Source organism: Capra hircus, chromosome 11, assembly GCF_001704415.2.
Source record: "Capra hircus breed San Clemente chromosome 11, ASM170441v1, whole genome shotgun sequence".
NCBI lineage: Eukaryota > Metazoa > Chordata > Mammalia > Artiodactyla > Bovidae > Capra > Capra hircus.
Genome location: NC_030818.1, coordinates 104,621,996 through 104,688,161, shown reverse-complemented (window position 1 = coordinate 104,688,161; position 66,166 = coordinate 104,621,996). Strand labels below are relative to the sequence as shown.

Genomic DNA, 66,166 nt, shown 5'->3' with positions numbered 1-66,166 from the left:
GGCCAGGTTCTCCGTGCGCTGGGGTGCTGCCGGCCGCCTCCTCCCTGCGCTCGGTCAGCTCGCCCCCATCCAATGAGTGGACCCCTGCAAGGTGGAAGCCTCCATCCCCTCAGCCAGCCTTGGGCACAGAAGGTCTGGACATCCCCTCTTAGGGACCAGTGGCTGCCATTCCCGTTAACTCCCTGGGAGCTGCAAAATGGTGATATGTTAATTCTTCGTCCCCCTTTCCTTTGTTACTCGGAATGCTTTGATTAAAAAAAGACTCCCTCGTATACTGTTGGCTCCCCAGGGGCAGAGCTCACTCGGAAAGGCAGGAAAACGCTGGATTTCTCCTCTTCACACCCTCAACGCACGGAGCTGATTCCTCTTCTCCAAGGGTGACGATTTGGGCTATTTAGAAATCTTAGAGTGAACTCGTGGGCTTTGACTTATTTCCAGGTTCTACTGAGTTGTTTCTTTTTTGAGTGACCAGCAGGAGGGCACCCACAGCTGTCCCGCCAGGGAAGGAAGACAGCAGGTCCGCGTCCCTCAGGGCAGAGGACCAAGCGGGCAGCTCCCGGGTCTGGGATGGGAGGCAGGCGGGCAAGCCCCCCGGCGCCAGCTCCTGTGAGGGTACACGGAGCCCAGAACCAGAGCGGGTTCTCCCTTTAAAACTGACCCCTCCTCCCAGGTCAAGGTCTCAGGTTCAAAGGTCAATGTCATTCTGTCCACTTGAGGCCTCCAATTAAGTCTTGGCACCAGTGGTGGGAAAAACGAGATGGTACTGTCAAGGTTGAGGCTGCAATACATTTACTAAAATTTTAGCGTATTTACCGAGATGGATGAGTCTGGGTGTTAGACGAAGCTCTCTCTGCCTCTGGCCTGTCCTTGAAGCCTGGGGTCTCCAGCCCCCCGGGATGGGCAGCCCCGTCTGGTTTCCAGGACCTCCAGCCGAGAGTCGGGGTCTGCCCCGGACCCTTCTCTGGAAGTGACCTCCGGCACCGAGCCGCTCAGTCAGCTGCGGATTCTTCAGGAAAATGCCCCCAAAGCAGCTCTCTCCTTTTCCAGTCACAAATGTTCCGGCCTCAGTTCCCTGGTCTTCGAGGCCCAAAGCAGGGGTCCCTAAACCACACGGCGGGACACTGTCCCCAGCCACTGCCACCACCCTCCAAGCCGATGGCAAGGGCAGCGTTCGGCATGTCGGGAAGATCTAGCCTGCTCACAGCAGAGACCTCTCTCCTCCAGGTCTGGTGCAAAACCAAGCTCCGCCCTTTTCCCCTGAAGTTCAGCCAAAGGCACAAGTGAGGACTCAGAGCAGAAACCAGTTGTCAAACATGCGTTCTCTCCTGGGCATCAGCTTTAAATGCCTGGGCTCCTTCTTTGAGGTTTTAGGTTGAGTCCCTTCTCCAGTTGGCCTGGTGTCCAGGGTGGCTGACAGAGCAGGGCTGTCACCGTGGAGCCCACGGCAGCCCCTCGGCCCCGAAGACCTCAGGCTGTGCCTGCGTGCTCCATTCCAGGCTCCCAGAGCAGAGCACAGTGGCTTATTAGGCAGAGGGTTTGCACAGCGCTCTGGGCCCTTTCTGTACCTGGGGACGGAGGCTGCAGAGACAGGCAGTGCTGGGGATCCCCTGGGGCCTGACCACCCCTCCCCGCCCCAGACAATCCGCTCTGAGCCTGCCTCCAGTGGTCTGACTCCTTTCCCTGAATGCCTTTAAAAGATGCTGAGCTAAACAGAACACGCACACGTCCCCACTATGTCTGTGTGCATTAGGATGAAGCTAACCCACGGTGTATGCTCGGTCGAGTCCAACTCTTTGCGACCCCATGGACCTGCCGGGCGCCTCTGTCCGTGGAATTTTCCAGGCAAGAATTAGAGTGGGCTGCCGTTTCCTGCTCCAGTGGGTCTTCCCGACCCAAGGATCAAAGCGCTGCCTCTCTGCATTGGCAGGTGGGCTCCTGCTCGCTGGGAAGCCCAACGCACTGCGTCCTTAGGCCACAAGCGAGCGGCTGCCAAGGGTGACACAAAAGGTCACCTCTGCCCGTGTCATTCACGTAACCAGCCAGCCTGTCCCCCGGCGAGTCTCTGGTATAAAACCCCAGTGGTGCCGGGTGGCCCAGGTTAAAGCCTCCTTCTCCGCGGCTCCCACTCTAGGAATTGCGCTGCTTTACATCGGTCTTACTGGTCAACCTCCTTCTGCCTCCTAGCAGGGGAAACCCTTGTTTGTTGTAGCTGGAGACTGTGGTTTCTGCACACAGGGTAAAGTGCCTCAGCTGCTTTTCATAAAGGGGCTCGTCCTGCTTTATAAACAGAGAGGAACATGCTGGGGGTCCTCCTCTGCGCACTCGCCATGGTGCCCACCAGCTCCCCCCACACACGCCATCTCCATGGGGGCGGGGAGTCCGCCCTGCTGCCTGGGCACCACGCCCCCTGAAGGCGGAACAGACACACTCAGCGGCCACCCCCAGGGCAGTGGAACATCGCCACTCGGAAACTAAGAAAGTAAAACCCAGGCTCCCGGGGAAGCTGAGTCCGATGCTCTGATCTCAGGGAGGGGAAAACCCTGCACTGCCCCCAGCTCCGTGCTCAGGCGACCGGAGCCACCCTCCCATGGAGCTGCTGTTCACCCAGGAGCACTCACCTTGCCCGGGCCCCTCCCAGCGGGTCTCCACCCACCAGCAGACACCTCACATCCTTTCCCAGCGTGCAAGTTCCTGACGTTTTCCCCAACTACGTCTATCGCTCGATATACTCCCAAGATGGACCACACAGGGTGTCGTGGAGGGGATGTTTCTTCAAGTGGCTTTAGCGTGGAATTAGATGGTACCTTCTGGAACGGGGTGGGGGTACAAGGGAATGCCCAACTGTCCTCTAATGGCACCAAACTAGCTGGGGCGGAGAAACCAGGACACCAGGATCCTTCCTCAGCCTGAGGACACGCGTCCCCCTCCCACGTCCTAGGAAGGGAAGACGTGATTCAGGACAGAAGGAGATTTCTGTACCAAAAAAGGTCGAGTTTTCCACACTGCCTTTCCCAAACTCAGAGAACGTGCAGTAGCTTCCTCTTCTTTCTGCCAAAAGAAAGCTGAAATAGAATCATTTTTGCAGACTTGGGGAGATTTTTGAGCCTGAAGTGTGAACTCTCCCGTTTTTACTCTGCGCCAAATCATCTCCCAGGAGCACAGAGGCATCCTCGGGACAAGCTCCGCCGGAATCGGTTTCCTCTGCGACATCTGCCATCCTGCTCATCCTGACGTTTAACACTCCAGTTCAGATTTTCACGCCCCAGTCTTACCACCTTGTCACTGCTTGACCAATTTGGAGCAGCCTCCTCCTCTGAACAGAGCTGGAATAAAACTCCTATAAGATGTAACAAGTTAACTGACCCTTGGCTGGAAACAGGGGCAGGCAGCGACATTTCTGATGTACGCGGTTCGAGGAATTACTTGTGGCGGACACAGAACCGCTGCCCAGACCGCTTCAGGGCGGAGGCACCAAGAGGGGGCCCGCGCTGGCCACGCTCCTGACCGAGGTGCCCCCTCCCAGGGGCCCCCGTGTAAGGAGCGTAGAGGCCCGGTTGCTTTCTCAGCGGGCAGCCTGAGGGGTCATCTTGCCCTCGGCCTCCCTGTACCCACATCACGACCAGCTCCCCTCACCCAGGCCTGTGTCCAAGGACACTGCGGCCTGACGCCTCCTCACCTCTGAGTGGACCGTCCTCAGGGGTCTCCGGCCAGAGCACGGCTGGACCAGAATGTCCGGCTCCTGCCAGCCTCCGTTGCTCTGCCTTTGCCCAGAATGTTTTCCTGCTTTTAAAGGGGTCTCCCCACTTTAATCCGGCCTGAGCCCCCGTCCAGCCACCTCCCAGCACCATCCCAGTGCCCCCAGGCCCCAAGCAGAGGCGAAAGCAAGCTTCCCAGAGTTGTGGAATGAGGGCCTTCATCCAACTTATTTTCTGCAAAGAATCAGAGAGAAAATTTCTTTCTCTCAAACCTGGGGTTGGAAAATACCCCGCTCTTCTGAGAATAAATTGGAGGTAACATGTCTTCATTCCATTTGGGACAAACACTGTGCCCTCAAGGGCCTAATTTCTGCCTAGTTTAGCTGCCTTATAAACGGATGACCTTAAAGTCAAGTTTGTCACTACGATGGTAAATAATAAATTGGGTGAAAATCACACCGGGAAAACTCTAAAAAGTCTGACACTCAAGAAACACACTGAGTAAAAGCCGTTTCTGAGGCAGGAGACCTTTCCATTAACTTTTATTGGCGTTTAGTTGCTTACAATGTCGCGCTAGTTTCTGCCACACGGCAAAGTGAATCAGCTGTGTGTGTGCACAGGCCGCTCTTTTCCAGATTTCCTTCCCACTGAGGTCACAAAGCAGAGTTGCCTGAGCTGCACAGCAGGTGCTCACTGGTTACCTATTTAGTGTACAGACGTCAGTCCCAGACTCTCGAGGTGAGTGATTTTAAAACAGTTTTACAGAAATAGACTTTCCAAGGCTGAATTGAGTGGGCAGAGTTATCACATGGACCTGGTCTGGGTGGGGGGTGTGTGTGTGTGGCTGCGCTTACACGCATGAACTTTCACATAGCTCCATTCCATACGTTACAAGTTGGTCTTTGTATGTACGAAAGCAATGCTAACGGTCAAAGCTGGAACAGTAGGAAGAGGTCAGCAGGAAGCCCGCAGCACCCCGGCCAGCCCCTGCCCGGGGCCGCTCTGCAGAGGAGGCCCCACTGCTAAGGGTGGCTGGCGCGTCCCGAGGTGAGACACCACTCTGTCATCTCTTCTGCTGGCAGGCCGCCCCACGGGGAGAGCCCACCTGGGCTCCACGTGGCCCCGCCTCGTCCTCTCCAGCAGAGACTCCAGGCACAGTGCGGTCACTGACCCCACCCCTCCTAACAGCCGGAAAAGGGGTGCTTTGCTAAATGAAGGATCGTCTTTGTGGCGATTCACCCGCACGGACTGTGACCGCAACCTCGGGACAGTCCTGGAGCGGGACCAGCGGGCCTCACGTTTCCCACGTGTTGAGGACACACCCCTCATTCTCACACCAGCTGCCTGGAGTGCTGTATCCCAGGGGCCATCAGAGCTCCTGGTGTGGGGCGAGGGCCCGTGCCTCCTCATTTGAGTTTCTCTCATCGTGAAGGCACTCATCACTCTTTTAGGGAAAACAGACAAGTAAGGGGGCGTCTGGCTTCTGCCACTGGCACCGACTCTGGCCCCGGGAGCCCAGCTGCCTCCCTGGAGGTCACCTCCGTGCGGAGAATAACAGAGACGGCCTCTAAGAACTCCCTGCTGCCCTTGACAGGAGGACAAGGGCAGGGCCAGAGGCCAGCAGTGACCACGAAGGGCCCCGGAGCCCGACCAGAAGCCCAGCCACCGCCCCAGCCCCTGCTCCCCCCACTCACCCACCTGCGGGACAGCAGAGCTGCTGGCTGTCCTTCTAGAAACGTCGGACTAGGCTGAGCAGAGATGCATGGGGGACCCCTGCCCTGGGGAAGGGAGCCCACTTCACGGTGCCAGGTGGGTCCATTGCAGGAACCAGGGGAAGGTGGCCTGGGGGCTGATCCCAGGAGACCCTGAACCCGCACAGTGAGCAGCCTGACTGGGGAACCAAACACCAAGGTCGGCCCCTCTTACAACAGGAGAGTTTCGATACGACCAGTGCCCTTCCTCCAATGATGACCTACCACCACGCAGGAGACAGGCTTCCTAAAAGTTCAGTGTAAACGTGTGCACACGTGCACTGTGTGTCCACACGCGCGCGCCTGTGCTTGTGTGTGTGCGCGCACAAGCCTGCGTGTACACAGATGTCTGAAGGTTGGTGGCTTCGAACACGAAGTGAAGAAAGCCTCTCCCCTTCCAGAGTTTGTTTATTACCCGTCACACCTTGGGCTTCTGCTGGCCACAGGAATCTGTAATTCACACCCCTGCCGGTCTTCAGTAGTTCTTATTTGTAAGTTTAGCCATTAGATTGGCAAACGGGTTAGGAAACCTCAGCGTGGTAATAGCCGCCCTGGAAACCATAAAAGCAACTTGACAGGTCTGGCTACACAAATTGAAAACTCAAGCGTCACCAACACAACAAGCCAAAAGCTAAACCCAAAGTTCAAAGAAAAGGACAAACGTGACAGAATAAACGGGACGGAGGTGGGCTCAGTCCTTGATGAGGAAAGCTCTGGGCAAGAAAAAGCCATGCGCCGCAACAGAAAGGCATTCGAAGCGCGGACACGCAGGCAATTTTCCAAGCGGCCAACGGTGAGATAAACAGATGTTCTGCACCACCAGGAGGTAAGGAGATTAAGCTCCAAGTGGCGAGGCTTGTTCTACCTGTGAGGTTGCCAGAGGCGGACGGAGGACAGGAGCCAGCCCCACAGGGCACACGGTGCTCAGCCGGGCCTTTCCGGAGGGCATTTTGGCCAAAATACATCCCAGTCCTTGGCCAGGCAGTGTCTCTTCTAGGAATTTACCCTTGGGAAAGCTGAGCCGGCGGCTTCCAGGGACAAATCAGCAAAGACGTTCATCACGGCACGAGTTAAACCTGTGAAAACCCAAGCCAAGTTATGTGGAGTCCCTAGTTCTGGCTCATTAGATACTTTTCCCAAACTTTTGGTGATAAAGAAGTATCACTCTCCTAATGGGAAGACAGTGTTTATTAAACAATTTACTGAAGAATTAATTCAATGTTCTCATGGGTTTCTTGACACTTGGCCCCAAATTCCCCAGGCAGATAAGAAACAGCCCCCTTCTCATCCCTGTAGGAATAAAGCCTCTGATTTATTTTCTCCTGTCCAATTTCTAGTACTTTCTAGACAGGAAACAAAACCCCAGTTCACCCCGAGAGATGTCTAGGTCGGGGCCCCGGAGGCTGGCACGGGGGGCACAGAGGCAGTGTCTGCCTTCCTTTCGATGTGCCCCTCGCACGGGTCAGAGCCCGCCACACCTGCCCCAGGGCCCTGAGGGGCAGTGGGACACCCCAGGCCTTGAGTGAAGGTCTCTGAGCTGTTAGAAAAATCACACAAACCGGGAGAGAACTTCAGGGCCACACGGTCAGCGAGGACCACAGGCCACCTGCCTTGCTGCTTGGTGGGGGTCCTAGATGACAGTGCTCCCTCCTCCTCCCCAAACTGGCCAATGTCAGGTGTGCCTTAACACGCTTTCTCCTGCAGGGACGCCCATGCAGCCAGGCCCCGGGTACCCCAGCCTCCACCCGGCCTCCCCAAGGCCAACCGGGCAGGCTCAGGTGCTCAGAGACCCTGAGTGATAGGTGGGCCCTGCCCCTGCCCCGCCCTCTGCTGCTCCGGCCCTGGGCTTGCACTGCACAGCAGGCCTGAACCCTGCCACCCAGCTTCCCTGCAACAGCACTCTTGCCCCTGGGGAGCTGCTTATCCATCCGCGGCCCCTGTTCCTTCTCCCGAAGGTGGAGGTGAAGCAGCAAGCACACACACAGCGGCATTTGGCCAAGGCAGCTGGAGGCCTGGGCAGCTTTCCTAGAGAGAAGGCTGGACGCGCAGCCCAGAGCTCGGGGTACTGGCAGGGGAGCGGGGAGCGGGTGAGGGGACGCACAGGGGCCGGCGGCTTCCCGGGGGCCAGACTGGAGCTCCGTGCAGACTCGAGGAACCCCCTCCGCCAGCCCGGAGGAGGAGGGGGCACGGTGCTCGGCACACGGCGGCGCCGGGCCCGGCAGGAGTTTCCGGTTACCGCACTGACCACAGGAAGAGCACCAGCCGCAAAGCAGCCCGTCCGCGCCCGGCGGGGGCCCACGCCCTCCCGGCCTGCACGTCCCCCGCCCCCGCCCGGGACCGCGGAGGCAGGGCAGCGTCTGCCGACCCGGCCACCGACTCAGCGCCCAGCAGTTGGCGGCCCCCGGGGAGAGGGGCCCCGCAGCGCCGGAGGGCCCCGCCTCTGGCCGGGAGCGGACGGGGGTCAGACCTCAAGCCGGCTACTCACTCCGAGCGCCCCGGCGCCCCCCGGGGGCCGGCCGGGGACGGGAGGGGGGGCCGTCTCCGGAGGCTCGGGCCGCCTCCGGGCGGGGCCGGCGCGGGGCGCGGGGCGCCGGGCGCGGGCGCCGGGCGGGAGCGGGGGCGGCGCGCGGCTCCTGCGGCTCCTCCGCGGCGCGGCCGGCAGGTGGGCGCGCGCTCGCCGGGCGGGGGTCCGGCCGGGCCGCGCGCCTCCCCCGGAACTCGGCCGTGCCATTCCCATGATGCCCAGCCACCGGGCACGGCTTCCGGAGCGCGGCCGCCGCCGCCCCGCCGCCGCCGGTAGGTCCGGGGATGGGGCTCCGGGGCCGCCCCGCCCTGCGCGCGCCCCGCCCTCCCGCGCGCCCCCGGCGCCCGCAGCCCGCCCCCCGGCCCGGGACCCCGCCGCCTCCCCGGGACCGACGCGGGCGCGGGCTGGGGGCCGGCGCAGGGCCGAGTGGGCGGCGGGGGCCGGGCCGGAGGGCGGGCGCGCAGGCCGCTCCGCGGCGCCAGGCCGCCGGGGAAGGGGCCGCCGCGGGCGGCGTGGACTCGGCCGGGCGCCGGCTAGGCACCGCGGCCCCAGAGGCAGCTCCTGGCCCGGGCCCCCGTCGGCGCGCGCCCGCGTTCCTCGAAGCCGGCCGGGCGCGGGGCCCAGGTGAGGCCAGGTGAGGGCCGGCGGCGGCGGGGGTGGGGGGTCCCGCGCTCAGCCCTCCCGCGGAGATCGCGCCCCGCGCCCCGCCCCACGCAGCTTCCGGGAGGGTCCCCTGCCCCGCCCCGGCTTCCCGGCCAGCCCCTCGCCCCCAAACCACGGAGCCCAGAATATAAAGCCGGGGCGCAGCCCAACCCCTCCCTGCTGGAGGACCGGGTCGCTGCTCCGGTTACAGGGATGCCTCCTGGCAGAGGCCGCGCTGGGGGTGAGCGCCCCTAGGCCGGGAGCAAAGGGCGGGCAGGGCCAGCCGAGGGTCTCGCCTTGCCTGCGGCCCTCCAGCCACAGACAGCGGCTCTGCAGCTTTGCTTGGAGCCGTCCTTGCTGTGTTGTCAAGCCTCGCCTTCTGGCAAGCCCGGCCGAAATTCCAGCCCACACCCACTTCAGGCCAGCAATCCGGAGAGGCCCTCCTGGGCTTTGTAACCCTGACCCTCAGCTCCCTACCCCAGGGGGCCAGCCAGGAGTGCACAGCATTGTGGGGAACCCAGAGCTGTGCTGGGCATCCGTGCAGGGAACCAGGCTTGTCTGCGGATAAGCATTAGTGAGGTTCTGCTCTCCTGGAGTGGAGAAGGAAATGGCAACCCACTCCAGTGTTCTTGCCTGGAGAATCCCAGGGATGGCGGAGCCTGGTGGGCTGCCGTCTCTGGGGTTGCAGAGTCGGACACGACGGAAGCCACTTAGCAGCAGCAGCAGCAGCAGCAGCCCTCCTGGAGACAGGAGGTGTCTGTCTAGAGAGAGAGGTCTAGGGCCCCTAGCACGGTTCAGACTCTGGCACCACGTGGCTTTGGGGCCCCCACAGTCACCCTCCAGACCTGGTTCTGGGGCTCTTGGGGTGCAGGCTAGCAGTCTGACAAAAGTGGGAGCCCCCTGGCTTCAGCCCGCAGTCCCCCAAAGTACAGTTGAGGGGGTTTTCCAGAATGATTCATCTTATGTAGACCATTGTTTTAAAGCCACAAGCCAAGTTGTCGCTGGAGACACCCTCTGAATTTTTAACCTCATTCTTGGGCTAGATAATCTGACAGTTCAGAAAACCACTCCCTGGGAGTCCGAGCTGGAGACAGCATTTAGAAGCAGTGACCACAGTCAAGGTGAGGAGCAGAGAGGAGCGTTCCCTCCCGTGCTGTCTGTTGCCTGGAGTAGAAGTCACTGGGATCCGTCCCCAGGCGCTTCTTCAGACAGCACTGCTGCTCAGCAAGTTAACATTCCTGGTCTAGACTCTCGAGAAGGCCTATGGGAATGTCTTGTACGCTGCTATTTTACCAGGGCAGCTTGAATAATACCAGGGCAGTGAGGTTGGCACAGCCCAGTGGAAGAGCCCTCCCCCTCGGCGTTGCCCGCTCCCACTGTCCTTAGCGGGGGATCTCCTCGGAGGGTGGTGTTGCGGGAAAGACCACCTGCTGTCGTGGGGCTCCATCTGAGGACTTTGAAGTGGCTTCTCACGTCCCCAGCTATGCATGTCCTGGTACATCAGACCGATGGCTCAGGGAAGTTGGAACTATTGTGGTTAACTGTATTTGGCCTCAGGGTAAGTTCTTCCAAAATTGAATTTCGAGGCCTTAAATTAATGCACTTTCTTTCCCCCAAAACATTTACCAGCGATAGTTTCAGCCTCTGAATTAAGTCTCTGATTCTCTTTAATCCTGACAGTCAAAAGTCTTTTTAAAAAGTGGGCCCAAGACGCTACAGAGTACACGTAGGGAGATGAAGGCCCAGTCCTTGAACTGTTCTGCAGACGTTACACTGAACCTGGACTTGAAGAGAATCACAGGTAATTGCAGCAAATTCTTTGACGTTGAAGTTTCACTTTTTGAGCATAAATATCCATAGCAAAGGACTTCCTTCTGAATTGGTCACACCCTCTGGTTAATTGCTCGTCACACCTGTTTGGGCACGTCTTTGCCTAGGTGGCCGGGCCAGGCTTTCTTGGAAAGGACTGTGGTGTGTAAACACAGGATTCTGTGCTCGTCAGTCAGGAAGGAAGCTCCTCCGGGAGAAGGATCTGCAGGGAGCAAAGCAAACACCCAGGCCACTTCCGGCCACCCCCACCCCCAGGCTCCCAGGCAGCAACAGCCTTGCCCGGCACCGTTTGGGGTTGGAACTCAATTTCCCTGCTTCCAGGAGCGCTGCCAAGCTCTCCTCTTGACTCTCGGTCACTTGCGTTCCAGTTTGTGAGGGGTCAGGAGAGGTCGGAGAGACGTGTTCAGAACTGATAGTGGTGGTGTATCTTGCGTCTTGCTAATTCTCTGTGTACAACCTGCTCCATGTACCCGCCATGGTGGTGGTCCCAGACGGCTAGTGTCAAGGCCTCTGGGAGCAAGTCCACACTGTGTTCCCAAGGGCAGCCCAGCGGTTCTGCCAGCCCAGCCACGTTTGGACTGAGATTCAGAAAGCAGAGAAGCCACACAGCGTGAGGAAGGGCACGTGACTGTTTGGGGCAGTGTCTGTGCTAATTACATGCAAATAATCGTACGGTCCCCTGAGATCATCTGGCAAACACACATTCAGGCTTCTCCAATAGAAAGGCTTCTGTGTCAATAACTCTCCAAAGGCGTTTAGGTGCTCACAGCACGTAACTTCTCTTTTCAGGAGCTGCTAGTTTGTGTCAAGAGCCAACCAACCCGTGATGTGTCGCTGAGCCTGACTCCCACTAGTCGACAGTTCCACCCGGCCAGAAGCTTTGCGCCTTCGTCCCGTCACCCCCTCTTGACGACTTCGGAAGGTAAACTCCGCCTCTGCTCCTTCACCGGAGAAGATGGTCGGAGGGATGATGGAAGAAGGACACTCGCGTCAGCTTCCACGAGCTCGGCCCAGGGGGCTTGGAAGCATTTTCTCATGAGTCTCCTCGGCCACCCGCCCCGTACAGCCGAGGAAGCTGAGGCCCGGGGGCCCACGGCCGGCCGGACCTTCGCCAGGCCCGTGGCTCCCGTGCGACCTGACCCGGGGCGCCCGCCCGGCGTGCCCCCCCGCAGGATGTGAAGCGGGCAGAGAAGCAAAGCCCCACCTCTGCGCGCCGCCCGCTAGGATGTTTCTCATGAACGCGCCTCCTGTGCTGGCCCTGCGGTCCGCGTGGGAGGCCTTCGGCCCACCTGGGAGCTGTAGGTTTCCCCGATGCTTCTCAGAGCCCAGAGAGGGCAGCTCGAGAGCGGCGGCGAGCGCCCAGGTGCAGATGGCCATCAGCAGGCTTCAGGGCGACAAGGCAGCCCTGGGCATGAGTGGCGAGCATGCCCGGCCGGGAAGCCAGAGGGCAGAGAGGGGCCGGGGCGCCCTGCCAGCTGCCAGCCCCGCCTTTGCGGCCTGTGGTCTTGCTGTGGGTCTTGACCCCAAGCAGGAGGAGGAGGAGGCCTCCAGCCTCGGGCCCCTGGTGCCGGACTCGGACAGCGACGACTCGGTGGACCGGGACATCGAGGAAGCCATCCAGGAGTACCTGAGGGCCAAGAGCGGGGCCGCTCCACCACCTGCATCTGGGGACGCAGCCCGTCGGTGCAGACCAGAGCCACCTCTGAGCGGCGCCCCAGCCACCCCACGTCCCCCAAACCCTGCAGCTGGCCCCAGCCCTGTCCGGGGCTCCGCCTCCCCGCTCAGCGTGAGCAGCGATGACTCCTTCGAACAGAGCATCCAGGCGGAGATTGAACAGTTCCTGAGCGAGAAGAGGCTGCATGAGACCCAGAAAGGTGGCCTCCCTGCCAGCAGAAAGGCAGACCCCGGCGACAGCCTGGCCAGAGCCACCTGCAGGCCTGGCGGAGAGCCGCCACTGAGGGCACCACAGCAGGACCTGCCGGGTGCCGGCAAGGAGTTCGTCTTCCGGAAGCTGCCCAGGTCCGCGAAGGCCAGCGCACTGCCCAGAGGCCTCAGGTGCAAGGTCGCCACCGAGCCAGCTGCTGCTGCCACCGTGGGGCCCCCTGCAGAGGCCGCGCCGGGTAAAGGTGGGGTCCGCAGGGGCGCGGGCTGCACGCGGAAGGGCAGGCGGCCACGGAGCACCGCCCCGGTGCCTGAGGAGCCTGACTCGAGCAGCGACGATGGCATCGAGGAGGCCATCCGGCTGTACCAGCGGGAGCAGCGGAGGGGGGCCCGGGGCCAGCAGGGGCCCCTGCCCACAGAGGAGAAGGGGCCCCGCAGCCTGAGGGGGCCCTGGCCCGAGGCCCACAGCAAGACCCCCGGCAAGAAGAAGCCAGCAGCCCCCAAGGCCATGGACCTCGGCCCGGGCAGCCCAGACCCTGAGCACCCGCCCAGGCCCCCCAGGGAAACCACGGCTCCCGTGCCTCCGGGGAGCGTGGCTGCTGAGAGCCTGGGCCTGGACGGGTCCCCACGCCGGGCAGACACGTCTGCTGAGCTGATGTGTGCCGAGGCCATCCTGGACATCTCCAAGGCCATCCTGCCAGCCCCCGTGGACGGTGGGGAAAGGCCCGCACCCACCAGCCCGCTGCGCCAGGGCCCCGACGGCGACAGCAGCGCCGTGGACAGTGATGACAGCATCGAGCGGGAGATCCGGACGTTCCTGGCCCTGAAGGCGCAGTCGGGGGGCCCGCTGCCCCACACAGAGACCTGCGCCCGGCCCGCCCACAGCCCACCGCCGCCCAGCCTCAGCGCCCCGGCCCCTGACACTCCAGACCCGTCCCCGGGCTGCAGGAGGAGGCGCAGCAGGACGCCCTGCACACCCAGGCGGCCCAGGGACACGGCCGAGACGCAGGATGCCCAGGACGCCGAGCGCGGCCAGGGCCGGGTGCAGCCTGGCCAGGGGCGAGCCCCCGAGGCCCCCAGGAGGGAAAGCGAGAGCCACAGCCAGCCTCTCCCCTTCAAGACGGGCGGGCCGGGCGATGAGCTCGGGGCCCCGGACCCACTGGGAGCCGCACCACCTGGCCCCGGGCAGACGGCCGAGGGGAGGCGCGGGGACAGACAGGCGAGCTCCGAGGAGAAGAGCAGCTCGCTGGATAGCGACGAGGACCTGGACACGGCCATCAAGGACCTGCTGCGCTCCAAGCGGCGGCTCCGGAAGCGGTGCAGGGACCCCCGGGCTGGCTGCAAGAAGAGGGTCCGCTTCAGCACCACGGAGACGCAGTTCCTGGACAAACTGGGGGGCTTCCAGAAAGACTGGAGAGACCGAAGCCCCCATCTGCTGAAAAGCTGTCTCTCCAAGTCCAGAAGGGACAGCAGGGAGAGCCCGGGGAGACCCCTGCATGTCCCCTGCCGGGAAACAGCAAGGGCGAAGGTGGACGGCTCAGAGCCAGAGGACGCACCCTCGGGCCCCTCAGCACCCTGGACCCGGGGCAGGGCTGCGCCCGGGGGCCCGTTCTCCAGGGAGTCGGCAGCCCGCGAGCCTCCTGGTGCCACCGAAAGCCCCAGCTCCCTGTCTGACGAGAGCAGCTCCGTGGACAGCGACGACAGCATCGAGCTGGAGATCAGGAAGTTTTTGGCCGAAAAGGCCAAGGAGTCCTTGAGCGGATCAGAAATTGCAGGAGGGGGCCCAGCCGCCCTGGGAACGCTGACTGGGGCCAGGCCAGAGCTCCCGGGCAGGAAAGCATTGCCCCATGGCCCTGCTGCCCAGCCTCGCACGTGCACGAGGAGCCAGAGGGTCAGGGGGGCCCCGCTGCTGGGGGCCGAGGGCCCCCAGGGGCCAGGAACAGCCCTTGCTCCAGGCGGGGGGAGCAGCCTGCACCCTGAGCAGCCCTGTGCCCCGGCCACCTTGGCCCGGTGCGAGTTGGCGCCACCCAGAAGCACCAGCGGGCCTGCCCCTGCCAAAGGAGCGCCGGCTCCAAGGAGAAACATCTGTGCCCCCAGAGACCCGGGCCCCAGGGGGCCCGACAGGGTTACAGGGGAGGGCACGTTCGGCCAGCTCCCGAGCCGCGCAGAGGCTGGCGCCCGGGCAGAGGGCCGCGGCTCGCTGGCACGGACCCCGGGCTCCCAGCGGGACGGGGCACCCCGGGCCGGCCTCACCCTCCCCTGGCCTGACCTCACCCCCCAGAGCCAGCTGCAGAGCACCTGGGTACTGGGCCCGGAAGGCAGGGACATGGCTGCGTGGAGAGGGGGCCTTGGTGGCCAGAAGGAGAAGGGGCCGGGGGGCCAGGCCCGGGGCTCACCCAGCCTCGCCACAGACCCCCGGAGGGGCCTGCCCTTTGCTGGCTTCTCGCCACTGCTCTCCACGCAGCTATTCCATTTCGGGAAGAGCGTGCCTTGGGGCGCCAAGCAGACCGGCCTCTTCAGCCCTGGCCTGGGTCTGCCGCTGCAGGGCCCGTCCTTCTCGGCCTTCCGGGAGGCCCAGGCCACCTGCGGCCCGGTGTTTGGAAGCCCTCGCCTGCTGGTGAAGGAAAGCAGCCGCTGGCCTTGCAGGAAGCCCCGGGCAGGGCTCGGCCTGTCCGACAGGAGGGGCTCGGGGCCAGAAGAGGGTGTCCTGGACCTGCGGTTTGGGCGCAGGGGGCTGGACAGAGACGAGGAGGAGCCGGAGGCCCTGGGCAGCGACGCCAGCGAGCTCAGCGACACGTCGGTGGAGGAGGGCAGCGGGCCCGCGGCCCAGGGCCCAGTGCTGCAGCTGTGAGCGCCGCGCGCGTGCAGGCCCTGCAGCCACGCCCCTGGTGGAACGGGGGCCCTGGGGGTCCCTGTGCAGCCTGTACATGTGTACACTAACGTGAAACCATGTTTTTATTTAACAGACGTGTCCTGGTAAATACGATTTTTGTAGCCTTTTTTGTAAATTATTTAAAGTGCTGTGAAAACTATTTTTGGTGAACGCCACTGTTGGATCCTGCGGGGCGTTCCTCGCAGCGGTTTTCCGTGGGCTCCGCACAAGTCTTGGATCAGCAGACTCGGTTCCGCGCGTCCCCGCGCTCAGGGCCGACCGCTGGTGGACGTGGCCTGCTGCGACCTCAGTGCCAGCCCTGGGAAGGCAGCCGCCAGAGCCCTGCCCGAGACTCACCAGACGCCCCGGCCGTCCCTGTCAGGGCGCTGCTGGCAGCACTCCTCAAGTGAAAGAGCCCCCGCCTCCCCCGCAGAGGTCCGCCGGGGTCCTCAAGCAGAAAAGCGTTTCTAAGCACAAAGGCCGGCGAGCAAACCAGCCCCCCGGGGCGCACACCGAGGCCCCCAGGGAGACCGCCGGCCAGCCGTTCACACCTGGAGCCTCTGTTGTTGAGTGTCCAGGCCTCCTCAGTTCTGACACAAGTCCACCAGCTCAGTAAACCCTTTTATGCGGAAGCTGCCGTCCTTCACGTTCAATCACAGCTCCAGATGGTCTCAGCCAGCCCGTGTGTGTCCACTGTCCTCATCCTCATCAGTGCCCACAGAGCGGCTGGTGCCCGGAGTCCTGAGGACCGAGCCCGCCGGGGGCGGGGGCTGGGCGGGTTGGGGGTGGGCTCCGGCAGCGGGCCGGCGCGCCCGTCCACCCCGTGTTCTCGGTGCCTGATGGTGCCGCGCACAGCTGGGACCAGCCTGGTTCCCTGTGCCTTCTGCTGCTCAGCTGCCGCGGGGCCCACGGCCGAGCATGGACGTTCACACACCATTGTCCAGCGAACCTTCACCGACCACCCCGGGCATCACAGCTCATCGGTGCAGCTGCGGCGGGCCTGGCGCGAGGTTTAAGTTGCCGCTGAAGTTGGTCGTTACTCTAACGTGCCAGTGAATTTTCACAGGTCATGCCCCCGCCCTGGGTCTTAGCGGGAATACCCACTGGGGACGTGTGCGGCACCTACAGTGTCCGGGGTCAGGCGCTGTGATGAGCAGCCCTGTGGATCCCGTGACCCCCTGGTGCCCGCATGGTGTGAGTCTGATGTTTCCGTTGGCAAATATTCATTCACTGAAGTGCTTCCCAGGAAATCAACTCATTAATCCATGCTTTAAGTTGTATTTAATTTTAAAGGAGTGCTTTTAACACTTGACAACAAAAATCAGTTTGTTTTGTATATATGAACTGGGTTTTTTAATGCTAATAAATCAAGCACTGCTCACACCTCAATTGATGTGGTCTGTCCTGTGCAGAGTGGCCTTTGCAGGATGTTGACGTGAGGACCCAGCGTCCGGGACCTGCCAGGCTTCCACCCTTGCCATCGAGGACAGCCGCGGGCACCTCTCTGCTCCTGGCCCCATCGCCGCCCCCCAGACCCTTCCCACCTTCCTCCCCCTCAGCCTCCCCACCCCTGTTCTGGCTGCTCCCCGGGCACTGCAGGCATGCCTGGTTTTCACGACCTGGATGTAACCCTGATAGCGTGGGCCCATCCTGAGATTGCCCGCAAGCCAGGCTGCATAAAAGCTTTTGTTTTCCCACTTGCCGCCCCCCAACATGGTCAACACTGGTGCACCCTGGGGCCAGGGTGGGAGGTGTCCTGCAGCCTGTCCGCAAAGGGGCTGGAGTGGCACTTGCCTGGTGGAGCCCACCTGCCAGAGCAGAGGACATGGGCTGGAGCCCGCGCGCACAGCTCGAGAAAGCCCACACACAGCCACGTGGGCCCAGCACGGCCCAAACCAGTCGGCTTCTTTCAGGAGGGGAGCCGCAGTGGGGGCGGCGGGAGCACGGCTGAGCAGTGACGGCTTCATCCACAGCCGCAGTCCAGCCCCTCCGCTGGTCCTGGCCCCGCCTCACGTCCAAGGGTCACAGCGCTCCGGGCGGGACGCACCCCCACCCGCAGGAAGAGGCTGGGGAGGGCGTGTGGCCAGAGCAAGCCGAAGGTCCCGAGGCCTGCCGAGGAGGACCTGCCAGTGTGGGGGACACGGACCCACTCCCTGCTCTGGGGGGGTCCCGCCTGTCCCGGAGCAACTAAGCCCGGATTCCACAGCTACGGAGCCTGAGCTCTGGAGCCCGGGAACTGGAGCGACTGAAGCCCGAGCGCCCTAAGGCCGGTGCTCAGCAAGAGGAGCCGCACGCGGCAAGGAGAAGGCGGCGCGCGCACTGCAGCTGGAGGAGAGCCTGCAGGGCAAGGGAGGCCCGGCACAGCCAGCGAGGAATGACTGAATAAGGGGGCCCCTCTCGCTGCCCAGGGAAGGGAGGTCGCTGCAAGCTGGGGCCACACGTTCACGCCCCTTACCGCCAAGGAGGGGGGCAGATCCCACCCCACGTCAGAAGCCCTAACGGCAGAGATGGGGTGGGAGGCGGGGAGAGCCCTGGGGGCGAGCGCCTGACGTTCACCACCCGCGTGTCCACAGAGGACGGGGTCTTCGAGAATCTGAGCTGTCAGCAGGCTCACCCCAGCGCTGAGTTTGGCTGCTCTTTCTCATCACTGTTGTCGTTTCGGCTCTGCTGGGTCTCCCTTGCTGCACACGGGCTTCTCCGGTGGGGGCGAGCGGGGTCTCCCCTTGGTCACAGAGCTCGGGATCCTCAGTGCGGTGGCCTCTCCGGCCATGGCGCCAGGCTCCAGGCGCTCCGGCTCGGTCACTGCAGCTCTTGGGCTTAGATGCTCCGTGGCGTGTGGGATCCTCCTGAACCAGGGATCCGACTTGTGCCCTGCAGTGGCAGGCACGTTCTTCACCACGAGACTGCCAGGGACACCCCAGATACTCAGTTTAAATAACAGCACTTTGCTCATGTAAAAAGCACTGCCACCTTGATCCCACCCCTTCCTCAAAATTAACTTTAGGGCCGGTGTTGACACGGAGAAACAGCAACAAATCCCACCCTCGCTGTCTGCAGACCACCTCCAGGTCAGTACCAGGCAAGGCTGCCGGGGAGGGAAATACGTTATTTCTGTTTTGAATCTTTGAGATCTCTGATGTTTTGCGTACTGGACAGAGGGATTTGTCTTCCCAACATCAACACATTTTACTATGTATTTGAAACCATTTATTCTAATTAACTGTAAATAAAAGGTGAAATATCACTGAAGAAAAATAGGGAAATATGAAAATACACCTCTGGAGTAAGGAGTTCCTAGTTTTAGGCCGACTCAGCAGCTAAATTAAGCGATGAGAAAAGTGCTGTGAAACTGTCAACGTTTCATTTAAGAGTGGAGCAGAGCGGCCGGATGCAGGTCTCGTGAGTGGAGACAGGGCTTCTCTATGGCCGTGCATTTAACATAATAATCAGTGGAAACTGGTGTTTGTTACCCTGAGTGTTTCGATCGCCTTTCCCGTAATTGCTTTGATTGGATTTAAGATTTTGAAAGATCTCAGCGCGGTGGTCCGAAGACTGATGGGTGTGATTTTCTCCCCATTTTTCAACGAGCCGTTCTGTGTGCTATTACCCTGGGCATAAGGCACCGTCTTGTGCCAAAAGATCAGCCTGTCGATCCAAACTCTCCTCCCTCCCCCAGCACACAGAGATTGCAGTATGGCCCGTGGTCGCAGAGTCGGACACGACTGAGTGACTAAAAGGATAAATTTCATGATAATCACTGGAGTTCCTGGGTGACTCGTGCAAACACCAAGAAGTCAGGGCGGGTCTATGGGGTCGGAAGCTGATGACCTTGTCCCTCCAGGCCCCCCTCCACCACCAAAGCGGGGGCCCAGGGCCTGCGACAGGGCAGCCCCTCTAGACCCTAATTCCCCACCCACAGAGGGATGTGGAGTAAGACTTGCTGCGGCGATGCCGTCGAAGCCCTCTGAAGACCGTGAGACAGCGGACGGGTGGGCCCACGTGGCCGACGGGCGTCCGCAGGGGCCCGGCCCCAGGAGGGCGTGGGGACTGGGAGCCTGCGCCAGAGGCGGCGGATGACTTCTCAGGAAGACGGGTGCACGTGTGATACAGAAGGTATTTCTGTCGTCCACTTTCCAGACATTTATTCAACGTGCAAGAGTCTAACTTCCCATTAACTCATTAGCAACTGGCACAGAAACACTGGTGGCCGGCTACGAGGGGTACTGAAAGCGCTTCACTGCCTGATTCTGAAGCCGGAACTAACTCGCTGAAGCTCACCCGAGCACTCGGCACCTGCTGTGTTTGTGGGCATCGGCTTGACTTACGGGCCCAGCCTGGGCCCTGACCGTCACACACTGTCCCACCCCGAAGTGCACTGCTCACGGTCAAGGCTTCGGGGCAGACGGTCCTGGGGCTTGACAGCCACGGCCGCCCTGAGGACTCCGCGTTTCCGGCCAGCGCTTCTCTTCTGTTAAGTTTCAAAACTGGACTGATAACTCGTCCTTTTTTATCCTCCCTTTTGTATTTCAATAGAGGATAGAATGCAGACGCATTCTGAGTATTTTGGTGTTTTTAGTGACAAGCTGTGAAAAATGCATTTTCAGTTTGGTGCCTGGAGCCTGTGCTGGTTTTCCAGCGAACGAAAAGGATTTGACTGATCAGCAGATCCTGGCTCCAGCCTCAGCTTTGTATCACTTCTGTTAAAGGGACTGGTTTTCTCTAGAAACCATGTCTATCGCAAACGGAACCTTAAGGATGTTGCTGAAATGTTTACTTTTGCTTCACAAAGTGTTTAATGAAGAGCTAACTGGCCATGGTATTTCATTTCCTCCCAAATTAATACGTGAGTAAAAACTCTCTTCGGATAAAAACCCCGGTAAACAAGCAGCGTCGACAGTCTCTAACCGTCTCGTCTCTCCGGTCCCAACACCTCCCAGGTTTCCTGCAGCGGGTGGTCATAAGGGAAGCGAGATGGATGTCTGGAACACACATCCTGTCGGAGAAAATGGTTTTAATGTTTAGCTATGTGGCTGCTTCAGGTCTTGGTTCTGGCAGGGTTGTTCGCAGAGCCTCTGATTCTGGTGTGTGGGCTCCAGGTTGGGGCACACTGGATGGAACCCGAGCCCCTGCACTGCAAGGGGGACTCTTAACCAGTGGACCGCGAGGGAGGGAAGCCCCCGGGAATGCTGAGGACGGTCTAAATCATCGTGTTGGCTGAGAAGTAGCTACATAGAGACAGGGGTCCACTTCACGCAGCCACTGCTCAGAGGCTCAGCCGTGTCCGACTCTGCAGCCCCATGGCCCATCGCCTGCCAAGCTCCCGTCCGCGGGGTTTCTCAAGCAAGGATCCTTTTTCTCCTCCTGCGGGTCTTCCCAACGCAGGGATCAAACCCGCGTCTCTCACACCTCCCGCTTTGGCAGGATGTTTTCACCATGGAGCCCCACCTGGGAAGCCCCATGTGGTTATCACACCCAACGGCCTTCCCCGGATGAACACAAGCAGGGAGCCCCCTCACACACATCGCCCCTCAGCAACGCGTGGCACTCGCCAGCCTTCTTTCTGCCTCCACCTGGGCCTTGTTTGTGGCCAGGGAGTGCTCAGTGCAGGGAGTGCTCAGGGGCCAGGGAGTGCTCAGCAGGGAGTGCTCAGTGGCCAGGGAGTGCTCAGGGTGCAGGGAGTGCTCAGGGGCCAGGGAGTGCTCAGCAGGGAGTGCTCAGTGGCCAGGGAGTGCTCAGGAGCCAGGGAGTGCTCAGGGGCCAGGGAGTGTTCAGGGGCCAGGGAGTGCTCAGGGGCCAGGGAGTGCTCAGCAGGGAGTGCTCAGGGGCCAGGGAGTGCTCAGGGGCCAGGGAGTACTCAGCAGGGAGTGCTCAGCAGGGAGTGCTCAGTGGCCAGGGGAGTGCTCAGTGGCCAGGGAGTGCTCGCAGGGAGTGCTCAGGGGCCAGGGGAGTGCTCAGTGGGCCAGGGAGTGCTCAGTGGCCAGGGAGTGCTCAGGGGCCAGGGAGTGCTCAGTGGCCAGGGAGTGCTCAGCAGGAGTGCTCAGCAGGGAGTGCTCAGTGGCCAGGGAGTGCTCAGTGGCCAGGGAGTGCTCAGGGGCCAGGGAGTGCTCAAGGGCCAGGGAGTGCTCAGTGGCCAGGGAGTGCTCAGGGCCAGGGAGTGCTCAGGGCCAGGGAGTGCTACAAGGGCCAGGGAGTGCTCAGTGGCCAGGGAGTGCTCAGCAAGGAGTGCTCAGCAGGGAGTGCTCAGTGGCCAGGGAGTGCTCAGGGGCCAGGGAGTGCTCAGGGCCAGGGAGTGCTCAGTGGCCAGGGAGTGCTCAGGGGCCAGGGAGTGCTCAGGGGCCAGGGAGTGCTCAGCAGGGAGTGCTCAGTGGCCAGGGAGTGCTCAGGGGCCAGGGGAGTGCTACAGGGGCCCAGGGAGTGCTCAGTGGCCAGGGAGTGCTCAGGGGGCCAGGGAGTGCCAGGGCAGGGAGTGCTCAGTGGGCCCAGGGAGTGCTCAGTGCCAGGGAGTGCTCAGGGGCGGCAGGAGTGCTCGGGCCAGGGAGTGCTCAGTGGCCAGGGAGTGCTCAGCAAGGAGTGCTCAGCAGGGAGTGCTCAGGGGCCAGGGAGTGCTCAGGGGCCAGGGAGTGCTCAGGCAGGGAGTGCTCAGGGGCCAGGGAGTGCTCAGGGGCCAGGGAGTGCTCAGCAGGGAGTGCACAGGGGCCAGGGAGTGCTCAGGGGCCAGGGAGTGCTCAGCAGGGAGTGCTCAGTGGCCAGGGAGTGCTCAGGGGCCAGGGAGTGCACAGGGGCCAGGGAGTGCTCAGTAGCCAGGGAGTGCTCAGGGGCCAGGGAGTGCTCAGGGGCCAGGGAGTGCTCAGGGGCCAGGGAGTGCTCAGTGGCCAGGGAGTGCTCAGGGGCCAGGGAGTGCTCAGGGTGCAGGGAGTGCTCAGGGGCCAGGGAGTGCTCAGCAAGGAATGCTCAGCAGGGAGTGCTCAGCAGGGAGTGCACAGGGGCCAGGGAGTGCTCGGGGCCAGGGAGTGCTCAGGGTGCAGGGAGTACTCAGAGGCCAGGGAGTGCTCAGGGGCCAGGGAGTGCTCAGCAAGGAGTGCTCAGAAGGGAGTGCTCAGGGTGCAGGGAGTGCTCGGGGTCACTCCGAGCCTGGCCTGGGCTCCCCCGGTCCTGCCTGGAGCCTTCCCCACTCCGGAGCACCCCTGCTCCCTCACCAGCTCTCGTCCATACCCAGGGCAAGGGATCCAACCCTCCCCCTGCGGCCCAGCAGGCTACTTGACAACAGAAAACCCCCACAATCTGTCATGAGGCTAAAAACAAAGATGCGTCCAGATTAAGACACAGGTGGAGCGCTGCAGGCCTTCCCAGCCTCCAGGCCGAGCTCGGGGTCTCAGAACACCCAGCGCCCTGCGCCCAGATTACAGATGAGTCAGGGACTGACGCCGTGGCAAGAGTTTTAATGGAAAGTCAAGCCATCTTTTTCATCTCAGGTGTAAAACAGAGAAAGCAGAGCACCGCTGCCCCGTTTGCCTGCTTATCTAGAGAGAAAAGTGTTTTCGGGAAAAGTGGTAAAACGCATCCCTTTACGCCTGGGCGAACCATCAAGCACTAGGGCAGACAGCGGCCGGAGGAGCCGGGAGGCCCCTCAGTCGCAGAAGGACGGCCTGCAGACCCTGTAGCTGCGGTGGAAGTTGAGCCGGTCGTAGGAGGTGATGTAGTTGTCAGGACCTGTCACGATGCTCTTCTCCATGTAGACGTTGAGAGTGTTGTTCTGGAACATTCCACCCACTGCAACTTGTCTAGAAAACTTATACGAATTTGGATAAAACACCTTCTGGAAGTGAGAAGGGGACACTGGGGTTAGTTATGCGGGATAACACTCGAGCAATCGGTCACCAGGCACCTTTGGAATAAAAATGAGCATCTGTGAGAAAATGCTGTTCCTAAAGCCAGAAAACAGAGGCCGAGGGGTGGGCGTGCGGAACGGCCTCGTCTGCCCTTGGACGTCGCAGGTGACTCGGTCGGTAAAGGATCTGCCTGCGATGAAGGAGACCCAGGTTCGACCCCTGGGTCGGGAGGATCCCCTGGAGGAGGAAATGGCGACTCACTCGTGTCCTTGCCCGGCGGGCTGCAATCCATGGGGGCACAAGAGTCGGACACGACTGAGCGACTAAACCACCAGCACCGCCCCGGTTTACGCCTAATGCCGGGGGGTCATGACGGAAGGTGCCTCCCTCCACGGCTACGTGGGCTCTAACAGCCGGGCGAGGCAGCGCCATCTGGGTCTGGTTACAGGGGGTCAGGCCGAAGCCGTGCCCAGCTCTGCTTCTGCGTAACTACGGCAAGTCACTGGGCCTCTCTGAGCCTGAGCTTTCTGTGGAAAAGAAGTGGCGTGAATAGGTTTCGGCCTTGACAGGGAATCAGAACCTTTTGCAGAACCTCGGAACCATTCTGAGGGCCCCACCCCACCCGCCGAGGGGGCTCGGGAGGGGCTGCCCTCATGGGGCAGGGCTGCCGTGAGGACACGGGGGGCCGCCGGTGTGTGTGGGCACCCAGGGGTGGCGGTCCTTTCAGCAACCCAGCGTCGCCAGGTGACCTGGGCGTCTCTACAGAAGGGGCCTGGACCGCTGTGGGACAGGTGACCTGTTCTAGAGTCCCCTATGTCAAGAAGGCCACCTGATATTCTGCCTCCTCGACAGGAAGCAAATGCAAAGAAAAATGGCCTTCGGTGTGTTTTGGAGGGTTTTTCAGATGTTTTGTCTGGGGGGTGTGTGTGTGTGTGTGTGTGTGTGTGTGTGTGTTTTGGTGTTTTGTGCTTTCTTTTGCTTTGTTGGTTTTTGGAGGTTTACGGGCCATGCCGTGCAGCCTGCCAGATCTTAGCTCCTCGGACAGGGATCAAACTTTCGACCCCGGCGAGGGAAGCACGGACTCCCAGCCACCAGGCCTCCAGGGCACTCCCAGTGCGCTCATTTCTCAGAGCAGCAGTTCCCTCTCGGCCCCTGAAGCACACACGCAGCTGCCGTGGTGTGTGTGTGTGTCTCACAGCGCAGAGCGTGCAGGATGGCCGATCCAGTGTGGGCGGGTCCTCATTAACCAAGTCAGCAGCGCACGCTCAGGTCCACTTTCCGAGCTGTGCGTTCTGGGCGCTAACAAATGGATAAGGAGTGACACGCATCCACCGTTAGTGTCAGGAAGGATAGTTTCCTTCAGTGTATGTTTTAAAGCGCAAAACACGCATTTTTATTTTCTGTTCCCACACGGGGAGGAAACAGTCCTGCTCGACGAGTCCAGCAGCCACACTCAGGCCAGAAACTGGAAACCAGGCTCCTGATAAAGCAGGTCGACAACGAGCAGGAAAAGCTCCTTCTAAACCTGCCTCGTGAGAACCCCGTGCTTCACGGCCCACTGCCTCCGCCTCGTAAGACCAGCACATGGCCTCTGCACAAAAGCACAACATCTGGGCTCGTGTTAGTGAGCACGGCGGTCTTTTGCACGGAAACACCTGATCCCTTGGTTTGGGAGCATGATCTTTAGTGCTCTGGAAACTTGCTAGGTAAACAATCTCTTTTTTGCTAAGAGCTGTACTCCCTCACGCAAAACAAGTAAAGAAGTGACCGTCCAGCTCTTTTTAAATGAGGACTCTCTGGGGGCTCAGCGGTAGAGAATCCAGACGGGGGTTCACGCTCTGGTCCAGAAAGACCCCACACGCTTCAGAGCAAGTGAGCCCGTGACCCGCAACCACTGCGCCTGTGTCTAGAGCCCGTGCTCCGCACCGAGAGGGGCCGCCGCCGTGAGCAGCCCCCGCTCGCCGCCGCCAGGGGAAAGCCCGTGCAGCAACAAGGGTCCAGCAGAGTCTAAGCCAAATACATAACCCACAATGCATTTTTAAAAATGAGGGATATTTTGGAAGAAAACCAACGTGGCCCCCCAAGCGGGTGGTCCACCGACTGGGGTCCCCACGGGTGACTCACACCAGCACACTGGCCCTTCTCCTGGAGGCCCCCGCCATGTGACGTCGATCAGAAAGGACTCCGCTTCCCCAAAGGCGCAGAGACCACAGTCCTTTTGGAACCTGAGCTTTCGCCACCCAGTGCTGCCTCCTAGGGTCACAGGCTAATCTCCAAAATGAAAGCAGGCCTTCATTCATTTGCCCAAACCTACTGCCTACAAGAGCTGGCTCCTCGTAGGAGTGGATGGGGCCAGTCCTCGGGGAGGCTGGAAACCAGTCCACAGGCTTCCCCGTTGGCCAACGCAGGAGACACAGAAGACCCGGGCTGGATCTCTGGGTTGGAAAGATCCCCTGGAGGAGGAAATGACAACCCGCTCCAGTGTATTCTTGCAAGCAAAATTCTGAGGACAGAAGAGCCCGGCAGGCTACAGTCGATGGGATCCCAAAGAGTTGGACACAACTGAGCAAGCGTATGCACACAAGCAAGCCTACCAGGCCCCTTTCCCAACCTTTAAAAACTGCCTGCTACGTTCATGCCCTGTTCCAAAGAGATGTGCGGTGACCCCTTTCCACTTGCGATGTTGGAACTCCGGACACACACACACACCCCGTACACACCCACGCACCCCCCTCCAGAGCCTTTCCTTGCTTCCTCCTTACCGGCATCTCGTGCACAGTGGGGGCTCTGCTACCATAAACTTGGTTACTGGTCCTGTACACTGAGGGGGGCTCCTTGGTCCTGGCAGGTGAAAAGAACACTTTATTTCCCAGCCATTTGTTCTAAGTCTGCCCAAGCCACAGCTTTACCGTATTAGGTCGACAGAGCTTTGTAGGCACACAATGCAGCCGTGGACCCGGGCTCCTGTGGGGTGCAGGGCTGGCCTTCCTGGCAGGTTCATTCAGCCTCCCTTGACCCCTCTGCTGACCTCTGCCAAAGCCATAAAGAACCCCCACGTGGAAAGTGCTGGCCCTCAGCCTCAGCAAGCCCTGGTCCCATGCTGTCATTTCCTGGGGGGGTGTGGAAGTTGGGATCTGTGACTCAGCCTCCAGACCTGGGGGGGGGGGAGGGGGCGCGGGGCGCCCCTCCACTTCTGAGCCTCCAGGAGAAAATGTTCCTGCTGTCTCCAGCCCTGATCTCAGCTAGTGGTACAACAGCGTAACCGAGGGACTGTGGGCTCCGACACCCCAGCTCTGCTTCTTACTAACTATGGGCAAGAGCGTATCCTTCTACCTCCCAGCTTCATTTCCCAGCTGAGCCGATCCCGGGGGCCTGTAGAGGAACTAGGTGGGGGTCAAGAAAGGCACGCAGCCTGCGTCTTAGAGCCCGCAGGGCGCGCGCCCCTCGGCAGCCCGGTGATGGGCGCGTCGTCCGCGCGTCTCCAGGGGACAGCAGGCTGGCCTCGCCCTAGGGGTGTGGCCACGATCTCCCCCCCGCCCCGCCCCGGGCACGCCCCGCCCAGCGCCCGGGCGGGAGGCCCGCTGCCTCCACCTGCACCTCCCCGCTCCTGTGATGGTGAACCGCTGACCCGGCTTTTGACTCGGGGGTCAGGCTGGGGCCTGTGGGCTGAGCCGAGGGCAGGCCCAGCTGGGCACCTGGCCGCCCGCCGGACCAGCAGCACTGGTCTTTCCTCCTTGCACGCAAGGCAGACCCTCAGCGGACTCCCGGGTGCTCACCTGTAGCCCCGAAACCAGGCCGGGTTGTTGAACCTGGCCGGCAGGTCCTCGCTCACGCGGTAGCAGTCGCTGGTTTTCTCCGGCGGGGGCCCGGCCTTGGGTTCCTCTGGCTCCGCGCACGCTTGGGGGTCCTCCTCCGACATCCCGCCTCGGTTGCCCCGCGCTCTGGGGGCACAGAAGGCGCGGGCGGCGGCGCGGCGTCCTGTTACTAAGCGACGGCCCGCCCCCCCCCCATGCACGGGCGGGGCGCTTAAAGGCGCCGCGACCCCCGGGCGGGAGCCACCCACCCCCCGCCACCGCCGGCGGGTTGGGCAGAAGTCCTAGTTCTAGAAGCTTCCTTGGCAAGCCCCGAGGCCCTGGACTGGCTGCGAGAATAGGGATCACTTGCTGGGGCCGCAGTGCGGAGGCCCCTGTGCTCTGACGCCACCGGCGCGAACGCACGCCACGTTTCCCCAAACGCGGGGCGGGGCTCGGGGCACCGAAGACCCCGGCCCAGGATCAGCAGTGGGGCTCGGTGCTCCGAGGCCGCTCTGCGGCGGAGACCCGGCGCTCACCGCGCGGCAGAGCTGCGCCGTGACCTCGCCACTCCGCCTGCAGACTCGGCGGTACCCTGGGTCTGAGGCTGGACCGCACACTGGACTAACCTGATGGAGCCCTTCTAAGCCACATATTGCTGTAAGAACTGGCCGGGCGGGAGCGCGGTCCCCCTGCCCGGCGGGTACCCCCGGGCAGCGTGGGGCTCCTCGGCCGCCCGGCCCCGTGCAGCGAGGGGGGCGAGGACGCCGGGACGGGGGACGGGGCGGGGAGACGGGCCCCCAGGCCCCCCAGGCCCCGCGCCCGACCGGACCACGGGCCCTGGCCGCCACGCCCTCCCTGCGGTTCCGCCCGGGCGGGCCTCGGGTACGGCTCCCCGGGGACCGCGCGCTCGGACTCGGGGCGGCCGGCTGGGGCGCGCCGGGCTTCCGGACGGGGCGGCGGCGGCGCAGTGGCACCTCCAGGCCTGCGGGCGGCGCTGCGGCGGGGGCGGCGCGGGCCCCGGCGGGAGGAGGAGCCGCTCGTGCGGCCGCGCCGCCGGGCCCGTCGTGCGTGCGTGCGTGCGTGCGTGCGTCCCTCCGTCCGCCCGTCCCCGAGGCCGTCCGCCCGGATCCGCGCCATGGCGCCTGGCGCGGTGCTGCCGCGGCTGCTCGGAGCGGGTGAGGGGCCCGGGGTGGCGCGCGCGGCGGGCGCCCCTCCGGGGCGGGGCGGGGGACGCGGGCGCGCTCTGAGTCCGCTGTCTGCGCAGGTGTCCGGGCGGCGCCCGGAAGCCGGGCCGCGCCGAGAGGCAGGACGCTGGGGAGCGCCGCGCCCGCCGCCGCCCGCGAGCCCGAGCGCGACAGCGGTAAGGGGGCCCTCGGCCCCGGGGGTCGGGCGCCCTGGGTCTCCGTGCGGCCCCGGGGGTGCGGGCGCCCTGGGTCTCCGTGCGGCCCCGGGGGTCGGGCGCCCTGGGTCTTCGTGCGGCCCCGGGGGTGCGGGCGCCCTGGGTCTTCGTGCGGCCCCGGGGGTGCGGGCCCCGGGAGGGGCTGCGGGTCCGGGCGGGAGAGCCCCACGCGCCGCACGCGCTGCCGCGGCCTCCGAGTCCCCGCCCCGCCAGCGAGCGGGCCGAGGCCGGCCCGCCCCGAGCTGCTGCCTTGAGGGAGTTTCTGCGGGCGGCCGGCGGGACCACGGGGGCCGCAGACACAGACATCAGCCGGCTGCCTCTTCGCCGACTGGGGACCTGGCCGGGTTTACGCGGGAGCGAAGCCGTGGTCAGATCCGGTCTCCCGCCCCCGAGCCTGCGCAGAAGGCCCCGGGTCCCCCCAGCATCTGCCGCCGCCCTCCGCGGGCCCCAGGCTCTGGGGGAGCCGGGACGCGGGGCCTGCATGCTCTCCGCCTCTCCGCCCAGATCTCAGCGCCCGGATCCTGAGCGAGCCCCTCAAGCACGCCGACTTCTTTAACGTCAAGGAGCTGTTTTCCGTGCGAAGTCTCTTCAACGCCCGCGTGCACCTGGGCCACAAGGCCGGCTGTCGGCACAGGTGAGCGTGGGCCTGGTGGCTGTGGCTCGTCCGGAGCGCTTGGGCCCCTGCCTTAAGGTCCAGGCCCCCCTCTTCAGTTTGTTTTCAGAGTGTGTACCCCCCTTTTCCTCCGTATGGGATCGTGGAGTACCCGGGAGGGATGGGTGCTTATTCTCACAATCAGTTTGCTTCTCTCCCCCCAAGCCTCCCGTGGGGCTCATGGTCCTCGCAGGGGCAGGCCGGCTGGTCTTGTGGGTCCTGTAAGCCGGCGATGGGACGGGGGCTGGCAAGGCCACCCCCTTGGAGGGACATCCCAATGGCAGGCTGAGGAGGGGTGACTGGCCGTCCTTTCAGGTGGCCGTTGTGAGGGCCTGGTTGAGAGTGGACTGGGGGCGGAGGGGTGGGGGCGGTGGCTGCTTGGGCAGAGCCGCAGCAGTGGCTGGGCCTGGGGTGATGGGGGGAAGCCAAGCAAAGCGGGTGTCTGCGTTCTTCACGTTGGAAACTTAGGTCCCGAATGGGTGACGCTTTGGCCACCCCAGGACAGTGTCACCCAGGTGCCCTCGGAGGAAGCAGCCTGGACCAGGGGCGCCACACCAGGGCCTTCAGAGGGCATGTGAGGCAGAAGGGCAGGGGTGGCCCTGCGCAGGAGCCCGGGTGCCCGGCATCCCAGAGTCTGGGGGAGGGGCTGGGAAGTGAGAGGGTGCGCTGCTGGGGGTTCTTCCCAGAAGTCTCCCGTGCTGAGGGCGCTGGGCCTGTGGGCCCTTGGCGGTGTCTGTGGGGAGGACAGAATCCAGATGGCAGTGAGCAGGAGCGTGAACGGAGTGGGAGGAGACGGACCATGAGGGCACACTCTGGCACCCGGCCCCTCTGCCAGGCCCGCAGGTCTGGGCCGCAGGATTCCCCTCCGAGGCCTGGCTGGTTCCTGCTCCAGCCGGCGCCCCTGCCCTGCTGGTCCCCCGGCCCTGGGTGGTCTCCGTGGTAAAGCCGTAATAACGAGGGTGGCTGCCACATACGCAGCCCTGGGCAGGACACTGGATGTCACCTATGAGCGTCCAGACATCCCTGTGGGGTCCTTTCTGTTAGGGTCACCACGTGACGAGGTGCAGGTTCAGAGGGTAGAGTCCTCTGGCCCGAGACGTGGACACAGCCTGCAGCCCAGCCTGCTCTGTTGGTCCAGCCCCCTGACTGCCCCTGGTGGTCACTCCTGGGGTGGGGTCCTCGCTGTGTCATGGGGAAGGCTGCAGACGGTACCGGCCCCGGGGCGGTGGGGTGTGGGGAGCAGGACAAGCGAGGGCGGTGGGAGGTAGCCTCGGGCGGCTCATGCGGGCCACGCGTCCGGTAGGTTCATGGAGCCGTACATCTTCGGGAGCCGCCTGGGCCAGGACATCATTGACCTGGAGCAGACGGCCACACACCTGCAGCTCGCCCTGAACTTCACGGCCCACGTGGCCTTCCGCGGGGGCATCATCCTGTTCGTGAGCCGTGCCCGGCAGTTCTCACACCTGATCGAGAGCACGGCCTGGAGCTGCGGTGAGTACGCCCACACGCGCTACTTCAAGGGCGGCCTGCTGACCAACGCGCCCCTCCTGCTGGGCCCCCGGGTCCGCCTGCCGGACCTTGTCATCTTCCTGCACACGCTCAACAACGTCTTTGAGCCCCACGTGGCCGTGAGGGATGCGGCCAAGATGAACATCCCCACCGTGGGCATCGTGGACACCAACTGCAACCCCTGCCTCATCACCTACCCCGTCCCTGGCAACGACGACTCGCCCCCAGCTGTGCAGCTCTTCTGCCAGCTCTTCCACACGGTGGTCACCCGGGCCAAGGAGAAGCGCCGGCAGCTCGAGGCCCTGCACCGGTTGCAGGGCGCCCCGGGCCCCCACCCAGCCGACCCCACTGCCCCAGGAGCGCCTTCCCCGGGAGCGCAGGCCGGGCTGGGCGTGGACCACTCCCCCTGACCCGCCCAACCTCCTTCTGGCGGGAAGGAGCAGCCTGTCCCAAGCTGGGAGCTCCTCTAGACCTTCCAGGCTTTGGGCCCCTGCTGCTAGGAACTACGCTCAGCAGCAGCCTGCCTGGGGGGCTCACCCGGCAAGGGGCCTGTCCGCAAAGAACCCCTCAGGAAACACCGTGTCCCCAGACCGTGAAGCCCTTGCATCCACCCTGAGACGAGCCCGTGTTAGGCGCGTCCGCACGGCGGGCCGACTCCTCATGACCCGGGTTGGGCTGCTCTGCGGCCTCCCGGTTTCAAGGACTGGTTTGTAACGTGAAGCTGCAGGGTGAGCACTTCAGAGGATCCCATCTGGGCTGGGCCAGGCTGAGCGAAGCAGACAGCATGGTTGCCGCAGAAATAAAGCTTGGATCCGGGCAGGGTGGGCCCCGGGCCCCTGGTCCTGCAGTCTGTTCTGCGTGGTCTCTCTCCATCAGCGCCCACAGGGCACTCGAGGCCCCCTGCCGCCCCCAGCTCTCTGAGCCTCTCTGGACCATCGGCTTGTAGCCATGGGCTCAGCAGGGCATAGAGGCCTGATGACCCCCCACTCCCTGGACGGGCCTCCTCCACATGGGCAGGGTGGGGGGCCCCTGTTCACAAGGACCTCTCGATGCTCATCACGGGACCCCCCTGGGCAGCACTCGCGTTCCTGGACAGGGTGTGGGCCTCCCAGGACCCCGCCTCAGGGCTCCCAGGATACCTGATGCCCCAGGAACCTGTCTGGTGGGGTGGACGGACACATGCCCACCCAGGAGCCACAGCGGTGCATGGGGGCAGCGAGATGCCCCAGGGCCCGCTCTGTCTTTGAGGTGGGGGTGCACAGTGGAGGTCCCAGTGTTTCCTGGAAGGGTCTCCCGTTCGGAAGGTGAGGGAGTTGTATGGTAGCCTTAGAGCAGCTGCTGGCAGGCGCTGCTTTAATTCAGGAGCACAGGACGGAGACGTTCAGAGGCTAGCAGACTGCGGGGCCCCAACGGGCTCTCCCGCCACAGAGCGCCTCCCTCAGAGTGCGAATGCGCGCGCCCGAACTCGGTGGTGGAACTCTGCACGGATGGTCCCCCTTGTGCCCGGGGGTGCCAGCGTGCACCGCCGAGGCCCTTGGGGCCAGTGCGGCGTGAGGCGGCTCACTGGCTGTAGATGGGCCTCCCCAGGGCAGAGGGTCCCCACACCCTTCAGAAGCAGGCTGTCTAGGGAAGGTGACACGGGGCAGGGGGGACGGAGGACACTTGGGGTCACAGGCAGCTGAGACGCGGGGCTGGGCCAGGGGGAGCAGCCCTACCACCCCCGTTTCCTGGCGGCCCCAGGCGCCTTTCCCCTGAGAATCCCCTGGAACCTGTGCCAGGCGGGAGTGTCTGGGTCGCTGACTGCGCAGCCTGCCCTGGGGCGCTGGGAGCCGCGGGCACGGGTGGTCGCCCTGAGCGGGGCACTCGCCAGCCAGGCAGACGCAGGTGAGCTGGACAGCCTAGGTGCACAGGCCCAGCAGGGAGGTGCGGAGCTGGGCTGAGGGCCTGCCCGGGCCCCCGGGGGGCTCGGCACAGACTCCCATCCTGGTCGGAGGTCGGCGTCCCACCAGGCAGCACAGCTAGCAGTACCTATGCCTCCCCACGGCCGCCTCTGCGTACGGAGGCATCCGCCCTGCGGGACAGACCCCAGAGGGGCCGCCTGGAGACAGACCCCAAGAGTGCAGGAGTTTCGAGGCTGGCGGTGAAGGCCTCCCCTCCCACTGCCCATCGAACCTGCCCTGGCTGGCTGGTGTCCCGGTGCCCAGGAGAGCCGGGTCCGGGGGGACCTGGGGCCAGAGTGGGTGAGGCAGGCGCAACACGCCACCACCTGGGCCACAAAGGCTCGGGTGGGCGTGGAGGGCGCTCCAGGCCTGGGGATCTGGGGCCAGACGCCACCTGGCCCCGCTCCCGTGTCCAGCACAGACCTTCGCCTCCAGGCCCAGGCCCAAGCCAAGGAGCTGGACTCCTCCTTCACCCCCCGGCGCCATCCACGCCTGGCCCTGGTCGTGTGCCAAGGCAATTCTTTGCATTTCAGGATGCGAGCCCGAGTATTCTCGCTGTTTGCATTTTGAACTGTCCCGCTGTTTGAAAATGAGCTCTGTGTGTAAATGGATCCTCTCCGAAGCTGGATGAGCCCCTCGGGGTGGGGATGGGCACAGCAGACCCCCTGGAGGAGCCGCTGGAGCACTTGGTGCCCGCCTTCCGGGTCAGCGACCCCTCATACGTCACCAGCTTCCCGTGAGCCTACTAGCCTTCCCCTCGCCCAGCAGGCCCTGGGTCCGCCTTCACCCCGCCCTGCAGGTCCGGGACCCGCCTTCGCCCCCTCCCAGCAGGCCCGGGACCCGCCTTCACCCCCGCCCTGCAGGTCTTGGACCCACCTTCTCCCCGCCCATCAGGCTCTGAGCCCGCCTTCCCCCCGCCCAGCAGGCTCTGGACCCGCCTTCCTCCCGCCCTGCAGGTCCGGGACCCGCCCCCCCGGCCCAGCGACCCGCTGTGTGGCTTGGGAAAGTCTCTTCACCTCTCTGAGCCGCTCCATACGCGTGGACGGTGCGGCCTCCTGCCTGGCCCGGCGGAAAGGGCTCCCAAGGGACCGGGTTTTTTCGTTGAGCTTTTCCTCCCCCGTGAAGAAGCTCTCTGCCTCCAGCCCTTGGGCAGAGCCGTCTTCCCATTTGTAAAGGAAGCTCAGGATCCTATCTCGGGGTCCCCTCCAGGGAGCAGCCGGAGCAGGGATCTCTGGGGGCTGGCAGAGAGCCCCAGGGCCCCTCAGGTGTCTGTAAGGTGCTGATTGGGGCTCATTCATTCAGCAAATCCGTATGCAGCACCTACTGTGTGCAGCGCAGCTAGGCCGGAGCAATGAACAGAGGAGGGGCGGCCCTCCCCACCCTCCTGCAGTTCCCTTTCGGGGGCGGGGGGGGGGGGCGGGCAGAGTGGGGCGGGGGCCAAGAGTGGGGCGGGAGGCCCAGAGTTGGGAGGTGACGCAGAGTGGGGGTGGGGGCAGACAGGAGTGAGTCGGGCTCTCCCAGGAAGGGAGAGGTGGTCACCGTGGACAGAGGGCTCCCTCCAGCCGAGACTGCCCGCCCCCCCTGCTGACCAGGCCTTGGCGTCCAGATGGGCGGGGCGAGCCCAGAAGCCCGGCCCCCAGGGGGTGCCAGGGGAAGCCTGAGAGGAAGGAAAGGCCAGGCCCTGACTCTGCTGCCCGCCCGCGCGCCCCCAGTGCCGTCTCCTCCATCCTGGGCACCCGGCTGGACCAGGGCTCGGAGGACTTCTGTCAGCCCCCGACTTCCCCTGCCGCAGGCAGCTGCCACTCAACATGCCCAGCTCCAACCTGGAGCGCCGCGCTCGCCTTCTCCCAGCGCAGCTGGAGTCGGCGGACCTCGGCGAGGCAGAGCCGGAGGGGGAGGAGGGTGGAGGGACACGGGGGGAGCAGAGACTGGCCTCAGACAGCCCGTGTGGGGACCACTGTCGGGGACCGCAGTCTGGCGCTTCTGGCATGGGCGGCGGGATGTTCTCCGCCTTTGGAAGGCAGGCTCGGGGACCTCCTGCAGCCTCACCGCATCTCAGGATGTGGAACCGCCCCCAGCAGCAGCCCTGGCACAACCCGCAGACCTCGATCCGGGCGGCAGAAGCAGCAGCAGATGGAGCGGCTCCCGAAGCCGGAGGCGCCCCGCAGCGTCTGGACGGCCCGCGAGCAGGAGCACCAGGGCTGCACCGCGGCGGCACCTGGTCCTGAGGAGACGCCGACCCCGCCCGGACCCACCAACCCCGCCCGGAGGCCAGTCCACCCGGTGCCCGCGCCCCAGACTTCCTCTCCCCTCCCTGTGGTCTCTCTGTTTCCAGTCTTACTGTTTCATTTCCTATCATTTATGGTGTCTTTTGTTTTTCTCGTATCTATCTTAATCGGAGAATAATTACAATAGTGTGATGGGTTTTGCCATGCATCAGCGTGAGCTGGCCACAGGCACAGCGTGTCCCCCTGTCCTGAACCTGCCTCCCGCCTCCCTCCCCGCCCCCTCCTGCCGGGTTGTCCCAGGGCAGCACTGGCGTGGGTGCCCCGCTTCGCGCACCCAGCTAGCTCTGCCCGCCGACTCTACGTGTGGCAGCGGGCCTCTTTCAGTGGCGTCCTCGCAGATCATCCCGCCCTCGTCTGCTCCCCGAGCCCAGAGGCTGTTCTCTCCACCCGTGTCTCCCCTGCTGCCCTGCACGCAGAGCTGGCATCGCCATCTGTCTCAGTCCCTATGTGAGCATCAACGTACAGTGTTAGGCCTTCACAGAAGCAAGTCTTTTCTGAGTTGTGCGCTTCTGAGGTCTACAGCCCTCCCCACGGCCTCGGGCAGACAGGTTTCCTCCCGAGAAGGGAACCCAAAGCGTTCACTGACCCTCCTCTCCCCCAGCCCTAACCTGCTTCCTGTCTCTGCTCTTTCCCTGTTCTGGATGTTTCCTGTGAAGAGAATCATACAAGGTCGCTTTTTGTATCAGCCACATATTTTAAGAGGGGAGTAGTTAACTTTTGTTTTCTTTTTTAATTGGAAGTAGCATTTTTTGTTATATGAAAGGGAAATTTCGAGTGAGTTAAAGATAAGATATACAAATTGAAGTCTTTTTTGTAAAAACATGTACAGTCTCAGGGCTTAAGACCCCTGCTCTAAGCGTGGCCCCAGAGCCAGAAGACGGAAGCGCCTGGCTCCTCCCACGGCCAAACAGACAGACATGCTGAGAGCTGGGAGGACAGACCGCGAGCCGGGACGACGCCCCTCGCGTCCCAGGGCCAGAGAGCGGTTTGACACCCCTGTGGTCCCCAGATCTTGAAAGTCAGTGTTCTAAAAAGGGACAGAGGACAGACAAGGGCACGTCTAACAGGAGGCGACGCACGTGGTTGGTGCACGTGAGAGACGCTCGGCCTCCCGGCAGCACGAGAACGTAAACACTGGAGACAGCAGTCTCGCCCCGGCCCTGGCGGGTTTCCAGGCTGGTGACGACCAGCGCTGGGGACAACGTGAGGAGAGGCCAGCAGACCCCCTGCAGGGGGGTGTGGAGGACACGCCTCTCTGGGAGAACCATGCGTGGGACCCCAGGGCCCCACAGGCACATCCCTTTACCTGCAGAGTGACTCCCGGGAGCTCACCCACGGGGCTCCTCGCGTGACGCGTGTGCCTGTGCACTTGGGGTGTCGGGGAGGAGGACCCCAGGGGCGTGTACCTGCAGAGCGACTCCCGGGAGCTCACCATAGGAGTCCTCACAGATTTTCACAGCTGCTTTGCCAAGAGTCGCCATCACGGCACCGCTTGAGATGGCAGGGGCCGGAAACACTCGTGTCTGTGGAGGGGGGACGGGATCCTCCAGGCGTGGTCCGCGTGGACGAGTGGATGCCCCACGGCTGCTAAAGTGGGTGGCAGCAGAGAGACTCCAGGGATGTCTTACCTGAGTCGCGGGGCCCAGCCCTCTGCATCCAGGATCCTGGCTGTGAGACCACGGATGTGATGTCAGCAGGGAGACACACAGCGACGTGCATGGATCTGCGTGTGGGAGACAGAGGGAGGAGGAGAGAGGCAGCGCAGAGGCCTCCGGGGGAAACGTTCATGCCACGCCTGCTCTGGGTGGCATTTAAATTTGTTATAAACTGTGTGTGTGTGTGCGTGCGTGTCTTTCTGTGTGTGCACAGTTCAGTTCAGTTCAGTCGCTCAGTCATGTCCGACTCTTTGCGACCCCATGAATCGCGCGGCACGCCAGGCCTCCCTGTCCATCACCAACTCCCAGAGTTCACTCAGACTCAAGTCCATTGAGTCCGTGATGCCATCCAGCCATCTCATCCTGGGTCGTCCCCTTCTTCTGCCCTCAATCCCTCCCAGCATCAGGATCTTCCAATGAGTCAACTCTTCGCATGAGGTGGCCAAAGTACTGGAGTTTCAGCTTTAGCATCATTCCTTCCAAAGAAATCCCAGGGCTGATCTCCTTCAGAATGGACTGGTTGGATCTCCTTGCAGTCCAAGGGACTCTCAAGAGTCTTCTCCAACACCACAGTTCAAAAGCATCAATTCTTCAGCTCTCAGCCTTCTTCACAGTCCAACTCTCACATCCATACATGACTACAGGAAAAACCATAGCCTTGACTAGACGGATTTTTGAATATGCTATCTAGGTTGGTCATAACTTTTTTTCCAAGGAGTAAGCGTCTTTTAATTTCATGGCTGCAGTCACCATCTGCAGTGATTTTGGAGCCCAAAAAAATAAAGTCTGACACTGTTTCCTCTGTTTCCCCATCTATTTCCCATGAAGTGATGAGACCAGATGCCATGATCTTCGTTTTCTGAATGTTGAGCTTTAAGCCAACTTTTTCACTCTCCTCTTTCACTTTCATCAAGAGGCTTTTTAGTTCCTCTTCACTTTCTGCCATAAGGGTGGTGTCATCTGCATATCTGAGGTGATTGATATTTCTCCCGGCAATCTTGATTCCAGCTTGTGTTTCTTCCAGTCCAGCGTTTCTCATGATGTACTCTGCATAGAAGTTAAATAAGCAGGGTGACAATATACAGCCTTGACGCACTCCTTTTCCTATTTGGAACCAGTCTGTTGTTCCATGTCCAGTTCTAACTGTTGCTTCCTGACCTGCATACAGATTTCTCAAGAGGCAGGTCAGGTGGTCTGGTATTCCCATCTCTTTCAGAATTTTCCACAGTTTATTGTGATCCACACAGTCAAAGGCTTTGGCATAGTCAATAAAGCAGAAATAGATGTTTTTCTGGAACTCTCTCGCTTTTTCCATGATCCAGCAGATGTTGGCAATTTGATCTCTGGTTCCTCTGCCTTTTCTAAAACCAGCTTGAACATCAGGAAGTTCACCGTTCACGTATTGCTGAAGCCTGGCTTGGAGAATTTTGAGCATGATTTTACTAGCGTGTGAGATGAGTGCAATTGTGTGGTAGTTTGAGCATTCTTTGGCATTGCCTTTCTTAAGGATTGGAATGGAAACTGACCTTTTCCAGTCCTGTGGCCACTGCTGAGTTTTCCAAATTTGCTGGCATATTGAGTGCAGCACTTTCACAGCATCATCTTTCAGGATTTGAAACAGCTCAACTAGAATTCCATCACCTCCACTAGCTTTGTTCGTAGTGATGCTTTCTAAGGCCCACTTGACTTCACATTCCAAGATGTCTGGCTCTAGATGAGTGATCACATCATCATGATTATCTGGGTCATGAAGATCTTTTTTGTACAGTTCTTCCGTGTATTCTTGTCACCTCTTCTTAATATCTTCTGCTTCTGTTAGGTCCAGACCATTTCTGTCCTTTATTGAGCCCATCTTTGCCTGAAATGTTCCCTTGGTATCTCTAATTTTCTTGAAGAGATCTCTAATCTTTCCCATTCTGTTTTTTTCCTCTATTTCTTTGCATTAATTGCTGAGGAAGGCTTTCTTATCTCTTCTTGCTATTCTTTGGAACTCTGCATTCAGACGCTTATATCTTTCCTTTTCTCCTTTGCTTTTCGCTTCTCTTCTTTTCACAGCTATTTATAAGGCCTCCCCAGACAGCCATTTTGCTTTTTTGCATTTCTTTTCCATGGGGATGGTCTTGATCCCTGTCTCCTGTACAATGTCACGAACCTCATTCCATAGTTCATCAGGCACTCTGTCTATCAGATCTAGGCCCTTAAATCTATTCCTCACTTCCACTGTGTAATCATAAGGGATTTGATTTAGGTCATACCTGAATGGTCTAGCGGTTTTCCCTACTTTCTTCAATTTAAGTCTGAATTTGGTAATAAGGAGTTCATGATCTGAGCCACAGTCAGCTCCCGGTCTTGTTTTTGTTGACTGTATAGAACTTCTCCATCTTTGGCTGCAAAGAATATAATCAATCTGATTTCGGTGTTGACCATCTGGTACTGTCCATGTGAAGGGTCTTCTCTTGTGTTGTTGGAAGAGGGTGTTTGCTATGACCAGTGCATCCTCTTGGCAAAACTCTATTAGTCTTTGCCCTGCTTCATTCCGTATTCCAAGGCCAAATTTGCCTGTTACTCCAGGTGTTTCTTGACTTTCTACTTTTGCATTCCAGTCCCCTATTACGAAAAGGACATCTTGTTTGGGTGTTAGTTCTAAAAGGTCTTGTAGGTCTTCATAAAAACCGTTCAACTTCAGTTTCTTCAGCGTTACTGGTTGGGGCATAGACTTGGATAACTGTGATATTGAATGATTTGCCTTGGAGACGAACAGAGATCATTCTGTCGTTTTTGAGAATGCATCCAAGTACTGCATTTTGGACTCTTGTTGACCATGATGGCTACTCCATTTCTTCTGAGGGATTCCTGCCCAGAGTAGTAGATATAATGGTCATCTGAGTTAAATTCACCCATTCCAGTCCATTTTAGTTTGCTGATTCCTAGAATGTCGACATTCACCCTTGCCATCTCGTTTGACCACTTCCAATTTGCACAGAATTTTGTCTTGTGCAGACACGTGCTACATGGCTGTGTGATGTGTGAGTGTACGTGTGTGCACGCGTGTAAACACGTGTGTGTGTTGTGCTGATGTGTGTCTCCTGTGCACGCTCACATGTGTACATTCGTCTGTGTGCACGTGTGTGTCTGTGCACATGTGTGTCTGTGAGTGTGCATGTCTGCCTGTGCACAGGTGGGGGAAGGCTCCAGACCGTTCCCACACTGCAGAGCTCTTAACTCCAGTGGTGGGTGGTCCCGTCCCCCCCAGACCCCAGAACCTTCTATGACCCCTCCCCTGACCATGCAGCCCCTCTGCTGGGGGCACACCACCCTGAGGTCACGAGAGGCCAGGGCTCCCCTCCTGGGAGGTCCCCCCGCTGCTCCCGAGGGGCTCAGCCCTTCTGTGTGTCCCCCGCTTGTGGCTCCTCACATGCAGCGGCCCCTCCTTGCTGTCGGATGGCAGGAAGGAACGCCTGCTCCATGCAGTCAGCCTGGCGTGGGCACTGCCCCCTGAGAGGCCCCGGAACCATCCCTCTCGCTGGTCCTGGCAGCGCCACCTGTGTGCCCTTCCCAGCCAGTCGAGGCCCAGGTGAGGCTCGTGGCGAAGACCTGAAGGTGTGGCTGGACCAGGGGGCCGGGCAGCTCAGCGTGAGACGGAGACGACCCTGGTGATCTGGGGCCCAGTGCCATCACCCCTGATATGGGGAGGGGGCGGGAGGGGCCGGGCAGCTCAGCGTGAGACGGAGACAATCCTGGTGATCTGGGGCCCAGTGCCATCACCCCTGATATGGAGAGGAGGGCAGGAGGGGCTGGTGAGCTCAGCGTGAGACAGAGACGATCCTGGTGATCTGGGGCCCAGTGTCACCCCTGATATGGGGAGGGGGCGGGAGGGGCCAGGCAGCTCAGCATGAGACGGAGACGACCCTGGTGATCTGGGGCCCAGTGCCATCACCACTGATATGGAGAGGAGGGCAGGAGGGGCTGGTGAGCTCAGGGTGAGACGGAGACGATCCTGGTGATCCCAGGGCCCAGTGCCATCACCCCTGATATGGGGAGGGGGCGGGAGGGGCCGGGCAGCTCAGGGTGAGACGGAGACGATTCTGGTGATCTGGGGCCCAGTGTCACCCCTGATATGGGGAGGGGGCAGGAGGGGCCGGGCAGCTCAGGGTGAGACGGAGACGATCCTGGTGATCTGGGGCCCAGCGTCACCCCTGATATGGGGAGGGGGCAGGAGGGGCCGGGCAGCTCAGGGTGAGACAGAGACGATCCTGGTGATCCGGGGCCCAGTGCCATCACCCCTGATATGAGAAGGGGGTGGGGGCGGCCGGGCAGCTCAGCATGAGACGGAGATGATCCTGGTGATCCGGGGCCCAGTGCCATCACCCCTGATATGGGGAGGGGGCGGGAGGGGCCGGGCAGCTCAGCTTGAGACGGAGACGATCCTGGTGATCCGGGGCCCAGTGCCATCACCACTGATATGGGGAGGGGGTGGGGGCGGCCGGGCAGCTCAGCATGAGACGGAGACGATCCTGGTGATCCGGGGCCCAGTGCCATCACCCCTGACACGGGGAGGGGTCGGGAGGGGCCGGGCAGGGAGGATGTGGGGTGGGCAGTCAGAAGACCCGGCACGGGGCTCCACAGGACGCCCCCACACTGGTGAGGGGCTTGCACTCGGGGAACCCCCTCTCTGGTGTCTCCTTGTCAGGAAGGAACACAGTGCCCGGGGCCCCTCGTCTGCCTGGGGTCCTGCTGTGCCCAGGAGGGCCCTGGCTGCCGGGGTCCAGCCCCGGTGGATCCAGGGTGATTCGAAGGTGGGGACGGAGTTGGCGTCCTGGAAAAAAACTTATTTAATTACAGATACAGAGGGAGATTAGGAACAGGTAGTAGAAAAAGAGGCTGAATTCAGCCAGGAAAGCAGGGAGCGAGAAAAAGACGACACGGGGGAATCAGTCTTTCCAGAAACTGACCCGATTTCTTTATTTTTCAGGTTTGTTTATATACCTTTTTGTTATACATAGGGATGAATACAGAGTCACGCGGGGGTCAGCAGACCTGACCCTTGTCACAATCAGGTGCTTTGTATAAAATTATACAAAGGTCTTATGAGTTTCATCATCTTTTGGCCATGAGGTCTGCTGACATTTTATGGCCCTTTCTGATACTGGTCAGTTAACCAGAAAACTTTTTTTTCCAGGGGTGATTTTTTCTTAAATCAGGCGCCACCCTCCAAATAAAGTTGCATTCCTATAGGGTGAGGGTGTAGTGAGTTACAATCAAGAAAGGAATTTACTTAACCTAAGGTTTAACATGATTAATCTTAAAGGTTAATACTTATTTTTCCTATATGCTAGTTATATTCATTATAGGGGCAGGAATATGAAGTTTTAGCAGCAAATATTGGCTCAACAAATGTAAACCCTTCACCAATGTTCCCCTTAAGATCTATTTTGTTTTAAGAAAGTGATAAAGTTACATTTTCGCATAGCAAGGACACAGTGATTTATAACAAAGTACAGTGGTCTATAACAACAGAGAAGACTCATTCACTCAAAAAGTCTAGTATTGCTAACATCAAAAACTACTATATTTCCTTTTCTATATTCCAAATACACTGATTAATATATTCCCAGGTGCCTAAGGATATGGAGGCCTGATGGCAATCATTGACTCATCAATGAAAAAAGCCCTATGCTGATACTCCAAACTCTCTGTGCTGTTTATGGCTGAGAGGTTGTCACACAAGCTAGTCTGTCAGCAGAGAGGTTTGACCTGAGACATCCTTGTCACACCCAGGGCAGGGAATCAGCAGTAATTATTGGCACGACAAATGAAAAAACCCTTCACCAGTATAATTCCTAATCAACCCACTATACTATACTAATGATCTTCTAACTTCTCAAAAGAGTCTGTATTTAGAAAGTTTTAAAACATCCCGTGCCTCTCACAGTTGGGAGGCTGTAAACCATCACATGCGGCCGGACGAGCCTGATCAGGCAGGCCAGAGAACCTCCAGAGTTCGTAAGCTGAAACGCTCTTGTCACGCCCAGGAATTTTTATTAACTGGAGCTGCAAGGTAACTCCTTCTCTGAGAGAAATGGTTATGGGGGAGAGCTCCCCGTAAAGTACTCTGGTTTGGGGGGTAGATGCTCGGGAACAGGGGGTTTCCTGAGGCTTGATCACGCCTTTGCGTATGCCAAGCTTCCTTCCTCATGACCTTTGCCATGGGAGGAGTTCCTCACGCTGGCTCCCAACACCAGGCGAGCTGGCTGCCCTACTGGGGAGTCGCACCGACCCTGTGTGGAGGGACCCCTTGTCCCTAGTCTCCAGGGAGGCTGGGCTGGGATCCGCCTCCCACCACGAGAAAGGAGACCCTGGTCGCCATCGGCTGGCTATCAGGCGGCACGTCACCCCAGCGGGGTCTAGGGAAATGGCGGGGTCAGCGTCAGAAGAGGCCAGAGGTCCCTGCAGACGCGGTCCCCTCCCCAGGGGCAGCACCTGTGTGCAGCCAGGCCTGAGTGGGGGACCAGCAGTCGTCCGGGTCTGGGGCCCAGTGTCGGGCCGTCCTTGTCCTGTGCACCTGGGCCAGCCTGGCCCCCCTCACTCCCACCTCGGCCTCCAGCTTGTGGGGGCCTGGGGGGCCAGGCGATCCCCACCTGCACACGTGGCCCCACCTGGGCCTGGGGCTGACCCTGCCACCCTCACCCTTCCCCCAACCATGGGACCACCCAAACCTGCACTCCTGGGCATCAGACCCCTCCCCCTAACCACACAACCACCCAAACCTGTGCTCCTGGGCATCAGACCCCTCCCCCTAACCACAGGATCACCCAAAGCCTGTGCTCCTCGGTATTAGACTCCTCCTCCCAACCACACAACCACCCAAACCTGCGCTAGTGGGCATCACATCCCTCTCCCATCCTCATGACCACCCAAACCTTAGTTTGTGGGCATCAGACCTGCAGAGACCACCCGGGACCTCGGGCAGAGCTGCCAGCACCTGCTTCTCCCCAGACCCCCAGGCCCATCGGACAGAGACACACACCACGGGGACCCAGGACACGAGCGGGTCCTCTGGTCCCTCCTGCAAGGCTTCCACCTCCCTGTCCTCCCCTCTCACCCCCCGAGGGGCCCCACAGACAGGCAGAGCCCCTGGGGACGCTGAAGCCTTTTATTTGAAGCCAGGAGAGGGGAGGGAGGGCTGGGCGAGAAAGCGGGGCAGGGGAGCAGGGGGTGGGGAGGCCCAGGGTCCAGGGGCTCCTCCCATGTCCCGCAGGATGGCGGGTCCTGATGGCGCTGCCGGGGGCTGCTGTGGAGCCTGGTGCCCCCTGCCCTGGAGAGGAGGGGAAAGGTCATGGAGGAAGGGGGCAGACGGGGTTCTCCTTGCCCCCAGGGCTGCAGCGTGGAGGGTGGAATGCACCTTCCACCGGGGGCACAGCTGGACGGGCACCATCCTGAGTTACCCAACAGTGAGCCCTGAGCACAGAGAGGGCGCCTATGTGTGGAGTGCAGCCCCGGAACAGACCCTGCAGGGCGGGGCCAGCCAGAGGGGCCCTCAGAGCAGAGACGCCGCCTCCTGGCCACGCGGGTCCCGCCTGCCTGCCCTGGGGAGCCTGGTGGACCCTGACACCCCACTGAACCGACCCTCGATTGCTTCAAGGACCACTCACCCTAGTCACTTTCAGGCTTGCAGCTTTCTGTAGAGACCAAGACAAACCCAGGAGTGAGAAGACTCCCCACACAGGGGCCCAGACCCCTCACCACCTGCAGCCCAGATGCGGGTCACGGAGACCCAGAGCGGGGCCCCCCGGGGCTCCCTGTGACCCATCACAGCGTTGATGTCTCCCCACGGAGGGACCGGGGAGAAGCAGGAGGGGGCAGAGGGAGGGACCCGGGGCATGAAGAGGACGCAGAGGGGACCCGGGGGTGCCGCAGGGCTGACCCCTCACCCGTCTGCTCAGGTGTGAAGATGTCCTCCGGAGACAAGCCCTTGCGCTGTGCGAATTTCTTAAAAGCCTCCAGAGCCTCTGGGTTCACGTCGGGATTCCTACCTGCAGGCCAGGTGCCTGGTGAGTCAGGCCTCGAGGGACACCCGGAAGGGCAGGAGGGGTCTGTCTGGAGTGGACGCCGAGCAGGTGCGGAGGAGACAGGCCCCTCCCAGCCAGAAGGTCCCGGGGAAAGAGGGGGGACAGCCCCAGGGGACACCCAAGTTCCTGGGGGCCTGGGAGGACACCCCAGGACAGATCCCAGAGCCACCTGCAGGATCAGGCCCCTGACCTGGAAGGGCTCCCCTCCCAGAGGAACTGCACTGCCCTCTGACCAGAGAACCCTGGCCTTCACCCCCGTGAGGGTCCCTGCCCCGAGAACTCCTCCATCAGCGTCTCCTGCCTCAGGAAGTGGGGCTCGGAATGTGCCTCCGGAGCGGTCTGTCGGGCCAGAGGGCACTGTCTGCCTGCACAGGCCCCTGGGCGCTCAAGGGCCAGCACGTGGGCCTGCGTGTGCCATGCCCTCAAGCGCTGCCCCTTCGGAGATGCAGAGGCCCTGGGCAGAGAAGGGCTGTTGCCGGGCGGCAGGGCCCCTGGGGCAGAGACGGGGCCAGGCCGGGAGAGGGGACTCACTCAAGAGCTTGGCTGCTCTGAACCTTCCCGCCTCGAACGGCCCTTCACAGTAAAACATGAGGTGGTCCTCTGCAGGCAGCTCCTCCACTTCCACGTGGGTCTTGCCCCTCGCTGCGGAGGGCCACGGGCCGGGCATGTTAGCAGAGTCCTGGCCCCTGGGTTGGCGGCGGTGAGGGGGCCCCGACTGCCATGCCCCCTGGATCTAGTCGCCTGCCCCCTGGTGCCCCCACCTGCCCTGAGCCCCAGCAGGGGGCTCCCCATCCTGACGGCCCCCTCTCGGCCACAGGGCCCGGCCTGGGGCTCCCGCTCTGAGGCCCCACCCCGCCGTCCCAGACTCACAGGCGGTGTAAGTGCCGGACCCGCTGGTCTTCTCCAGGACGACGTCCACGTCGTAGCAGAAGCCCCGGGTCCTGGAGGACACAGCCCCGTGCACAGGGGCCTGAGGTCCCCTCCGTCCTGGGGATGCTCGGGGCCCGCACCCTGCCCCTGGAGCAGCGCAGGGGACCCCGACTCCGGGTGGAGCCTTCTGCTCCTCCACCCCCGTCCCGGCAGAGCCCCGGCCCCTTCTTCAGAGTTCAGTGGGCGTTCAGCCTCTCCCCACACCTACAGGATGACGGGAGGACCCTGAAGGGGATGGGCTCGCAGCCGCTGCCCAGCCCGGCCTGATGAAGGGCCTCGGGCCCAGGAAAGCGGGGCCAGCGGGCAGCCAGGAGCAGCCCAAACACTGACCTGAGTGTTGTGGAGGCCCACACGTGGGTGTCGCTCAGGACGGAGAACGTGATGGGGAACACCCTGTCCCCTGTGAGGCCCTCGGTCTCCACGACGGCCGTGATGAACCACTTCCCCAAAACCTAGAATGCGCATGAGCCTGGCGGCCGCCTCCCCTCCTCCTCACCAGCCAGCCGCCCACGGCCAGCTCCCTCGACCCGACGCCCCCTGGAGCCCCTCAGACACCCGCAGGCTGCTCCCCCAGCACATCTGAGGTCCCCTCCTTCCAGCACCTTCCTGGGGTGCTGCGTGGGGCTGAGCACACGGGGCGGAGGCCCCCTTGGCCCCCAGTCTCCCAGCCCTGGCGGTCACTGTCTGTGGGGAGGGCCAGGGCCAAGCCCTACACCACGTCTCCCTCCTGACCCCGAGACGCTGGCCTCCGTGGATAGGGAGGGCTCAGCCCAGGACCCCCGACCCCCAGTCTCCCCCGGAGCCTCACATCCGGCCCCTGGAAGGACAGGTTGTCCTGGGCCTGCAGGGCCGAGGTCAGGCCGAGGGCGACGGTCAGAGTCAGGGCCAGGGTCCTCATCTCTGGGGCTCTGGGCTCACGCCGCAGGCAGGTCCTCTCACTGAGGCTCCGAGAGGCTCTGTGGGCCCTCCCTCAGCCGCCCTTTGTACCCCCAGCCCAGGGTCCCAGGGAGCTTGGCACAGAGCCCCCCCACCCCCACACTCTGCGGCCAGCTGGCAAGGGAACCTGTCATTTCCACCCACGGCTCATTAAGCTGCAGGGCCCCACGTGGTCTGTGGGGGGCGGAGGGCCATCCTGCAGCTGGGGCGATGGGAGGGGGCCTCTGGCCTCACCCTCAGCCTGCTCCCCTCTCCGAGTGCACCTCCCTCCTCCTGCAGGGTCTTCCGTGAGCCCGAGGTCTGACCCGCAGGGGAACAGGGCAGATAAGGAATGGGAGGCAGGCGTCCAGCTCAGTCCTGGCCTTGCCGCCCTGGCAGCAGGTTAGCCCTGTGGGCCCCCTGGCCTGCGACCTTCTGGCAGGATTCAGGGCTCCTCCACGACGGAGGAGGATTTGAGGATTCAGGGCTCAGCTTCCGCATGGCCTCCTCGGGGAGTGCTCCAAGGTACACCCCAACTGTGTCACATTCCCTGTGGATTGTCTGTGGAGAGCAGTTTTCATGTCCTGGGCCCCTGACATGAAGGAGGCGGAGAATGGTGGAAGCGTATTCCCTCCCAGTGCTGAGGCCCCAGGTCGGAGATCCAGGTGCCGGTAGGGCCGGCCTTCTGCCGTCTCTGGGGCGGGGGGTCCCTCCTGCCTCCTGCAGCTCCCGGCGGCCCCTGGCTTGTGGCCACAACCCCCGACCCTCCACTCCGTCCCCTCACGCCTTCTCCTACGTGTCTGTCTAGACACCAGCCCTGAGCTGCAGGGCGATCTCGCCTCACCATCGGTAACCCAGTCCCACCTCACAGGCCCACTTCTGTCAGTTCCCAGGCCCGGATGGGGTGTTTGGGGGCCGCCCACCCCCTGCCCTGGAGCTCCTGCCTGAATGACCCCACCGGTGTCTGTCCGCCTGTCTCAGCCCTGGGTGGGGAGCCTGCCCGCTTGTCCACAACTGCACGGGGGCACGGGGGACCCCACCCTCAGAGGGGCCGTCCGGCCTGCTCCCTCGTTGCAGCCCCTCGCCATGTCCAACTGCTCTCTGCGGTGTCCAGCTGTCTGCATTTCACAGCAGCCAGCTCAGGGACACAGCACTGGGCCAGGGCGGGGCCCCCTTCTCTTCCCGGGGACGGAGGAGGTTCTGGTCTTGGCATGCCTTCCTGGGACTTGGGGCTGACCGAAAAGGCAGCCAGGGCCACAGGTGGACCCTGGGCCCCCACAAAGGCACGTTTGTGCCGCACAGGGCAGGGCTTGCCCCCTCCCGCCACCACACACTCATGACCCTACCCTCTGGGGGCGGAACTGAACGTTCAGCTGGACCCACTAATTACCACAATTGCCATCCAAGGTGCCACTGAGCAGAGGCCTGCCCTCCCCAGGTGGTCAGGGGGCAGGCCCAGTGCCCTTTCAGGAGACAAGGAGGCAGGTCCGGCCTGTGTGACCCTCTCCCGGGGCCTGGCAGGACGGTACCCCCTGCCACGTCCTGGAGAGACAAGGTGTCCCTGGACCTGGGATACCCTGGCTTCTGCAGAGGCCTCTCAGCCTGGCCCACTGTCATAAGACGCCTGGACAGCCGGGCACTGGGCACCCAAGAGGCAGGGTTGGTCCACAGCCAGCTGAGGTTTGCTGGGAAATGGACAGAGGCTGGCAGGCCAAGCAGGCTCTGAGCCACCACCCCGAGGTAGATAAGAAGCCATTCAGTCCGTGTTTATAGACGCAGGTCCATGTGAGTGATGGACAGGCAGGCACATACGTCAGCAGGAGGCCCACGGGTTTTTGGACAAAGGTGTAACGGCAGTTCTAGGAGAAAGGATGACCTTCTCGACGGGCTGTGCTGGAGCCGTGGAGCCGCCGACGCCAGCCTGCACGTGGAGCAGTTCCGCGTCCGCCGCCCCTCAGCCTCGCTTTCCGAATTATCTCTGCCTTGACTGCAGCCTAATCTGCACTGGAAGCAAACAGACAATGAAGTCAACAAATGAACCTGTAATTGACGAGGCCGGCACCAAACCCACGCTCGGCTGCTCGAAAGGCCGGTACTCAAGCGCCGAGAGCTGGTGGGGAGGGAAAAGCTGCTTCACTCAGGAGGCCGGCAGCCTGGGGAGACGGCGGGCAGGGGCCCAGACCATCCCGAGCTGCTGGTTAGGAGACAGGCTTCAAAGGCCACGTGGGGAGGGGGCCGCAAAGGTGTGAACAGCTTGTGCTCGGCGCTCCAGATGGTTTCAGGGGTCTGGGGTCTCCGTGCTTGTGGTCAGCAGTTTCCATCTGGTGAGGGGTCGGCTTCCTGTAAAAACACCTTTAACGCGTGTGTCAGGCCTAAACTGTCCCCAGTCCCCTGGCCCAACAGTTGTTCTTGGTTCCTCCTCCTCACTTCCTAATCACCACGTCCAGAGCCAACCCTTCGAGAACCAGAGGAGGCCCAGGAGGCAAAAGCCAGGGACACGGGAGCTGGTTTGGGGTCTCAATCCCCCCTTTCTTTTGTACTTGACCATCTTGAGGGGGACTGGTTCAGGAAAAGACAGGGAAGAAAGTTTCGGATAGAGCTTAATTAGAAGCTTGACGAAGGGACTCGGTTTCAAACTGAGTGTTCAGATCAGTGCTTAAACCATCGCAGAGCAAACCCAGAACAGAGAGAGGAGGGATCGAACACGAAGAAGCCACAATCCTGCAAAGGAGATGCGAGAAAGCACCGCCTAAAGCCAAGCTGGGCTCCCCGGTGCCCAGTGGGTGAGAATCCGGCTGCCAGTGCGCAGGCACCGCTGCGTCCCCGACCCAGGAAAAGCCCACGTGCCCAGGGGCCACGCACCCCCCCGTGCTCCGCGATGAGAAGCCCACCCACCGCCACTGGAGAGCAGCCCCCACTCCATGCAACCAGGGACTGCCTCCACGCAGCAACAAAGACCCGGGGCAGCCCAGAAATAAGTGAGCAAGTAAACAGACGGTAAAAACGATAAGTAAACAAGGCCAATGCTGGTTCTCCAGGAGGACTGATGGACAAGATCAAGGAAGAGGCAACCCCGAGAGGCTCCTGTGAGCAGAGGCAAAGCGGAAGGTAACCCTTCAGATCCAGACAGCAGAGAATCCGAAGAACTGAGGCCTGGGGTCCCCGCGGGCGGCCTCCTGCCCCCACCCCACAATGCAGCTTTTAGGTGGGTGGCTGCTGGGACCACTGGTGGGTAAGACCTGGAGCCCAGAGCAATGCAGGACCAGGCAGGAGGTCCGTTGCACCTTCTCGGAGGGAGCACGACCCCCAGAGACCCCCAGGCTCTGTGCAGAAGGGGTGCCGCCCCACAAGCCCCATGTGCGCCGCCTGGAGCAGGCAGAGCTTTCTTTAATTTAAGTCTGAATTTGGCAATAAGGAGTTCATGATCTGAGCCACAGTCAACTCCCGGTCTTTTTTTTTGCTGAGTGTATAGACTTTCTCCATCTTTGGCTGCAAAGAATATAATCAATCTGATTTCGGTATTGACCATCTGGTGATGTCCATGTGGAGTCTTCTCTTGTGTGTTGGAAGAGGTGTTTGCTATGACCAGTGCTTTCTCTTGGCAAAACTCTGTTAGCCTCTGCCCTGCTTCATTCTGTACTCCAAGGCCAAATTTGCCTGTAACTCCAGGTATCTCTTGACTTCCTACTTTCGCATTCCAGTCCCCTGTGATGAACCATCTCCCTGGTGGCTCAGACAGTAAAGCATCTGCCTGCAATGTGGGAGGCCAGGGTTTGATCCCTGGTTCGGGAAGATCCCCTGGACAAAGAAATGGCAACCCACTCCAGTACTCTTGCCTGGAGAATCCCAAGGACAGAGGAGCCTGGTAGGCTATAGTCCATGGGGTTGCAAAGAGTTGGACACAACTGAGTGACTTCACTTTCCTTCTCCTTTCCCCTAGGATGATAAGGACATTTTTGGGGGGTGTTAGTTCTAGAAGGTCTTGTAGGTCTTCATAGAAGCATTCAACTTCAGCTTCTTCAGCATTAGTGGCTGGGCATAGACTTGGGTTACTGTGATATTGATGGTTTACCTTAGAAACGAACACAGATCATTCTGTCGTTTTTACCTCCACCTAAGAAAAGACGCTTACTCCTTGGAAGGAAAGTTATGACCCACCTAGACAGCATATTCCAAAGCAGAGACATTACTTTGCCGACTAAGGTCCGTCTAGTCAAGGCTATGGTTTTCCCTGTGATCATGTATGGATGTGAGAGTTGGACTGTGAAGAAGGCTGAGCGCCGAAGAATTGGACTGTGGTGTTGGAGAAGACTCTTGAGAGTCCCTTGAACTGCAAGGAGATCCAACCAGTCCATCCTAAAGGAGATCAGCCCTGGGTGTTCTTTGAAAGGAATGATGCTAAAGTTGAAACTCCAGTACTCTGGCCACCTCATGCGAAGAGTTGACTCATTGGAAAAGACTCTGATGCTGGGAGGGATTGGGGGCAGGAGGAGAAGGGGACGACAGAGGATGAGATGGCTGGATGGCATCACCGACTCGATGGACGCGAGTTTGAGTGAACTCCGGGAGATGGTGATGGACAGGGAGGCCTGGCGTGCTGCGATTCATGGGGTCGTGAAGAGTCGGACACGACTGAGCGACTGAACTGAACTGAATCTGAGCCGTCATGTCAGGGCCCCCAGGACCTCCAGACCCGTCCTTCCTGGCACAGAGGCAGCCCTGACCACAGGCCCCGGGCACTCCTCGCCCCAGGGCTTCCTCTGGGGCACAAGCTCGCTGGGAGCAGCGCAGGGACGGCCAGGCTGGTCCTCAGCCGACCGCGCCCTGCACTGGGGAGGGGGGAACCAGCTGAGTGAGCCCCGTGCAGGGTCTGGCTCTAGGGAAAGCCCACCTAAGACGCTATCCTGCTTTCCCCTCGCCGCGCCTCTGTGTTCAGAACCGGGTGAACGTCGCGAGTCAGCAGCGACGCGCCGCGCTCGCCGCCTGTCAGTGCGCCCTCTTCTGTCGGGATTGTGAAGTGCGGCTCCTTTAGTCAACGCTGAGCCGCTTCCAGAGGATGAGATGGCTGGAGGGCATTACCAACTCAAAGGACATGTCTGAGTAAACTCTGGGAGTTGGTGATGGACAGGGAGGCCTGGATTGCCGCAGCCCATGGGTCACAGAGTCGGACACGACTGAGCAACTGAACTGAACTGAACTGAGCCGCTTCCAGCCTGGCCAAGGGACCTCCCAGGGCTCCACACCTCCCCCAAGGAGCAATTACTAACTCTGGACAAAACGGGAAAACACCGATTTGAGGTGTTGGAGAGCCACCAGAGGCAGACCAGAGGGCTAGTGCTGCAGATCAGCCAGCCCCCGGAGGAAGGGAACCAAGGGCCATGGACCTGATAGCTGGGCTCCCGCTGCTCACCTGAGCTCAGCCCTGTGTCTGCCGCCAGGAGCAGGCAGAGTTCTGATAGGAAACCTGTGCCCTGGCGGCTTGAAGAACTTGCTGCTGAGCTCCTGGGCTCCACCCTGGGGTGATGCCGTGAGCCACGGACAAGAGGTGCCGGCAGACCCCCAGGGGAAGGGGCTGCAGTGCGACCCCTCTGGGCCCCTCCCCAGATGGGCCCCTCCCCAGATGGGCCCCTCCCCAGATGAACCATCTGGGAACCCCATGCCCGCAGGCTGCCCTTTGGAGCTGAGCAGGCCCCTGTGAGCCCCGAGTGCGGCAAAGCCGAGTGACCGCGCCAGAGGCGCCCCCGCACCCACCGCAGATGACCTCGGGGCTGGCGCTGCGTCCCCAGCTGGGCGTCCGGAGGGCCTGCCATGTGGAGACCCTCAGACACTGGGTAAGACCCCGGCTCCCTTCTGAGACCGGGGAGCCAGGCCCAGGTGTGGTGGGTCGGCTCGGTGCCATCCTGGCCACTGGGAGCCGCGGCCGGACACAGGCAGTTCCCCTTCCCGAGCGGCCGGTAACGCCCGCACTTCACACCTGCCCATCGGGCTCTCCCGTTCCGGGCCCCACGACTCCAGCCCCTGGCCATGCTGTCCCCAGCGCAGCCCCAACGCGCCCTGCCCAGCAGCCTCTATGCTCAGGGCTGTCAGAGCCCTGTCTCTCATCTCCGAAGCTCACTGCCTCGTGGATGCCATCAGAGTCTCTAAATCTTATAGAAAACACCAAAAATCCCCCCAAAGCTGTCTGAACAAGTTGACGTGTGGTGATTCGCCTCTGGGGCTGTAACTCACCTTCCCAGACCTGCCCAGGCACGGACCTGGGGTCCTCCTCCCAACAGGCTGGGGGCCCCACCCCGGCCCCCACATCCCTCCCTGCCTCAGGCCCCTCCGAGGGACCCCAGAGACAAGCAGAACCACCAGGGACACTGAAAGTCTTTATTTGAAGCCAGGAGAGGGTGGGGAGCTGGGAGGGAGGGGTGCAGCGGCCCGGGTCCCAGGAACAGGCTCCTTCCTCGTCCTGCAGGGCGGACACTCTGGAGGCGCTGCCCGGGGGCCGCCGTGGTGCCTCGGTGCCCCCTGCCCTGCAGAGGAGGGGGCGGGTCAGCATGCCAGGACCGGGGAGGGGGAGTGTGCTCCGAGTGCTGCGGCGGGGGGCATGGGGCCCTCAGGGAGCTCTGGGCAAGCGAAGAGGGACCTTCCATTAGGGCGCCTTCAGGCTCCAAGCCCACGTGTGGGAGTGTGAGAAAGCGACTTCGAGCCAGCGAGGGCAGAGGAGGAGCGTGACAGCATTCTGGACTCGGATTCTGCTCACACCTGGGCAGGTAACCTTGGGCACGCTGCTGGCTGAGACCACCCTCCCAAGGGACCCGCTGCCAGTGAGGGACCTGGGGGTCGGGGCTTTCTGCATGGGGCGCCCCAGCTCCAGGCCTTCTAAGCAGCTCATTGGGAAACAGTCACGGTGACCCATTGGGATGCGGAGGGACTTCACACCTGCTGGCACGCACACGGGGGCCAGGGGCACCAAGCAGCAGATGGCCTCCCCCCTGCAAAGGGGTTTCCCCACTGCCCAGGACTGACACTCCGAGCCCGTCTGAAGGCGCTGCCAGGGGCTGGGTGAGCCCAGGAGCAGACGCCCCACCTGCCTGGCCCAGGTTGGGTCTCCTGCCAGGCGGGAGCAGGCCTGGGGGGTCGACCATATGGTTGCTCAAAGCCCCAGGGACCCCAAGACCCCAAGTGTGTTCTACAGCTGTTCACTCACCCTAGTTTCCTCTGGGAGAGCAAGTTTCTGTAGAAAAAGGAAGCACATTTCAGAAGACCCCAGGGAATCCCTTAGCCCAGGGCCCTTCCATCAGCCAGCATGTCACGTGACCCCAGCGAGGACGGAGCCCCATTCGCTGCGGCCTGTGCTCATCAGCTCTGCCGACGGCCCCGCCGCGGGCACCAGCCAACAGCCGGCGCCTGTGGGCTTCTCACCGCTCTGCAGGGGCCTGAAGATCTCCAGGTTCAACTTTTTGGCTTTTGCGAACTCCGTGAATTCCTCCCAGGCCTCCGGGCTGTTCTCCGGGTTTCTTCCTGTCGGTGAAACCAGAAGATGGACAGTGGGGTGAAGGGTACAACTAAGAGTGGCCACCTCGGTCCCGGCCGGGGTGGGGGGGGGCAAGTGGCCGCCTCGGGCCAGAGAGTGAGCGGCCGCCTTGGCCAAAGGGCTGGACCCACAGGCCCTGGGCCGGGCGGAGAGCCAGGCTGGAGAAACAGGTCCACCCAGGAGTCTCGGGGGCATGGGGCACCCACGCAGCCGGCCTCAGCGGGGTAGGAAGTGCCCTCGGCAAACACCCTGAGGATAGAAGGTCTGCCCGGGAGGGAGTCCACGCCGGCCCCTGAGCTGACGCCCACTCTGCTCCTGGCCACAGGGACCCTCCATGACCCGTGGGACCTCCTGTCCTCGGGCAGGAAGGTCCTGACGCTCCAATGCCTGCCTGAGCCTCGTCCCCGTAATGAAGCCCCAGGAGCTGGAATTTCCTTCCCGCTCGAGCTCCATGCAGACACCGCTGTCCCACCGAAGGCACCCCCGAGGAGCGGAGCCGAGGGTGATGCCGCAGGGAGTTGCCTGGTGAGCGGCCAGGCCCGCCCCCGACACTGACGCTGGCATCCTGCGCCCACCGCGTCCCCCACGGACACCGAGCCGCAACGTGGGACCTGCTGCTTCCTCGGGGGCTTCTCCTGAGCAGAAGGCACAGGGAAAGGGGGCAGGAGGGGCTTGGCAGGGCTGGGACGCGGGACCCTCACCCAGAAGCCTCGCCACACGGATCTGCCGTCCGTCCAGCTCGCCTTCGCAGTACAGGATGAAGTGGTCTTGCGCCCGCAACGGCAAGATGAACACCTCGTGTTTGCCCCCATCTGCGGAGGGCAGCACACGGTCCTGAGCAACCAGGCCCCTCCAGAACTGCCTGCCCAGGGTCTCCACCCCGGCCAGACCCCCAGGCCCTGGGCCCCCAGCTCCCAGGAGGGGCCCTGCCCAGGAGGTGGTCACCCAGTGGGCGGATCCCAGGGGCTTCAGGGGGTCCAAAGAGGCTAGAGCCGGTGGAGCTTCAGCTCTGCTCCAGCAGGAGCTCGGACCGGCCAGCCCCTCTGGATGAGTCCATCACACCTGGACACGGCGTCAGCTGTTCTCACCTCTCAGGCAGACTGACCGGTGGGAGGAGTCCCCGGGCACTTAAGGGGGCGCAGAAAGGAGTGGGGCTTCTCTGGCTGAACGCTCACCCCCAGAAACGTGCTGGGACCCACCTACCCCCCAGCCCCATCCTGGGGCTCCAGGACTCACAGGCCGTGTATCTACTGGGATCGTTGGTTTGCTCCAGGACCAGGCCCGTCTCCTGGCACTGACCGTCAACCCTAGGACACAGAAGCCATGCCCTGCTGATGCCCGGGGTGCGGCCACCTTGGAAGCCCAGCCCAGCCCGGGCACCGCGTGCCCCGCTCCACCACAGCTGCCTGCAGGCCTGGGCCCGAGGCAGCCCCGGGAACGTGGCACTTCTCCTGCCGAATCCAGGCACCGCGGGGCCTTCAGCATCTCACGCGGCAGCTGCTCAGGCCTCCCAGCCCTGCCCCGCCACTCACCCATCTGGGACCTGTCCCTGCACTGGGTCCCCAGTAAGGCAGTGGCCCCTCAAAGCTGTCCAGGGCTGAGCGTCATTTGAGGGGTAGGGACGGACCCCAGTGTGGGCTGCCCATCCCCCGACGCCGCTCTCCTGCTGTGGGGAGGGGTCCGCAGGGAGGCGGGAGGCGGCTCTCACCGCAACGTGACTTTGGCCTCCAGGTCACCCCCCTCCAGGACGCTGAAGGTCATGGCCGTCACCAACTCCTGATTCTTTCCGGGAACGTCCTGGTCTGTGGTCACGGCCTTCAGATACCACTTTCCTGACACCTGGAGAGAGCTGCCTGCCGTCAAGGCTCAGGCTCAGCACCCGTGCCCCGCTCAGCAGCCCCGGACTCTGCTGCACGCCCGGGCTGGAGCACCGTGTGTCTCCCGCCTCCCACCCTCAGCAGATGCCCGGCACCCTTGCCGGACCCACCCCAGGTGGGCTCAAGCCCCACAGGGCCCCCGGGACCGTGGGCACCCGGGCCTGTTTGTCTCAGACCCCTGTCGCTCAGTTTAACCACAGCCTCGAGGGCAAGGGTTGGTGCCTCTCCCAGGGGCCCCTCCAGCTGCCCCAGCTCCATCTGAGCCTCACATCCTCAGTCCAGCTGTCCAAGACCGGAGCATCCTGGGCCTGCAGGGAGGCGACAAGGCCAAGGGTCAAGAGCAGGGCCCTCATCTCCTGGGGTCTGCACGCACAGCCGCCGACAAGTCACTCACTGGGTGCAAAGAGGCTGTGCCAGCCACTCAGGCAGTGGCCTTTTATGTCCCACGGCCCAGGGTCCCCGCGGAACTTGGCAGAGACCGTCAACCAATCCCTTCCTGGCCATAACCTGTGGCCAGTTCTGCGGTGGAGCAGATAAAGGTCACTATTGTTGATGTTGCTGAACAACCCTCGCTGAGCCCCTCGAGCCATCACGGGGCTGCCCAGGCTGGAGGCTGGGCTTTGCAGGTCCATCCACGGGGAGGGGGGCCAGGTGAGGGAACCTCACGATGCCAGTGCCAGGGTGACACGCTCGCTGCCAGGGAGGATGTGGCTCGCGTCAGAGAATGTCCCCGAGCGGCTTCTCAACCTCAGATTCAGCGCCAACCACTGCGTGACTACAAGCGCACAGCTAAGGGGGTGCGTGCACTCCTGACAAGACGCGCTGTAAGTGGGCACTTCGATGCCCCTTCCTGCTCCACACAGATCAGCGGTGGATCAGACGCGGGGGGGACCCAGACAGACACACGCATGGACACATGTACACACGTGTGTGTACTCACACACTCATTCAGACACATTCAGACACACGGAGCCGATTCAGACACACACACAAACACACAAGTCACTCAGATGAAGACCTCACTCAGAAACTCACTGAGCCACACACACACACAGTCACTCAGACACACACCACACAGGCACACACTCATCCGCACACATATAGACACACTCACACACACGCACACATACATACACTCACTGAGACACACAGACCCACACACGGACACGGTCACTCAGACACACACTTATATAGCACAGGGGCACACGCCGATTCACACAGGCAGACACGGAGATGCAGTCACATTCAGTCAGATGCACGCATTCAGACACACATCCTGACACACACACTCTCAGACACACATGCACACGCAGACTCCCTCACGCAGACACACGCACTCAGACAAAGATAAAAGTGAAAGCGTCATCGCTCAGTCATGTCTGACTCTTTGCAACCCTGTGGACCGCAGCCCACCAGGCTCTTCTGTCCATGGGATTCTCCAGGCAAGAATACTGGAGTGGGTTGCTAAGCCTTCCTCCAGGGGATCTTCCTGACCCAGGGACCAAACCCAGGTCTCCCACATTGCCGGCGGGTTCTTTACCGTCTCAGCCTCCTGGGAAGCCCCAGGCATAGATACACACACTCAGTGGACAGTGTGACTGCAGCCAGGAAATTAGAAGATGCTCCTTGGAAGAACAGCTATGTCAAGCCTAGACAGTGGTTTAGAAAGCAGAGACCTCACTTTGCCGACAAAAGTGCATACCGTCAAAGCCATGGTTTTCCCGATGGTCATGCCTGGATGTGAGAGCTGGACCATAAAGAAGGCTGAGTGCCGAAGAATTGACGCTTTCAAACTGGGGTGTTGGAGAAGACTCTTGAGAGTCCCTTGGACTGCAAGGAGATCAAACCAATCAGTCTTAAAGGAAATCAACACTGACTATTCTTTGAAAGGACAGGTGCTGAAGCTGAAGCTCCAATACTTTGGCCACTTGGTGTGAAGAGTCGACTCATTGGAAAAGACCCTGATGCTGGGAAAGACTGAGGGCAGGAGGAGAAGGGGATGACAGAGGAAGAGATGGTTGGATGGCGTCACTGACTCAGCAGGCATGAATTTGAGCAAACTCCAGGCGATAATGAAGGACAGGGAAGCCTGGTGGGCTGCAGTCCTTGAGGTCGCAGAGAGTCAGACACAATTTTGCAACTGAACAGGTAGAGTACAGGTGGTGACGACATTTGTCAAGAGAACATTGAGTAAATGGAGCTTGTACGAATGTAGCTCCCTGCCTCACACCACATACAGTTAAGTCCTGGTAGATTAAAGGACGTAAAGATGAAACGTGGACTTATAGAAAGGCATGGCAAGGCCTCGGTGCCACAGAGGAGGGTCCCACAGGCGCGCAGGACACAGACGGAGGAAGGGCAGCCCCCAGAAGCTTACCGCAAAGTACCCCCCACGGAGTCCACAGAGAGCCCTGCAAACAAGCTAGAAAAAGACAGCCAGCCAGACAAATACGGAGCAAAGATCTAGACAGGATGACGGCCAGGGTGTGAAAAGATGGAGACAGCAAGGAGCCCGGGTTCCGGGCATCTCCCCTGGGCATCGGGGGCTGCCAGGGTGGATGACCCGGGCCCTCGGCCAAGGCAGCCGAGTGACGGTGCTCCCTGTGCCGGCGCCACCTCGGACCGGCGCTGACCCCACAGGGCCCCTCCTTGCCCCTGCAGGGCTCCAGGGTCGCAGGGCTCTGTGAGTTAGCAGAAGCTGTCCCCCCACGTGCTGGGGGGCACGGGCAGTGTGGGGTTCGTGGGGCACGTTAGGTCACAGTCGCTTCACTGTGGGGCTGAGCTCAGCTGACTCCTCCCACCCTCTGGACGGGAGCACCGGCTGCCTACTCCCGCGACCCCGGCCAAGGGCACAGCATGTGAAGGTGGGCAGGGGGGCGTGGAGGGCAGGTGAGTTTTGTTCTGCCTGAGGCCGGAAGTGAGTCTGGGGTCACATCCCTAACGTGAAGAGTCGAGGTCCAGTCTAAATGCCACCCCCCACCGTCCAAAGTTTCTTCATAGTGGGACCTGCGTAAACTCACCACGCAGTTTTACGCTTTTTTTAAAATTAGAGACGTTTTTCTAATTGAAATATGGTTGATCTGCGACGCTGTGTGAGTGTCCGGTGTCGAGCAGAGGGTTGCTGCATGTAGACACTCTGTTCAGACTCTTGTCCCCTGTAGGCTGTTGCAACGTGCTGAACACAGCTCCATGTGCTGTGCGGCAGGGCCTGTTGCTTCCTGCGCGCGTAGCAGTGTGCATGCTCTAATCCCAAAGCCCTGGTTCACCCTAGCCCACTGTCCCGCGTGGCAGCCAGCAGTTTCCTTTCTACGTCTCGGAGTCGGTGCGTGTTTCGTAAATGAGTCCATTTGTGCCATTCACATGGATTCCCGTCTGACCGAGCTCACTTAGCGAGGTCATCTCTCCGTCCGTCCCTGTTGCTGCAGACGGCGTCACCCCGTGCTCTCTGCGGCCGTGCAACGCTTTGTGTGTGCGCGGCCCTCTTCCTCATCCACTCATCTGTCGACGGGCACAAGGTTGCTTCCTTGTCTTGGCTGCTGTAAATAGTGCTGCACTGAACGCTGGGGCCCATGTAGCCTTTTGAATTTTAGTTTTCTCCAGATACACGCCAGCCTTATGCTGTTTCGATGGTGACCACATGGTCGATCAGAATCCGTGTCTTAAAGCAGAACCACAACGCGCAACGAGTCTGGAAGCGGCCGTCGGAGCGGCGGCTAAACGGGCAGGAGGAGTCTGACGCAGGTGTGCCACGGGGTAGCTCATCAGAAAGGCTTTTCTTGGAGTTGGCACTTACCAGCTTTTTTAATGTGTAAGTTTTCTGGGTTGCTTCTCCCTCCGATGAATGCTTATCCTCCTGTCCAACCTGGATTCATAATTCTTGTTATTTTTGCCCTCCGTCCATCGCATCCATCTGTCCCTGCTGGCAGCCTCCCCGACAGCTCCAGGGTTGACGCCACCCCCACCTGCCTGAGCTCGGGCCTGTCCTTGCCCCGCTGCTGGCCTGCAGGGGAGGGATCCGGAGGTTCAGGCCGCCGCCTCCCCATCCCGGGGTCCCTGGCTCCCCCAGGGCTGGACTCCCACAGGCCCCGTGCCCACAGCCCGCCCCGGCTGAGCAGGTCCAGCTGGTGGCTGGGCTGGTCTGCACACTTGGCCACGGGCAGCCTCCAGGAAAGGTCATGCATGTTTGCGTTCTGGCTGCTTCTCCTCCTCGGGCTCCACTGAGGCCCCAGGCATGTTTGAACAGCGGGCAGCTTTGTCCACCGATGAGCCGCGTGTCAGGGTGAACAGACAGAAGTGCCTGGAGGCCTCTTGGACCCATGTCCTCCCGTCTCCTCTGCCAGGTCCAAGCCAGAGGATGTGGTTCCTGGGAGGTTTGTGAGCCTCCCCTCTGCGCCCCAAGCCCGGGGGAGCCTCCTCGGCTCCTCACACCCGCGTCCCAGAGCAGATCCAGGAAAGGGGGCTTCTGGAGGCAGGCCTCTCTGGGTTGTTGGCACCCAGGGGTCACATTGGACCCCCTGGTGCGGTCAGCTTGGGGGTCTCAGCTCTGTGAGGAGCTGGCCCTTCGTGGGTGCCCTGTCAGCCACCCCCACCCCCATGCTGCCCACAGCATGGCCCTCGTCCCTGGCTCACCGGGGACTCACCCAGATGCCCAGCAATTCGGTCTCATTTCTTCCCTTCTTCGGTTTGGCAAGCCCTTGGTTGGAACTGCCCATGGGATGGTCCCACCACATACCAAGTACCAACAGAAAAGCTGCCCTCTGGACAAAAAGAGGATTTTTTTTTTTAACTCCTACTTTTGAGTTTTCAGCATTTTCTGATTCTCATGTCATCAGAATTCTTTAAAAAAGCTGCTCACGTTAAGTAGGAGGCAGACTGTTTGCACTGCAGTTGTGCGTTGTTTAAGGAAAAGGTGGAAGTTGCCTAGAATCTCTCCCCCGACGTGTTCCCCGGGAGTGTGATGGGGCTGTCGTCAGGCGCACGTTTAATCCGGGCTGATCAAATCCCTGAGGCGGCTGGGCGTTTTCTGTTGGTGATGAACACGGCTCTTCGGGGTTTCCCGGGGCACCGGAGAGGTGAGTGAGACAGTGTCCTCGGGCCACTGCAGGTAGTGTGGGGCTGGGGACCGTGTTGGTACCAGGAGTCAGGGCCCCGCTGGGGTGCTGGTAGCAAACTCAGGCCCACCCCCCCACCCCAGGGTGCTGACCACCCCCACCCTCATCTCCAGGGTGAGCCTGATGGGTCTACAGTAACCCATCCCTGGGCTGTGTCATCGTTCGGGACCCTGGGGAAAGCACCCAGGTGCCTAGGGGCATCACGGAAGGCTGCCCAGGGCTTAGGGTCCAGCCACGCAAGCTGGCACGCTCCCAGTGGAGTCAGCGGGGTGAGACGAGGCGTGATGATGGCTCAGACACTGAGCATTCGGGCATCGACACCATGGGCTGAGGGTGATGTGGGAGTGACATGGGGTGGGCACCGAGGGTGACGGGGCCGCCAGGCAGCCAGGGTCGGGCGGGCAGGGCTCCCCACAGGTCAGCCAGGGCAACGCTGCTGTTGGCTTCCAGCCACAAGGAAGCGGCCCGAGAACAAGGCAACAGGAAGCGCCTCTGCAGCAAGTGACCTTTGCAGCTGCAGAGGAGCCGCGCCTTCTCTCCCAGCGTCGCCACCTTCCCTCCAATGCAGCTCACCGCACCCGTGTGCAGCACCAGGCAGCGGCCGTCCTGGGTGGGCTGGAGTGGGGGGCTGACCTGCAGCCCCGCACTGACCCCCAGAGTGGGCCAGCTGGACCACTGGCTTACAGGGCCAGTTCAGTGACCACCGTCTTTCCATCCTAAGAAAGCCAGAGCTCTCTCTGCAGCCCAAGTTTCAGGGTTCCGTCTCCTCTGCTTGGGGGGGAACAGGGGATGTTGTAGGTTGTGGTTGAAACCACCCCAGACAGAGTGAGACGGGTGCAGTCTGGTGACACACCTCATCGTGAACCCTGCTCCAGCCGCCAGCAGTGGGAGCATGCTTGTAAAAACGGCTGGTTTGTTTCTGGAGATAAGAGTAAGTCTTCTCTCCTTCCTTTGCCTCCGACAAGGGCTAGAAGCACTCTGCAGTCAAGTCTGACTCCCTTGTTACGTGTACTTTTAACAACAGCTTTCTACATACACTTTAGATGCCACGGTGTTTATTCACGCCATGATATTGTTCATCCATGTGGACAAGTCAGGGATTTTTAGTACATTTCAGGCGCTGTGCAGTTCAGTTCAGTTCAGTTCAGTCGCTCAGTCGTGTCCGACTCTTTGCGACCCTATGCACCGCAGCTCGCCAGGCCTCCCTGTCCATCAGCAACTCCTGGAGTCCACCCAAACCCATATCCATCGAATTGGTGATGCCATCCAGTCATCTCATCCTCTGTCATCCCCTTCTCCTCCTGCCCCTAATCCCTTCCAGCATCAGGGTCTTTTCAAATGAGTCAGCTCCTCTCATCAGGTGGCCAAAGTACTGGAGTTTCAGGTTCAACATCAGTTCTTCCAATGAATACCCAGGACTGATCTCCCTTAGGATGGACTGGTTGGATCTCCTTGCAGTCCAAGGGATTCTCAAGAGTCTTCTCCAACACCACAGTTCAAAAGCATCAATTCTTTGGCACTCAGCCTTCTTCACAGTCCAACTCTCACATCCATACATGACTACTGGAAAAACCATAGCCTTGACTAGAAGAACCTTTGTTGGCAAAGTAATGTCTCTGCTTTTTAATGTATTATCTAGGTTGGTCATAACTTTTCTTCCAAGGAGTAAGCGTCTTTTAATTTCATGGCTGCAGTCACCATCTGCAGTGATTTTGGAGCCCAAAAAAATAAAGTCAGCCACTGTTTCCACTGTTTCCCCATCTATTTCCCATGTAGTGATGGGACCAGATGCCACGATCTTCGTTTTCTGAATGTTGGGCTTTAAGCCAACTTTTTCGCTCTCCACTTTCACTTTCATCAAGAGGCTCTTTAGCTCCTCTTCACTTTCTGCCATAAGGGTGGTATCATCTGCATACCTGAGGTTATTGATATTTCTTCTGGCAGTCTTGATTCCAGCTTGTGTTTCTTCCAGTCCAGCGTTTCTCATGATGTACTCTGCATAGAAGTTAAATAAGCAGGGTGACAATATACAGCCTTGATGTACTCCTTTTCCTATTTGGAACCAGTCTGTTGTTCCATGTCCAGTTCTAACTGATGCTTCCTGACCTGCATATAGGTTTCTCAAAAGGCAGGTCAGGTGGTCTGGTATTCCCATCTCTTTCAGAATTTTCCACAGTTTATTGTGATCCACACAGTCAAAGGCTTTGGCATAGTCAATAAAGCAGACGTAGATGTGTTTCTGGAACTCTCGTTTTTTCAATGATCCAGCAGATGTTGGCAATTTGATCTCTGGTTCCTCTGCCTTTTCTAAAACCAGCTTGAACATCTGGAAGTTCACGGTTCACGTATTGCTGAAGCCTGGCTTGGATAATTTTGAGCAGTACTTTACTAGCGTGTGAGATGAGTGCAATTGTGCAGTAGTTTGAGCATTCTTTGGCATTGCCTTTCTTTGGGACTGGAATGAAAACTTATCTTTTCCAGTCCTGTGGCCACTGCTGAGTTTTCCAAATTTGTTGGCATATTCTTGCCGGGGTCCAACTCTGGTGGATCCAGGGTAATTCAAAGGGGAGATGGAGTTGGCGTCCTAGGAAAAAGCTATTTAATTAGAAATATAAAGAGAGCTTAGAAAAGAATAGTGCAGTAGGAAAATAAGTGGAGAAAAAGGTGTTGAATGACTTGGTTTACGTGGAAAACCAATAAAACTCCAAGACAAGGAGTTTGCACCATCTACGTAGGCCACCGGCACCCGCTTGAATAGCGGAGGGTGCCCCGCCTTGGGTTCCCTCTCTCGTGGGTCTTAGAAGCCCAGGCAAGTAAGTAGACATGGCGAGCCTCCACGCTCCAGATGGGAATTCAGCCAGAAAAGAAGAGAAGGAGAAAAGACCACTCAGGGGAAACCAGTCTTTCCAGGAACTGGTCCGTTTTCTTTATTTTCAGGTTTGCTTATATACTTTTTGTTATACATAGAGATAGAATACAAAGTCACACGGGGTCAGCAGACCTGACCTTTATCAAAATCAGGTGCTTCATATAAATGTATGCAAAGGCCTTAGGGGCTTTACATCATCTTCTGGCCATGAGGCCTGCTGACATTTTATGGCCCTTTCTTTCTGATAACGGTCAGTCAACCAGAAAACCTATTCTTTCCAGGGGTGATTTTTTTTCTTAAACCAGGCTCCACCCTCCGAAGGCACCAGATAAAGTTGCATTCCTATAGGGCGAAGGTGCAGGGGGCTACAATCGAGAAAGGAATTTACTTAGCCTGAGGTTTAACGTGATTAATCTTAAAGGTTAATACTTATTTCTCCTATATGCTAGTTGTATTCATTAATGTGTATAAGGGCAGGGGATATGGAGACTTAGCAGTAAATATTGGCCCAACAAATGAAAAACGCTTCACCCATATAATTCCTAATCAACCCACTGTACTATACTAATAATTTTCTAACTTCTCAAAAGAATCTGTATTTAGAAAGTTTAAAGCATCTCATGCCTCTCACAGTTGGGAGGCTGTGAACAATCACATGTGGCCGGACCAGCCTGTCAGGCAGGCTAGAGAACCTTCAGAGGAGTCTGTGAACTGAAACACTCTTGTCACGCCCAGGAATTTTATTAGCTGTGCTCTAAGTTAACTCCTTCTCCGAGAGAGGTGGGGGGGCGGCCCCCGTAAAGTCTGAGGCGTAGGTGAGAGGATAAAGCAGCAAAGTAGACAGACTCTGGTTTTGGGGGTAGATGCTCAGGAACAGGGGGTCTCCTGAGGCTCGATCCCGCCTTTGCATATGCCAAGCCTCCTTCCTCATGACCTTTGCCACGGGCAGAGCTCCTCACGCTAGCTCCCAGCAAAACTGACCTTTTCCAGTCCTGTGGCCACTGCTGAGTTTTCCATATTTGCTGGCATATTGAGTGCAGCACTTTCACAGCGTCATCTTCCAGGATTTGAAATAGCTCAACTGGAATTCCATCACCTCCACTAGCTTTGTTCGTAGTGATGCTTTCTAAGGCCCACTTGATTTCTCATTCCAGGATGTCTGGCTCTAGATTAGTGATCACACCATCGTGACTATCTGGGTCATGAAGATCTTTTTTGTACAGTTCTTCCGTGTATTCTTGCCACCTCTTCTTAATATCTTCTGCTTCTGCTAGGTCCCTACCATTTCTGCCCTTTACTGAGCCCATCTTTGCATGAAATGTTCCCTCGGTATCTCTAATTTTCTTGAAGAGATCTCTAGTCTTTCCCATTCTATTGTTTTCCCCTATTTCTTTGCACTGATCGCTAAGGAAGACTTTTTTATCTCTCCTTGCTGTTCTTTGGAACTCTGCATTCAAATGAGTATATCTTTCCTTTTCTCCTTTGCTTTTTGCTTCCTGTCTTTTCACAGCTATTTGTAAGGCCTCCTCAGACAGCCATTTTGCTTTTTTACATGTCTTTTCCATGGGGATGGTCTTGATCCCTGTCTCCTGTACAATGTCACGAACCTCTGTCCATAGTTCATCAGGCACTCTATCTATCAGATCTAGTCCCTTAAATCTATTTCTCACTTCCACTGTATAATCATAAGGAATTTGATTTAGGTCATACCTGAATGGTCTAGCGGTTTTCCCTACTTTCTTCATTTTAAGTCTGAATTTGGCAATAAGGAGTTCATGATCTGAGCCACAGTCAGCTCCTGGTCTTGTTTTTGCTGACTGTACAGAGCTTCTCCATCTTTGGCTGTGAAGAAGAGAATCAATCTGATTTCAGTGTCGACCATTTGGAGCTGTGCAGCCTTCAGCAAAATCTACTTTTAGGACATTCTCATCGTCCCAAAAAGGTTCTGCTTGCCCACCAACCACCAAATGTCTGTCTGGGTCTCACGCCAGCCCCGGGAACCAGCCGTTGGCTCTCCAGTGCCAAGGGCTCTTATTGTGGACATTTCAGAGAGAGGGCCTGGCATGACACGTGGCCCCTCACAGGCACGGACCACGGGGGTCGCCTCTGGGAACTGTGTGTTCTTTGTTTCTTTTCAAAGTAGTGTCTTTACAGAGTCTGAGGATGACAGAGACGCGCTCGCTCCGTCGTGTCTGGCTCTGCGACCCCACGGACGGCAGCCCGCCAGGCTCGTCTGTCCGCGGGATTCTCCAGGCGAGAACACTGGGGTGGGCTGCATGCCCTCCTCCAGGGGATCTTCCCGACCCAGGATCGAACCCACCACCTCAGGGATGTCACAGCTCTCTCTGGCCCTGGGATGCGAAGGACGGGGTTCCAGTTTACGGTCTCTTTCCTGCTTGCTACATTTTCCCCGTTTTCATTTCGGCCAAGGCGAAACCCAGTGCTTCTGTCCCTGGTGTGACGCTGAGGACACTAGAAGGACTTCATTTTATACATCTCATCGTTAATCCATCTGGGATTTCCTTTTCAAATAACAGAAACGCTATTTCAAATTTAAAAAAGAAAACAAAAATCAACTACTCCCCTCTTAAAAATGTGGCCGACACAGAAAG

General features: G+C 60.4%; 6 protein-coding genes across 13 annotated transcripts; 3 read left to right on the top strand and 3 right to left on the bottom strand.

Moving 5' to 3' along the window:
- LOC108637100 (translation initiation factor IF-2-like) lies at positions 6,177-11,621 on the top strand. Its single transcript, XM_018054749.1, has 4 exons — positions 6,177-6,239; positions 7,402-8,594; positions 9,999-10,170; positions 11,232-11,621. The coding sequence occupies exons 1-4, from the start codon at positions 6,177-6,179 to the stop codon at positions 11,619-11,621; spliced, it is 1,818 nt and encodes a 605-aa protein (XP_017910238.1).
- PPP1R26 (protein phosphatase 1 regulatory subunit 26) lies at positions 8,122-16,584 on the top strand. 5 transcript variants are annotated; one of them, XM_018056193.1, is made up of 3 exons: positions 8,122-8,242; positions 10,293-10,413; positions 11,232-16,584. In XM_018056193.1, exon 3 carries the CDS (start codon positions 11,668-11,670, stop codon positions 15,172-15,174), a length of 3,507 nt encoding a protein of 1,168 aa, XP_017911682.1. In that variant the 5' UTR covers positions 8,122-8,242; positions 10,293-10,413; positions 11,232-11,667; the 3' UTR covers positions 15,175-16,584. The 5 variants fall into 5 exon arrangements, with proteins under 5 accessions (XP_017911682.1, XP_017911683.1, XP_017911681.1 ...); XM_018056194.1 differs by lacking the exon at positions 8,122-8,242 and adding an exon at positions 8,489-8,594; XM_018056192.1 differs by lacking the exon at positions 8,122-8,242 and adding an exon at positions 8,497-8,604.
- On the bottom strand, positions 22,615-27,761 carry C11H9orf116 (chromosome 11 C9orf116 homolog). 2 transcript variants are annotated; one of them, XM_018056188.1, is made up of 4 exons: positions 27,445-27,751; positions 26,801-26,965; positions 25,787-25,865; positions 22,615-23,011 (listed from the first exon to the last, which is right to left on the bottom strand). In XM_018056188.1, the coding sequence occupies exons 2-4, from the start codon at positions 26,941-26,943 to the stop codon at positions 22,823-22,825; spliced, it is 411 nt and encodes a 136-aa protein (XP_017911677.1). In that variant the 5' UTR covers positions 26,944-26,965; positions 27,445-27,751; the 3' UTR covers positions 22,615-22,822. The 2 variants fall into 2 exon arrangements, with proteins under 2 accessions (XP_017911677.1, XP_017911678.1); XM_018056189.1 differs by having other exon boundaries at positions 22,909-22,965; positions 26,801-27,761.
- On the top strand, positions 27,877-31,225 carry MRPS2 (mitochondrial ribosomal protein S2). Of its 2 annotated transcripts, XM_018056186.1 has the most exons (4): positions 27,877-27,993; positions 28,083-28,178; positions 28,722-28,851; positions 30,173-31,225. In XM_018056186.1, the coding sequence occupies exons 1-4, from the start codon at positions 27,954-27,956 to the stop codon at positions 30,786-30,788; spliced, it is 882 nt and encodes a 293-aa protein (XP_017911675.1). In that variant the 5' UTR covers positions 27,877-27,953; the 3' UTR covers positions 30,789-31,225. The 2 variants fall into 2 exon arrangements, with proteins under 2 accessions (XP_017911675.1, XP_017911676.1); XM_018056187.1 differs by lacking the exon at positions 28,083-28,178 and having other exon boundaries at positions 27,931-27,993.
- Positions 43,401-46,238, bottom strand: LOC102179574 (vomeronasal secretory protein 1). 2 transcript variants are annotated; one of them, XM_018054796.1, is made up of 7 exons: positions 46,069-46,238; positions 45,591-45,712; positions 45,201-45,271; positions 44,862-44,972; positions 44,193-44,294; positions 43,914-43,940; positions 43,401-43,576 (listed from the first exon to the last, which is right to left on the bottom strand). In XM_018054796.1, the coding sequence occupies exons 1-6, from the start codon at positions 46,156-46,158 to the stop codon at positions 43,915-43,917; spliced, it is 522 nt and encodes a 173-aa protein (XP_017910285.1). In that variant the 5' UTR covers positions 46,159-46,238; the 3' UTR covers positions 43,401-43,576; position 43,914. The 2 variants fall into 2 exon arrangements, with proteins under 2 accessions (XP_017910285.1, XP_017910286.1); XM_018054797.1 differs by having other exon boundaries at positions 43,401-43,571.
- LOC102179294 (lipocalin-1-like) lies at positions 52,538-55,969 on the bottom strand. The gene is made up of 7 exons (XM_005687359.2): positions 55,844-55,969; positions 55,406-55,536; positions 54,934-55,004; positions 54,399-54,509; positions 53,586-53,684; positions 53,371-53,397; positions 52,538-52,693 (listed from the first exon to the last, which is right to left on the bottom strand). Exons 1-6 carry the CDS (start codon positions 55,925-55,927, stop codon positions 53,372-53,374), a joined length of 522 nt encoding a protein of 173 aa, XP_005687416.1. The 5' UTR covers positions 55,928-55,969; the 3' UTR covers positions 52,538-52,693; position 53,371.

Bases quoted from the DNA above. Each gene is read 5' to 3' on its own strand.
- PPP1R26 (XM_018056193.1), top strand. From the start codon at position 11,668: ATGTTTCTCATGAACGCGCCTCCTGTGCTGGCCCTGCGGTCCGCGTGG.
- LOC108637100 (XM_018054749.1), top strand. From the start codon at position 6,177: ATGCGCCGCAACAGAAAGGCATTCGAAGCGCGGACACGCAGGCAATTT. The intron at 6,240-7,401 runs GTGAGATAAACA...CTTCTCCCGAAG, and splicing joins AATTTTCCAAGCGGCCAACG to GTGGAGGTGAAGCAGCAAGC. The intron at 8,595-9,998 runs GTGAGGCCAGGT...CACTGTCCTTAG, and splicing joins CGGCCGGGCGCGGGGCCCAG to CGGGGGATCTCCTCGGAGGG.
- LOC102179294 (XM_005687359.2), bottom strand. From the start codon at position 55,927: ATGAGGGCCCTGCTCTTGACCCTTGGCCTTGTCGCCTCCCTGCAGGCC. The intron at 55,005-55,405 runs GTGAGAGCCGCC...TCTGTGTCCTAG, and splicing joins GAGGCCAAAGTCACGTTGCG to GGTTGACGGTCAGTGCCAGG. The intron at 53,398-53,585 runs GTGAGAAGCCCA...CTTTTTCTACAG, and splicing joins CTTCAGGCCCCTGCAGAGCG to AAACTTGCTCTCCCAGAGGA.
- LOC102179574 (XM_018054796.1), bottom strand. From the start codon at position 46,158: ATGAGGACCCTGGCCCTGACTCTGACCGTCGCCCTCGGCCTGACCTCG. The intron at 45,713-46,068 runs GTGAGGCTCCGG...TGCGCATTCTAG, and splicing joins TGTCCTTCCAGGGGCCGGAT to GTTTTGGGGAAGTGGTTCAT. The intron at 44,295-44,861 runs GTGAGTCCCCTC...CCTGGCCTGCAG, and splicing joins CAGAGCAGCCAAGCTCTTGA to GTAGGAATCCCGACGTGAAC.
- MRPS2 (XM_018056186.1), top strand. From the start codon at position 27,954: ATGGCGCCTGGCGCGGTGCTGCCGCGGCTGCTCGGAGCGG. The intron at 28,179-28,721 runs GTAAGGGGGCCC...CTCTCCGCCCAG, and splicing joins CGAGCCCGAGCGCGACAGCG to ATCTCAGCGCCCGGATCCTG. The intron at 28,852-30,172 runs GTGAGCGTGGGC...CGCGTCCGGTAG, and splicing joins AAGGCCGGCTGTCGGCACAG to GTTCATGGAGCCGTACATCT.
- C11H9orf116 (XM_018056188.1), bottom strand. From the start codon at position 26,943: ATGTCGGAGGAGGACCCCCAAGCGTGCGCGGAGCCAGAGGAACCCAAG. The intron at 25,866-26,800 runs GTGAGCACCCGG...TTCACCTGCCAG, and splicing joins GCCTGGTTTCGGGGCTACAG to GACCAAGGAGCCCCCCTCAG. The intron at 23,012-25,786 runs GTAAGGAGGAAG...TCTCACTTCCAG, and splicing joins CCACTGTGCACGAGATGCCG to AAGGTGTTTTATCCAAATTC.